We start from the raw sequence: 60,948 nt of genomic DNA on the forward strand, positions 1-60,948 counted from the left end.
CTTGAAGTGTGGGGGTGGGCAATGAATACTGATAAATAGTAATAATAGTAGCAAACATAGTGGGCTTGCTATGCATGTGGTCCTGTCCTAAAATATACACACAACTCATTTAATCCCTACAACCACCCTATAAGGTAGGAACTATATTATCCTCATTTAATGGGGAAACTGAGGCACAGGTAAGTAACATGCCCAAGATCACCCATCTAGCAGCCTAGTTCCAGACTCTATGCTCTGTGCTTTAAGCTACCACACTATACTGTGATTATAACAGTTTGGGATGAACAAATGAAAATAGGACCAATTCAAAGAAGGAAACTGATGCTACCCTGTGAGGGTCAGGAAAGCCTCTTCTGACCCCTGGAAATTTGAGCTGGGGCTTAAAGAACAAACAGAACTTTGCTAGAAGTAAGGCTAAAGTCACATAAAGCTGAAGGGTAGGATAAATTGGGGAAAAGTGATGAGAGACGGAAATGGAGGTGTAGTTTGGAGATCAAGGCCTTGTATGTCATGCGGACGAGTCTGGGTTCTCATCTGTGTACAGAAGGGAACTGTCAGAGGTCTTCAAACAAGGCAGTGATCTCAGATTTGCTTTTAGGGAACTAACGATGGCAGCAATGCAGAGGAAATACTGGAGTAGGAAGAGACAGGGAGCTGTGGTGACCTGTCAGGCAGAGGGGATGAAGGTCTGAACTGAGGCCATGGTCACGGGGTGGCGAAGAGGGTACCCACAAGAGGTGTGGGAGAGACAGATGTGCGGTGAGAGAAAGGTGGGATGGCTCCAAGATTTTTTCACCTGGGTAGTTGGCCAGGTGCTGATCCCTTTAACAAAAATTGGGAATTCGAGAGGAGCAACTTTGCAGAGAAATATACTGGTTCAGAAGGTTGAGAAGCTCATAATATATTAGTAGGTGATTATAAATGCCTCAGGTCTGGAGCGAGGATGAACTGGAGATACAGGCTAGAGTGCTGTTCACATAATGGAAACCTCTAGCGTCAGTAAAATCGCACGGGAAGGATGTGTAGTTAGGAGGGAAGAGAGTTGAGGACAGAGCCTTGCAATGGTCTGCTACAAACATCAACTTAAAAACTGTAACAATGAATGAATAATGGCAACTTGTGATGAGTGTTATGACGAAAAGGGACCAGGTGCTATTAGAGAATATATTGAGGAAGCAGACCTTGTGTGGGGACACACAAGGCTTCCCTGAGGAAGTGACATTTGAGCTGGAAGCTGAAGGGTGAGTAGAAATTACACAGAATGTTTGACATCTACAGGAAAATCTAGCTTATTACACATCAGGTTGAGAATGCAAGAGATAAATTTGACCCTTTAAAAAACAATCGAAAGAGGCAGCTGAACCGCTATGGGGTACATAATGTGTTCAGAGTTAAGCTGAGTTAGGGGTGGGTGGTGTTTCCGGGGTGTGTGGCACAGATCATCAAGGGTCACCCCCACTTAGGTGTCTGTGGTCCTTTCTCCTAAGTTCTTCCCCACACAAAGCTTTTGTTCTGTCGCACAGGGTGGGAGGCATCCCCCTCTTTGCGGAAGGGGCACGGGGACAGGTTAACAACCAGCCCAGAGTCATCCGGCATTCCGGGGGAGTTGGGACCCATGTGATCCCCAAGCTCTCCTGCTTTTCATCAAGTGCCAACCTTTGTCTTCTCTCTGGGGGCTCCCGGGGCCAGGAAGTCACTGAATTCCCCTCATTGAGCTTCTTTCCACCAGTTTTTTTCCAGCCTCATTACCACTCCATGCCCTTTTCAAGTGCTGTTTCCACCAGCTGGGGCTTTCATCTCCCCAGGCTCTGGCACCCTTCCCTCCTCGCTTGTCCCCTGCCACATTGGCCTTCCTTCCCGGTGTATCTGATGAAAGCCCTGGAATCTCTCGGCCCATCCTGCCCACCTGCCCAGTGAGGAATGGAAAGGCTCCGTCATCCCGAAAGCACACAGCACCTTTGCCTTCGTCACTCCACTCCCTAGTGCCCCAGTTCCATGCATCAGGGACACTCCCTGCTGGTCTGAGGGCCATGGGGACAGAGCCCTGGGCTGGTCCTGTGGAAACACAAACAGCTCCCAGAGTCTCCTTCCTCCATCTTTAACTGGTCTCTCCCATGTGGATGTAGATAGGTCTCCATAGTCTTCAGAACTCCAATAGGCCACCACATGGAAAGGAAGGTTTGTTCTGAATGGGCCTCAAGGGGTAGGAAGAAGGCCACTGGAAGATGCTTCAGGGAGCCCCCACCTGAAGGAGAGCTTGGGAGTCTGGAGCCTTGGGTGGTAATGAGCTCCTGAGAGGCCGGATGGCCGCTCCCCTAGAGGGTAATACAGAACACTCCTTCCTTCCCCTCACGGTTCCCCAAGTGTTTCTGAGTGGCTCCTGTGGGCTAGGCATATAAGCACTTGGGAAAGTGGTGACAAGATTCCCATTCCAGTGGTGCTTGTGGCCTAGTGGGGAAGACGGCCACCAGCGAGTAAGAGAGAAGTGTCACGGAGAATCACGGATGATGTGTCTCAGTGATTTTGGGGTGGGATGGAGCAGTGAGCAGCTTTAAATACAGTGGTCAGTCCCCTCTGCAGAGGCATTTACACTGAAACCTGAGAAGGAGCACAGGCCTGGGGGATAGCATTCAGGCAGCGAGAGCACAGGCCTCTAATTTCCACAGAGGTGAAATTCTGCTGGGTGTTCATGATGTGCCCAGTACTGGGTTATATCCTGTGAAGTATATGCAATACCCCAAAAAAAAAATTGGGCTTAGATGCTGCAGGAAGCTGTCTCTCGGTATCTCAGTTCATTGTAGGAAAGACATTCATAACTGAAATGAGTAGAACACGCGGTGGTGAGCTTCCTGCCACTGGAAGTACTCACGCACAGGCTGGGCGACAACCTGCCCATGTTGTAATGAAGTATTTGTTGTCCTTGCTTTCAACAAATTTACCATCCACGTGAGAGGAAAATCTATCTACACATATAACAGAGAAGAACATACTATTGTGGGAAGGTGCTATAAGGACTAGAGGAGCTTAGAGATGGGGATAATGTGCCCTAAAGTAACTTGGGGGTCCCTTTCACCATTGATGAGCCCCTCCTCATAGTCCCATCCTTGTGCCTCTCATTATTGCCCAGGACAGTCCCTCTTTTCTTTTTTTTAATATATCTTTATTGAGTTCAGAGAGAGGAATGGAAAGGGAGAGAGAGACAGAAACATCAATGATGAGAGAGTCATTGATCAAGCCCACAACCCGGGCATGTGCCCTGACCGGGAATCGAACCCTGATCGCCTGGATCCTAGGTCGACGCTCAACCGCTGAGCCACGCCCGGCCGGGCAGTCCCTCTTTTCTAAACAGGCAAATAGTGGCTAACACTTACTGGGTCTTTACTATGTGCCAGGCACTGGCCTAAGAACATTACATATGTTAATTTCAGTAATGGTCACAACCACTCACCAGGTAGGTGCTATTGCTATCCACATGTTAATAGGCGAGCAAGCTGAAGCACAGAGAGGTTAAGGAGCTTACCCAGGGTAACACAGCAATAAGTGGCTGGCTGAGGCACAAAGTTTGGTGTCTTCCTCAGTTTTTGTGCATGCCCCTTTCCATGTTCAGACTGCTTTTTGCCTGTTCTCCAGCAGTTTCATATCCTTCCTTCAAATTCTGGCTCAAAATTCATACCACTAAGGAATTCATTTTAAATGAGCACTACCCTCTTGCTAGCTCTACTCCTCACCACTTCAACCTGTGTGTACTCAGAAGCAATTAAACATTGTTTTTTTACATCCAGCCCAGCGGTACTGACTGTTTAACCCTGGATAAGCCACTTAATGAGACAACTCCCGGTATTATTTTTATTGGTCCACATCTTTTAAATATCATGTGTTCAACATTCCTTGCATGCCTTTAATGTTCTTAGTACTACGAGTTAGAAATGAGAGAGACACAGGACTTACCTTGAGCCCCTGGCCCAACAGCTAGTGAGGAGACTGAGCTCTTGTGGCCTCTCAGACGGGAGTCCAATCTGGCTACCCTTTTCAATTTCTGGGAGCAGGAATCTATGTAATTTGGGCCAGGGGAGCAGCAGGCACAGTCCCAACCCACCTCAAAGGGAATGACTTCAGGAACTTCCCAGTGCGTCAAGAATATGTCAATCAAGCCTATATATTTCTGTATTAATAGTGTTTGGGATACAAGTGCCAGAGTAAAATAAGCTCTGAATAGACCACTCTCCCCCCCCCCCCCCCCCAATCCAAAAGCAGGATATTGGTTTGGTTCAAACAGTGGGTTCTAAGCCACAAGTAGGAAACTTCATTTCCTTTCCAGGCTCCTAGCATGCTTCTAGGGAACACTGACCTAAAAGGGGCACTCTTGAGATAATGCCCCATTTAGGTGATCCCCAACTATGAGACTCTACCCAATCTAGGACAGAGGGAGTTCTAAAGCAACTGCTGGTCAGAGGGGTTACGACTAGTGCTGGGGCTTTTCTTGCATGGCTGGGTGGGTTTGGAGGGCCACCCTAACCCAGCCGCCTGGTCCATTCCCACATGGCTCCATGTGACCTGATCCTCAGGGTCTGATCTACATCCTGCCAAAACTTTTCCTGGATTCATCTCTAGTCATTTCAGACTGAATTTTCTAGGAGCTTCCTCGGGTTCCTTCCTGAGGAAAGGAGGCAGAGAGAGAACTTTGTAACGCCAGTCCCCCAACTCCTGGCTATTTGTGTGCTGAACTCATCTTCCTGGTTCCAGTGCAGTTGGTCACAAACAGGAAGCAGGGATGCCCAGAGAGGGGAAAGCAAGTGTGTGACCTGTTCCTCACCTGAGACTATCCCAGGTGGAAGTGAGGTCATCATGTCTATTCTCGAGATGGTTGAGATTTGCAGTCTGCTGACTCCTACAATCTCACTCGGCCCACGGCTCACAGCCCAAGGGAAAGACCCATCACTTCCCGATTTTCCAGTTCCCTACCCGCCCCCTGGCTGTGAGGCAAGTCTCCCAAACATGTAGCCTAAATCAACTATGCTGTAGATTGCTTTCCAGGAAGACCCAGCTCTTTTATCTCCTGTAGCCAGTTGGCTGAACTTAGGTCCCAGCACTAAAATGAGCCTCCTCTGTAACTCCAGGGCTCTGCCATGCTCAAGAGAAATCAGGACTTTAAATTCCTATAGTTCTTGGATAGCAGATTAGTAAGAAATCAAACTCCCTTTGTGTCCTCCCTGAAGGTCCTTAAACTAGCCAAGGACATTGTGGCTGATGATCGGGTCCAGTTCCATGTGTTGGATGCCACTGAGCCCATGCCTGTGAGCCCCTCTGATGACCAGGCCCTGGGCTACCAGCTGATCCGCCAGACGGTGCAGTCGGTCTTCCCGGAGGTCAGAGTTGTCCCAGGTAATGACTTCATCAGCTGTGGCTGGAGGGGGGTGGGGGCTGGAACTGTTTTCTATGCAATGTCCACTTCCCCACCCCCACCCCAGCTGTTGAGCCTAAAAACAGCTGGCTGCTTCCCCTCCTGATGTGACTGGAACTGTATCCCACCACCCCCTTCCCTGGCGTGGAAGTGAGAAAACAAACAGGAAAGGAGCAGAAACAATAAATTAGGTCAGGTCAAGCCTGGGTTCTTGCTTGACCTAGACCAGAGTGAATGGAGGAGAGGACGGGCCCAGACTCCCCCTCTCCTGGAAGAGTCATGGAGGGAGCCAAGTTTCCCCTAGTGTGATTCTGATCCATTCTAGGGTACAGCTCAGCAGTGGAGCTGAAAATCAGAAGCCTGGCAACACCTCCCAGCCCACACTATTTGCACTTACACCATTCTCTCCAGCAACAGCCCCTCTACACCTTCCCCAGCCCACTGTCGACAGTGACTCTTGAATTTATGAATGGAAGATGATCCCTCTAGGGAATTGATTAAAATGCAGATTACCTGGGCCTATTCCCAGAGGTTTGGGTTAACCAGCTCTGGAGAGGACCCTGGAATCTGTATTTTAAGCAGATCCCCCAGGGGATTCTAACACCAGATAACGGCTGACCACAGTTTGAGAATCTCTGGCCTATGGTGTGAGGAGGAAGTGCTCTAATGTTAAGAACTGGGTCCAGTTTCTTTTTATCCAGGTTTAATCATAGTTTCCCTCAAACACTGTCTAAGCTCGTACTTAGGACCTGCTCCTCTGCTAAACATGCGTCCTTAAAGAGCTTACTGTGAAATTCTATGTCCACTAACTCAGGCACGAACAAAGAGCAGCCTTGTTTTTTTAATCAACTTAAGTCTGACTGTAAGCCCCACTCCTCAAGAAATTCAACCTTAGACATTAATGAGGCCTCCAAGGACCCCACCACTTCCACCTTGAATCAGGCCCTCGCTGTTTTATGTAGCAGCAGCACAGCATTGGAGTCCCTGGGCCAGTCATCGGTCCTTGTGTTTATCTGTGAGACATCCATTGTCCTAGCCACACAGTCACTTCAGGTTGAAAGTTTCCTCTGATTCATTCCCTGGCCTGTGTGGAGAGTGAGATCTTTGACTCTAGATCTGAGATACCACCTCCCTGAAGATACTAATCAGCCATCTCCTCAGACTCCTGCCACACAGCACGGCCTGGGTCCCCACCATCCAGGGACCCTGGCCCTCACGATTGCATATTCTCCTCTCTTGGCCCTCAAAGGGTCCCTACCACCCTCTCCCTTCTGGGGTATCTGCTATAATCCCAGTGACAAAGTTAAGCTTTTACAGAAAAAAAATAGGCAACAATCAACTGGCAGAAATCCCCAAAGCAAGGTTTGTGAAGCGCCTAGCTACCCATCTGCAACCAAGAGTGGAAAACAGAACAAAAGACAAGTTACCATCTCACGTCATCCCATCACACTTCAACTGATGCTCCAGGGGTCTTTTCCCAAAGAACACTCCTATCAGGACAAGTCCCAGCCCCAGCTGGGGAATTGGTTGAGCTGCTTCAGGAAAGTAGGACACTGGAGAAAATCCTGGGACTTCCCAAACCTGCGGTTTGACTCTCAGAAGACAGAGGATACAAATAATAGGAAGTTATGTTCCACTTTAAGAGGATTGCATTTTATAGCAGTAGAGTTCCCCAGAGGTGTTTCTTTTTTTATCTAAGTTGATACAGAAGAAAGCCAAGGCAATAAAGAAGTGATACCTACAGGGGTGGGCAAAAGGTTTATAATTGTGAGTGCATGAAACAGTTTATTCTTGTATTATATATTTTTCCATACAAACAATTATAAACCTATTTCTTCCCAGCCCTGTAGATTTCTAAAACAGCCTGACTGTGGGTATGAAATAAAGGTATTAGCCTCTATGGTCATCGTGGAGAGAGGACACGTAGCTTTGGATCATTCAAGGGATATCTCACTAATGCCCTAGGGAGGAGCTTCCATGTTTCTGGCTGAAATGGTGTTTCAGCAAGATTTTGAACATGGGTAGGCTAAATGACAAATACTTATAGCTGCAGGCTCCCAGGAGGGCCCAGGTTTTGCTGTGCAGTGACTTAGGAGTCCTAGTTTTCCAGCTAGCCCACCTCCAGCTCTTCCCTGGCTTGGTTGCTCACAGAAAACCCCCTTCCTCTTGCTCTTTCCCTTCTAGGTATTTGTATTGGTCAGACAGACAGCCGCCACTATACAAACCTCACCAATAGCATCTATCGGTTCAGCCCCATCTACCTGCAGCCTCAGGAATTCCATAGGTGAGTGAGGAGAACAGGTTTGATACAACTGACCTGTCCCTTTCCCACCCCTTTCTCCTGAAAGTCCACAGAATGGGAGAAGGCCAGGGTTTTCACAAACTAAAATGGAGACATTGTAGAACCCAACTGGCCAGCTTTCCTGATTGCCAGAGTGTGTGGGAATTGGTCACTACTTTTCAGGGATGGAGATAAAAACGATGATTGAATAGAACCTGGTGGAATTAGGACCCTTGAGTGTTAATTCCAGCTCTTCCTCCCTTGGGGAGAGTACTGACCCTCTGAACCTCATTTTCTCCCCCAAAAAGGGGAGACTCCAGAGTTCTTGATTACCACTCAGTGAAATGCAGACACACGAGAGGTCAGAGATGGGCACCTGCTTTGAATTCTCAGAAGGAAACACACTAGAAGAACCTAAGACATGATCACCCATTTTAACTGCTGTGTGTGAATTACTATTTTGTGGGTTCTTCAGCCAATTTTAAATTTGGGGCATGGGAGTATGGCTTCTGTTTGCCTCTCTGCTCCTTGTCATATCTGGACCCGATTTCCCCACAGTAGGTCAGTTGCCAACAGAATGAAAGTACTTGAATATGAGCTTAAGGACAGCTCTCCTGGGTTTGTTCTGGGCTGTTTGTTTTTTGTTATGTTTTTAATGAAGGAGCGGGTAGTTACTCTGTTCCCTTTCATCTTTGAGGTTACATGTGTGGTTTGGTTGTGCCTTGTGTTTTTTATGTTGTATAGCAGGCTGTGGGCATGAGGCCTGACAGTAAAGTTCCAGGGAAAGTAAAGAAGCCCATGAGTTGCCCTCCCTAACCTCTTGTGCCCCTAGTAATGTGGGAGGCGGGGGCGGCAGCAGTGCTGGCTTCGAGATAAGTCTAGCCCTGGCCTAAGGGAATGGGAAAGATCATTTCAGAGAAGTTCTCGAGCAATTCCAGAGCAGGAGATGACTCTGAACTCCCCAGGGGTGTACTATTATGTACCCCTACTGCTCTTTGGCACGGATTCAGATCCTGGGGAGAGGACCTCACTTCTTACAAATGGCCTCTCCCACCTTGCCCACTTCCTACCCCAGGGTCAGAGGCCAGTGGCTTCAGGGGTTATGGGGTGGGGAGTGCTCTCCAATAATTTGTGCTTCAGCAGTGGGCTCTCTCCTTTCCTACCCTTCAGCATACATGGAATCAACGAGAAAATCTCAGTCCAAGTCTACGAGACCCAGGTGAAATTCATCTTTGAGTTTATCCAGAATGCTGACACAGACCAGGATCCAGTTTCTCACCTGCACGAATTGTGAGGTCCAGGAGCAGCTGGATAAGGGGTATCTGACACTAGGCCTGGACTAACCCAAGGGAAAAAGCCAATGTTGATGAAACTTTGGGTCAAAACCACATTGTAGCCCGGCAGGGTAGCTCCGTTGGTTAGAGCATCATCCCAATACTCCAAGATTGTGGGTTCAATCCCTGGTCAGGGCACACACAAGAATCAACTGATGAATGCAGAAATAAGTCAAACAACAAATCGATGTTTCTCTCCCCCCTCCCCCCTACTTCCTCTCTCTAAAATCAATAAATAATTACACAGACACGCACACACATTGTAATACATCACCACCTGCCTTGCTTCCAGAACAAGGGCAGGGGACAGCCAGCGGGAATCCAGCTTCTCCCTTCCTCCTGCCTCTCTGTCCCTCAACTGACCAGCCCTTCCTGCCTTCTTGTCCCTGTCTTAAAAGGTATCTGGCTTGTCTGTCTGGTGCTGGTTATTTCACAGCTCCACACTCCAGGTCTGACTTACCAAATGCAGACTTGAGAAAGCTTGCCCAGGTTTTACCTGCTGAAAGTGTGTCATTTCGGGCACTCTTGCCAGGCTGCCTTCTGTGGCTTGTGTGTTTCTCGCTATAGCTTCCTTTCCCTTCCCTGCCCCCTCTTCTCAGATTATTTAGCTGGCTCTTTGTCTGTCCTCTCCTTCCCCTGCATCTCTCCCCTACCCTCCAATTTATTCTGTGTCTGGAGCAGGACTTAGTTAAATTGTGATACCACCACAATTACCACAACAACTGGTCAAATAAAGTGTTCTATGCAGCATCAACTGGTCACTGAGGGATGAAAGTGAGGCAGGGGGCTTGGGAGGAACCCCAAACCTCCTGGTTCTGGAGCCTGGAGAAGAAAGCCTCTGTCCTGGGGCTTCTCCCAAGGGCTCCCTAGGCTTCGCCCGCCCCCCCCCCCCCCCCCCCCGCCCCTTCCTGCCACCTGCTGCTGCCGCCCTGCCTCAGGAAGCACGAATGTGTGGAAACATCTCCCTGGCACATCCGATGGGCTGAGCTTCTCAGGGAAGGGCACTCATGATCCAGCCCCTCAGAGAAGTCCCAGGCCAGCAGGGCCCTGGCCCCTGGCATCATGTGCTGGTTCAGACTTTTCAGGGGAGGTGGAGGGCATGAGGCAGGGGAGGGGGCAGGAGGAGGTACAAGCTGGGGAACGGAAGAGCTCCTGTCTTTTTCTGGAATCCAACCCTGAGCATATTTGAATCTGCTCGGTAGCTGCCGGGTGGGGGCATTGGGAGGCAACATTTCTTGGCTCAAGGCTGGGAGCTGTGATCACAGGGGAGCTGGGGTCGCAGAGCGAGACATAAAGGGAGCTGGGACTTGAGGGACGAGACCACCCCCCCTTTCCTTACCAGACGAGGACCTTCCTGGGGTTTGATAGCAGTGGGCTCCGTGTCTCTCCGCACAATCCCCCGTCCTCCTCCTGTCCCCAGCGCCTCACCTCCCTCCTGTGGGCACAGCCATTTCTTGGAGCTTGAGCTTAATGGAAAGTGTTAAAACCCAGTGCTGGGACTATTCGAGCTTTTTTGCTACTCGCCCTGAGATTCACATTCCTTCCCTCACCCTCCCTTTTTCTGGCCAATTCAGTACTTATTCAGCCTTTGTTAGAGGGTGAGCTGAAGAACAAAAATAATCCTTCACATTTGCAAGGAGCTGTACAGAGCGCTTTCATACGGCTTATCTCATCCGAGCCCCACAAAGGCCCCCCTCCGAGAAGGTGCCGGCCCCCCTTCCTACTGAGGAGGAATTGCTTCTCAGAGAGGCTGCATATCTAGCTGGGGGCTACACGTCTAGCCCGTGTCACCTGGCCCCAAACTCACTGTTACTCTGACCCTCGGTTACTGATGGAACCTACTTCCCCTCAACAATTTTGTTTAATCCTGACAGCTCTAAGGTATTACTGCCCCTGTGTCACAGATGAGGCAACGGAGACTCAGATGCTATTCGTCCAAGGTCATGCAGGTGTTAGGGGCAGAATCTAACTGAATCCAAGCCTGTGCTTATAGTACTGAAAAGGAAACAGACTCTGAGAAGTCATTTGCCCAAGATCACACCGTTCTTATGAGGCAGCCCCAGAATTCAAATGCAGGTCAAAAACCCCCATTCCAGTTTTTTTTCCAATTGCACCACACTGTCTGCCCCAAGAACCTGTGGTGTGTGGCTCATTCATTCGGGTCCAGGGCGTCCTCGAGGACAAAAGCTGTTCTACTGTTGGATTTAGTTCTTAGCTCAAGCTGTCTGCGTTCCCCCGGCTGACCTCTCCCTCTGTCTGCCACCATTTCCTACCGCCCCCATCCCCAGCTTCTGGGTTCAGCTCTTCAACCTTCTCTGAGATTGGGGACAGCCAGGTCTCTAACAATCAATGGGATAACTGGGTAAAGAATGAGCGGGGAGCCCTGTCCCCATCGGGCCTCACCACTCTTCCAGCATCAGAAAGGATCGTCTTCTGAGCCCCTGGAGTGGGAAGGAAGGCCCTTGAGAGAAAACTGCTCCGGTCCTGGTTCTGAGCACACAGGCAGTGCAGCCCTAGGGCCCCTGAAGGCTTTTCTGAAGAAAGTGGCAGAAAGTGCTGGCTGAGACCAAAGCAGCATGGAGCCCTAAGGCTCTGAACAGGATGGGGCTAGAAATGTGGGCCTTTGATCTACCCCTGCCCCCATTCATCTGCCACTCCCCAAATCCACCTTGGGGAGCACTGGCAGATAAGCACAGGTACACCCTACATCCCCATCGAGGACTTAGCTCAAGCTTCTTGCACTTACTCCCTAAGGTTGGAAGGAGAAAGGAAAGGAGTAAAGTTTGGCTGGAGTCCTTTCATTCTGAACCTGGGCTGCTGACAGTTTGGCCGTTCCAGATGTAGTATTCCTTCCTTCCAGAGCAGAGAACAAAAGGAGACAGAGTCCCTGCTAAAGAGCTGAACACTTACTTCATTAATTTTTTTTAATTTAAATCTAATGAATATTTTTATAAAACTATTTACAATTTTACTGTTCAATGGCCATGTAGTTGTCAATAAGAGGATAAATATCATGTCTCATGTTACATTTAGACCTACAGATATAAAAATGTAAGAATAAATTGTTTAATGCTACAAAACATTCCTCAGCTACCACGTGCAATGTTGCCAATGCTACACTAATCCGTGAGTCTCTCCAGAACCAGAAAAGAGGTGCTCAGCACCTCTGGGATGCATGTTGGGAAGGGATCTATTGCAGTCATGCTGTCTGGGAGCAAGGCTTTGACAAGTCCATTTTTCTTTTCTCTTATCTACTAAGCACTTTCACAATTCAGTTCCTCCCTGCACTCCAAAACCATGTCTGTCTCCAGGTTCACACTGACACAACCCACAAAACTTCAGAGTGTTCAGATGTAATTTTTTCCCTGAAAACATAGGGTAAGATATATGGAGACGTGTTTCTCTGGGGTAGTCGCAGGAGTATGTGTTTAGGGTGACTAGTTGCTCTGAGCCAGCACTGAGTGCTGAATCCCAAGTGACAGGAGCACCCGTGGGTTTTTAATAGACTTTTGTTTTTTTTAAATTCATCTTTATTGTCGAAAGTATTACAGATGTCCCCTTTCCTCCCCCTCATTGATCCCCTCCAGGCCTTCACCACATTACTGTCTGTGTCCATGGGTTATTCATATATGCATATAATTTCTTAGGTTACTCTCTCCCCACCCACCCCCACACCCATCCCTGCCTTCCCCCTGAGATTCCTTAGTCTGTTCCATGCTTCTGTGTCTCTGGATCTATTTTGTTCTTCTGGGTTTATTTTGTTCATTAGATTCCACGTATGAGTAAGGTCATGTGATGCTTGTCTTTCTCTGCCTGGCTCATTTCGCTAATAGATTTAGTTCTTTTGTGGTTGTAATATATGGTACTTTCTAAAGCATGAAGCCCAGGGCAGGGGCTTCTCCTGACCAGGTCTAAGAGGTAAGATCTTATTTTATATACCCCATGGTGCCTGGTCCAGGAAGCCGGGAAGGCCTCAGCGAAGAGAAGGCTGTGAATAAGCCGAGGCCTCAAGACTGAATGAGAGCGATACCAAATAGAACCTTAACGAGCCCACCAAAAAACTATTACAATGATAAATGAACTCAGTAAAGTAGCGAGATACAAAATTAATATTCAGAAATCAGTTGCATTTTTATACACCAATAACAAACTATCAGAAAGAGACAGTAAGAAAACAATCCCATTTACAATTGCAACAAAAGAAAATACCCAGGAATAAATTTAACCAGGGAGGTAAAAGACCTGTACTCAGAAAATTGTAAGATATTGAAAAAAGGACCTGAAGAAGATACAAATAGGTGGAAGCATACACTGTGCTCATAGGTAAGAAGACTTAACATCACTAGAACGTCCACACTACTGCTCTGGCCAACGTGGCACAGCGGTTAGAGTGTCGACCTGCTGGTTCGATTCCCCATCAAGGGCCTGTACCTGGGTTGCAGGTTCGATCTCTGTCCCCCATCAGGGTGCGTTAGGGAGGCAACCAACCGATGTCTCTCTCACATAGATATTTCTCTCTCTCTCCCCCTCCCCCTCCCACGCACTCTCTCTAAAAATCAATGGAAAAATATCCTTAGGTGAGGACTTAAAAAAAAAAAAATGTCCCTACTACCTAAAGCAATCTATACATTCAATGCAACCCCATCAAAATACCAATGGCATTTTTCACAAAACTAGAACAAATAATCCTAAAATTTATATGGAACCGCAAAAGACCCCAAATGGCCAAAGGAATGTCAAGAAAAAAGAACAAAGTTGGAGGTATCACACTACCTGATATCAAACTATACTACAAGGCTATAGGAATCAAAACAGCATGGTACTGGCATAACACAGACACATAGATCAGTGGAACAGAATAGGGAGCCTAGAAATAATCGATCTATGACAAAGGAAGTAAGAATATACAATGAGGTAAAGACAGTCTCTTCAATAAATGGTCCTGGGAAAATTGGACAGATACATGCAAAAAATATAACTAGACCACATACCACCATATACAAGAATAAACTCAAAATGAATTAAAGACTTAAATGTAAGACTTGAAAACATAAAACTCTTGGAAGAAAACATAGGCAGTAAAATCTTTGGCATTTCTCATAGAAATTTTTTTTTCTGATCTATCTCCTTGGGCAAGGGAAACAAAAAAATAAATAAATAAATAGGACTACACCAAACTAAAAAAGGTTTTGCACAGCAAAAGAAACCATCAACAAAATGAAAAGACAACCTCCTGAGCAAAAGAAGATATTTGCCAGTGATACATCCAATAAGGGGTTAATAACCAAAACATATAAGAAATTCATACAACTTAATACCAAACAGACAAATAATCCAATTTAAAAAATGAGCAGAGGACCTGAATAAACATTTCTCCAAAGTGGACATACAAATGGGCCAACAGAGCCCGAGCCAGTTTGGCTCAGTGGTTAGAGCGTCGGCCTGCGGACCAAAGGGTCCCAGGTTCAATTCCGCCCAAGGGCATGTACCTGGGTTGCAAGCTCGAACCCCAGCCCTGGTTGGGGCAGGTGTGGGGGGCAAACCAATTGATGTTTCTCTCTCTCCCCCTTCCATTCTCTCTGAAAAGCAATGGAAAATATCCTCTGGTGAGGATTAAAAAAACAAACAGAAACAAATGGCCAATGGACATTTGAAAAGATGCTCAACATCACTAATCATCAGGAAAATGTAAATTAAAACCACAAAGAGCTATCACCTCACACCTGTCAGAATAGTTCCCATCAATAAATCAAAAAATAAGTGTTGGTGAGGGTGCGGAGAAAGGGGGCCCTCATGCACTGTAGGTGGGATTGCAAATTGGTGCAGCCACTGTGGAAAACAGTATGAAGATTTCTCAAAACTTTTAAAATAAAACTACCATACAAGCCAAAAATCCCACTTCTGGGTATTTATCCAAAGAAATCCAAAACACTAATTTGAAAAGATATATGCATCCCTATGTTCATTACAGCATTATTTACAATAGCCAAGATATGGAAGCAACCTAAGTGTGTCCATTGGTAGATGATTGGATAAAGAAGAGGTGGTACATATATACAATGGAATATTACTTGGCCATAAAAAATGAAACAATACAATTTGTGACAACGTGGATGGACCTAGAGGGTACTATGCTAAGTGAAATAAATCAGACAGAGAAAGACAAATACCATATGATTTCATTTATATGTGGAATCTAAAAAACAAAATAAACAAAACAGAAACAAACTCATAGATACAAAGAAAACTTGATGGTTGCCAGATGGCGGGGGTTGAAGAGCTGGGTGGGAAAGGTGAAGGGGTTAAGAAGTACATGTTGGCAGTTACAAAATGGTCATGGGGATATAAAATACAGCATAAGGAATATAGTCAATAACACTGTAGTAACTATGTGTGGTGTCAGGTGGGTACTAGACTTATCAGGGGGATCACTTTATAAGTTATATAAATGTCTAACCACTATGCTGTGCACCTGAAACTAATATAATATTGAATGTCAGCTGTAATTGAAAAATAAAAGGATAAGCAATCCCTGCCAAGTACAAGGCAGATAAAAATTACAATAAAAAATATAGTGGAGCCCTGGCTGGTGTGTTCAGTGGTTAGAACATCGGCCCCCTGCACCAGTCGAGGGTTTGATTCCCAGTCAAGGGGCACATACCTGGGTTGCAGGTTCAACCCCCTCCCACCTGTTGGGGTGCATTCAGGAGGCAACCAATCGATGTGTCTCTCTCACATCGATATTTCTCTCTCTCTCTCTCTCTCTCCCCCCCGCTCCTCCACCTCCCTTCTTTCCCTTCTCTCTAAAAATCAATGGAAAAAATATCCTTGGGTGAGGATTTATATATATGAAAGAATACAAACTTTGAGTTTAGATAGAGTTGAGTAAAATACCAATTCCAGTCGATATTTCACTTACAAATAGGGATTACAATAATGAGTAGATGATGGGACTGGTTAACATTTTATGTAATGCCTGATATAAAGAAGGTCTTTAAAAGTTGAAAATTTTCTCTGTATCTAACTTTGCCTTTAAAAAAAATAAGTTCTTTTCCTATATAAAGTTATGACAAAACTAGTGCCAGTTACATAGATTCAAAACTGAGTCGTACGTCCTATTCTATGTAGAAATACATATGAATTGCTATTTTAATAGCTTTCCCAAATAGGATTTTTATGATGCAGATTGCTCAGGATTCATTGTGTCTGTTTTACTATACCTCATCACTTCTTTTTAAAAAAAATATGTTTGTATTGATTTCAGAGAGAGGAAGGGAGAGAGAGAGAGAGAGAGAGAGAGAGAGAAACATCAATGATGAGAGAGTCATGGATCAGCTGCCTCCTGCACACCCCCTACTGGGGATCGAGCCTGCAACCTGGGCATGTGCCCTGACCGGGAATCTAACCATGACCTCCTGGTTCATGGGTCAACGCTTAACCACTGAGCCACACCAGCTGGGCTCCCATCACTTCTTTATTACAACTTCTGTCACAACTTTCCTGTAGGGTGTCTTGACACAATACTGTCTGTTCTCCTCTTGGCACCAATATATTATAAATACATTATTAAAAATCAATCAATCAATAATCTTTTAAAAGATTGACTAAGAGTTAATAAGGAGAAGAGTTGGGAGAGGGAGGCTGCCAGAGAGAGAGCATAGAGTGTGCAGAGGATATGAGGTGAGTGAGAGCGTGATACCTTCAGGAAGCTAGAAGGAGACCCATTTGGGCCTCGTAAGCCATGACCTGCTCTTAAGGACAATGGGAAAGAGAAGAATAGTTAAGAGGTTGTCTTTTCCTTCTTTCCTTCCTTCCACCTTTCTGCCCAGTCTTCATTTTCTTCCTTCTTTCTAACACTCACACAGTAATTGCGAAATGCCAGGCACTCTCCTAAATGATACATGTAACTCATATAATAAACTCACTTAATTCTAAGAATTACCCCACAGAGTAGTCTGTTGCAATGTAACAATTGAAAAATATCAAGTCAGTAGATTGGCGAAAGGTTGGTGGATTAAAAAATTATTTAGGTTAGTCATTAGGGAAATACACATCAAAACTATAAAATGGCATCCACTAGGTTGGCCACGATAAATAGAAATAAAAGGAAAACACCAAGTGCTGGTGAAGATGTGGGGAAACTGGAACCTTTGTACACTTGCTGGTGGGAATGTAAATTGGTCCAGCTTCTGCAGAAACAGGGTTTTTTCCCTCAAAATGTTAAACATAGAATTACTACATCACTGGGCAATTTCACAGTATATTCTCAAGGGAACTGAAAAGCGATATTCAAGCAAAAATTTGTACACAAATGCTCATAGCAGCACTAGTCACAATAGACAAAAGGGGGAAACAAGCCAAGTGTCCATAAGCAGATGAATAGATAAGCAAAATGTGGGGTATTCATCCTATGGACTATTATTCAACCATAAAAAGTAATGAAGCCCTGATACATGCTACAACACGGATGAACCTTGGAAACATTACGCTGAGTGCAAGAAGCCAGTCACAAAGGTCACATGTTGCATGGTTCCATTTATATGAAATGTTTAGAACAGGACAATCCATAGAGACAGAAAGCAGACTAGTGGTTGCCAGGAGGCAGAGAAAAGGGGGAGTAGGGAGTGACTGCTTAATGGGTAAGAGATTTCCTTTGGGGGTAATGAAAATGTCTCGGAACTAAATAGAGGTGATGGTTGCACAACACTGTGAATATAATAAATGCAAATAGATTGCATGCTTTTAAATGGTTAATTTCGTGTTATATGAACTTTACTTCAGTTTTAAAAATCAAAGAAAGTTATTTAGGAGGTGGAGTCAATGGGTGGCAATTGATGATTGGTGATTGATGGATGGGGGGCTGATGGAGAGGTAGAGGAAGGGGTCAAAAATGGCTTCTAGGTGGCTGACTTGAGCAGATGGGAGGTTAACTCCATCTCCTGAGATGGGGAAGACTAAAGAAGCAACAGATATCCAGGAGATGATGACCTCCACTTTGGATATAACAAGTTGGAAGTGCTGAGACACGTAAGTCTGGAATCAGAAGGAAAGTCTAAGACAAAGATATTTGGAGGTCAACATAGCACCGTAAATTGACACTAAGAGAGTCAGACTCAAGGTCTAAGGGTCTGATCAAGGAAGAACTGAATTTGTAAGTTTAAATTAGAAGGTTAAAAAGATACATCTGATAAGGGTCTGTTATTCAAAACTTACAAAAACTCTTAGAACTCAACAATAAGAAAATGGGCCAAAGACCTTAACAGACACCTCACCAAAGAAATACAGATCACCAATAAGCATATGAAAAGTTGTTCCACATCATATCTCATCAGGCAAATGCAAATTAAAACAATAATGTGATATTTCTACACACCTATTACAACTGCCAAAATCTGAAACACTGAAAACACCAAAATCTGGCGAGGGTGTGGAGCAACAGGAACTCATGCATTGCTAGTTGAAATGCAAAACAGTGTGCAGCCACTTTGGGGACTTACGACCAAACATACTATATGATCCAGCAATGGAGCTCCTTGGTATTTACCCAGAGGAGTTGAAAACTTGTATCTACACATGTATGTTTATAGCAGCCTTATTCATAATTGCCAAAACTTGGAAGAGACCAAGATACCCTTCAATTGGTGAATAAATAATTGTGGTACATCCAGATAATGGATGATTATTCAGCACTAAAAAGAAATGAGCTATCAAGCCATGAAAAGACATGGAGGAACCTTCAATGTAGATTACTAAATGAAAGCAGGCAATCTGAAAAGGCTACCTACTGTGTGGTTCTAACTATGACATTCCAGAAAAGGCAAAACTAGGGAGATAGTAAAAAAGATCAGTGGCTGTGGGGGTGAGGGGTTATGAACGGGAGAAGCACAAAGGATTTTTAGGGCAGTGAAAATGCTCTGTATGATCTTATAATGATAAATATGTATATCATTGTACATTTGTCCAATCTCACATTTGTACAATATCAAGAGTGAACCCTAAGGTAAACTATGGACTTTGGGTGATTATAATAATTCAATATTGGTTCATCTGCTGAGTAATATTGATAATAGGGAGGCTATGCATGTATGGGGGCAGGATGCATAGAGGAAATCTCTGTATTGTCCTATCAATTTCATTGTAAACCTGAAACTACACTCCAAATATAGTCTTAAAAATTAGTGTGTGTCAACAAACATCACAGAAATTTATAAATAAGAGACATTTTAAAAATTAATATCAATTTAGCCTAGCCATCATGACTCAGCGGTCAGGGCACATGCCTGGGTTTCGGGCTCGATTCCTGGTAGGGGGCGAGCAGGAGGCAGCCGATCAATGACTCTCATCATTGATGTTTCTCTCTCTCTCTCTCCCTTCCTCTCTCTGAAATCAATAAAGACATATTTTTTAAAAAGTAATATAAATTTAAAAATATGAAGTCTCTATGCTCAAGGACTTTGTAATCTAGTTGGGAAAACAAAACTAACACATAAAACAATAAGTGCATGTACAATAAGTCTTAAGCTGTATAACTTATGTCAAAAACTACCATTTTTTCTCTCACCCTACACTTCTCTACATGCATCCAGCCACATGTTGAGTCATCTGCTGTTCCCTGAAAATGCCACATTCACCCTTCCATGCCTGCCATTTTGCTGTTTCTAACTAGAATAACTTTCTCCTCTGTTTTCAACTCTTTTAGGCAAATACTTAGGAGTGGAATTGCTGGGTGATGTGGTCATTCTATGTTTAACTTTTTGAGGAAACAACAAACTGTATCTGCAGCAGCTGCACCATTTTACATTCCCATCAGCAAATGGAGAAAGGTTCCAATTGCCCCACATCCTCACCAATACCTTATTTTCTGTTTGGGGGGGGGGGTTGCTTTTTTTTTTTTATGGCCAACCTAGTGAGTGAGAAGTGGTACCCCATTGTGATTTTGATTTGCATTTCTCTAATGACTAACCTAAATAACTGACTTGATTTTAACCTCTTATCTTGCAACAGCCTACTTCATAGGGTTAAAAGTGGGATTAAATGAGTTAATATATAAATCTCCCCGGGAAGATTCAGTCAAAGCATCTCCGTGTCTTGGAAGACTTCCAGAGCCTTCCCAGACAAAAGTCAGTGCTCCCTCCTATGACAAAGGTATCTATTGGTTAAAGTGCCCCTGGAGGTTCTAATACGCAGAACGGTTGAGAAGCAGCAGGTTGGGACCACGGGAGTCATGTGGGGCACTAATTAAAACAGTGGGTTTTCTGGCCTAGCCCCAGATCTTTGGAAACAGAATTTCCAGGAGAGAGGGCTGGAAATCTATATTTTAAAACAAGTACCCACAGGTGATTCCTACGACCAGGCCAGTTTAGGAAACCCTGAGCTAGCGATGGGTAATCAAAGGGCAGTAAACACAGAAGGCAGTTTGAAAGTCAGTAATCTGGTTGCAAAGTACAATTTTCTTGCATCCTGGCTCTGGAAAAATAAAGCTTACTCATTTTTGGCTGATGAACCACTGCAGGGATGCTGCTCCTGAGACCAGCTCCCCACCGGAATCCACAGTCCACTGTGAGGTGCGGAGGCTGTTCATCTTTACCCCTTTGCAGTAAGGAGTGCCCTCACACTCTGAAGGCTAGACTTCAGTATGAGTCCCAGAGATCCTGAGCTGCCCCTTCCAGATGCCCAGTCCCTGTTTGTGGCTCTTCCTTTTTGGGGAAATCATAATATTCCTACTATGTGCAGTAAATGTTCCAAGTGCTATATTACCACCAATCCTCACAGCATGTCTGAGAGAGTAGTGTCTCCATTTTATAGAAGTAGCTCAAAGACACAAAGGAGCTTGTCCAAGTCCACACGCCTTACGTGGGCAAGCATGGATTCAAACCCATGTGATTGCAAAGCTGTGGCACCTCCCATTCTGCCTCTCAAAAAGTACTCCTCTACCTCCAGTTATAGTTCACCAGACTATTTTGCTTGCTGCTAAGGCTTCCCAGCTATACCCAGTAATTTCAGAACTGAAGTTCCAAAATACCTGGAACCATTCTGCCTAGAGGAACCCCAGGGAGGGAATCTGGGGGCCTCTGGACAGAGGGAGCTGCGTTAGACAGAAGGGGATGGTGATAGCAACTAGCTCTGAGCACAGCTGGCCACACTTCCCCACTCCACCCCGATCACTACATCTTCCTAGAACTGAATGAGGCTGGAAGGGGATGGCACCTCAGCTCTGGGCAGCAGGAAAGAAGTTGAAGTCTGGGAGGGAGATAGCAGGGGACAGGTTATAGCTGGGGGGAAATGGGAGTGGGTACCATCCCTAGAAGGAACAAAAGACAGAAAAGTTTCCAGCCATTTCTGGCTAGTCTTGTGACTATACCCCGCTGGCTAAGGGATCCAGGATTTACAGGGCTCTAGAAATGTACAATGTTTCAGGGTGAGTACCTAGTTTGTCCATGGAGAAGCCATTGATGGACAGCAGCTGTCCCTAAAGGAAGGCCATGGGGCCTGGAAGACCTCAGGATGGAGGCTAAATTAACCATAGATTTGGAAAAGTGCCAAGCCAAGACTGAAGAAGTCTGCCCCACAGAGGCGCTTCCCTCACAGGCTTCTCCACAGGCCCCTGGCAGCGATCAACACTTTCCCCTTCCCCAAATCCCGTGCCTCCACCAATAACCTCACATTCTAAGTGAAAATTTTGTGCTTGTTACACAAAAGCCATTTCCTGACAAGTCATCTAGAGGGCTACCCCAAGCTCATCCTATATAGGAAATTATGGAGTTACTACTAGCCTCATTGTCTTCTGGAGGCCCTGGGGAGGGGACTCTGAGTTTCTTAGCGTGTTGCAAGGGAGAAATCTCTCTCCTTTTGTAATGGGAGTTAGTCAGAGACATCTGACCTGACATGGTACCAGCTATAGCTGAAGGAGGAGAAGGAGAGGACGCTGGAGGGAAAGAGAGTAGCAGAAAAATGCTGTAGAATGCAGCAGGCCTGGGAAAAGTCTTCTTGGAACAGAAGGGGCTGGCAGTGACTTAATAATCTTCCATATTCAGGATAGACATTGCAGGCCATGTAAAAGTTAAAGCCAGATCTGGTAAAAAAAAAAAAAAGTAGGAACTAGAACCTGCAACCAAAGTCACCTCCTTTGGGGGGAGGGGGGGGAGAAGTGTTTCTAAGGGTAGAAGAGCTCTTTGGCTAACAAGCTTTAAGAAAGGGCATGTTTTGCCCAGCTGGGCGTGGATCAGCAGTTGAGCATTGACCTAGGATCTAGAAGATCACAGTTTGATTCCTGGTCAGGGTACAGGCCCAGGTTTCGGGCTCATTCCCCAGTCGGGGACATGCAGGAGGCAGCCGATCAATGACTCTCTCATCATTGACATTTCAACTCTCTCTCCCTTCCTCTCTCTGAAATCAATGAAGTTATATTTTAAGAGAGAGAGAGAGAGAGAGAGAGAGGGCATATCTTGAGGTAAGAGGACCTACATGACCTTTGGAGGTTTTTGTCACACAAAGGTCCACTGTGATGCTCACCCTCACCATCTCCTTAACATCATCACCCCCTCCACCCCAACTGAGTCTCTCTTTTTGAAGCATGTGGCTGGATTGCTACCTACTATTTCTGCTTTTCCAGTAGGGAAGAGTGGGGTGTCTTCCCCTTCCCAAGATCACAGCTGTCTGGGCTAGAAGGAAATCTGCTCCCTCCAGGCCCTCTTGGTGTTTGACCCGAGGGATCAGCACAACACACAGCAAACTATCTAGATGAGTCTCATCCATCTCATCCATCTCATTCATTCATGCATTTGTTGAGTACCTACTAAGTGTCAGAAGCTGGTAATACACTAGTGATCAAAACAGACATAAAGCCCCAGTGGCCCTGAGGCTTCAGAAGATCCCAAAACTGAGGCCCTCTGTATTTATACACTCACAGAAATATTTGCAGTACCTATAACTAACAAAGGACTCATATTTGAAATATACAAAGAACTCCTACAAAGCAATAGGACAGAAAACCTAAGAGAAAACTGATCCCCCAAATGGATAAAATACTTGAACAGATATCTAAGTGGCAAATAAATATATGAAAAAGTGTTTGACTTCATTGGTTATCAGATATATGCAAGTTTAAACCACAATGAGATATCACTACACAACCATCTTAATGGCTAAATTTTTTTAATCTTTTTAGCTTGACAATACAAAGTGTTGAAGATATGGAGCAATCGGAATTCTAAGATGCTGCTGGCAGGAGTGTAAATTAACACGAGCACTTTGGAAAATTATTTGGTAGATTTACAAACACTTAAACACATCCCTACTCTGTGACCCATAGAGTTCTGTTCCTAGGTATATATCAAACAGAAATATGAACATAAGTAGACCTAAGGGCACAAACAAAATTGTTATAGCAGCATTATTCATAAAAACCCAAACTGGGAGCAACCCAAATGTTCATCAACAGAATAACAGGTGAATAAATTGTAGTATGTTCATTTACTGACATAATAACAGTAATGAAAATGAATACGTTAATGCTACCACAAGGTTATGCATTAATTTTTCAGGCATAATATTGAGCAAGAGAAGCCAGGCATAGAAAAATACTTACTGAATGGTTTCACTTATATAAAGTTCAAAAGCAGGCAAAACTAAGCTGTGGTGTTAGATAGAGGCTAACTTTGGGAAGGAGGCTGGGGTAGTGACTGGGAGGGGATTGAGGAAGGCTTCTGAGCTGCCAGTAATGGCCTAATTCTTGATCTGGGCAGCGGGTATATGTGTATGTTCACCGTGTCATGACTTGTTGACCTGTACACTAAGGCTTTGTGCACTTTCCCATGTCTGGTATATTTCAATTAATTCTTTTAAAAAAAAACACAGGAGAGAGGAACCATTTCCAGTTGGGGGAAAAAATGGAAGGTGGGGAAGGGATATGAGGGAGATCAAGGTTTTACATAGAGGGGGCTGAGCTGTGGCAAGATTACAAGAGGACATGAGAACTGTTGAAGGGAGCAGGGCAGGACTGTCTCTAGCCCCTGACTGAAAAGTCTCCAGGTACATCACACCCCGCCCAACCCCACACCCCCTATTCAAAAACAGATCCTTTGGGGTAAAACCCAATGTTTCCTACTTCTATCTCCAGGCTGGGAGATCTAGTGTTTGAAGCCAAAAGCGGGGTTCTACGAGTAGTCCCTGTGAGACTGCAGGCTGTGGATGGAAATGTCCCAGCAGTTAAACTGGAATAATCCTAAATACTGGAGCGGGAGGTTGTACGTGTTTTTATCTTTGTCCAAAGTTGCTGTGTTCTCTCTCCCCCCCCTTTTTCTCCCCCCGCCCTTTTTCTCCCCCCCCCCCCCCTTTCTGAAAGGGAAGCCAAAAGCTTCATGCCCTGCACTGTGTTCTTCACTCCTCTCCTACAAACCCCATCCAGGGGTCTGAAGTCACGCTCAAATGCCACCCGAGCCACTTTCCGGGAGGAAAAGGGCAGGAAGGAACAGCTGCTCACAGGTTCCACTGACAAGAGGGGAAAACCCGAGGGTGGCGGTTCCTTTATGGGGGAGGTCACGCCCCCTGCACAAAAACATCCCAAAGAGAACGGGTGCTGGACTCGCGTTGGAGAGGTGCAAATGCCCCCGGGAGGAAGCGGCGGGAGGCTGGCAGGGAACACCCACCCCGCTTTGATGCCCCGAGGTGCGTCAGGGAAAGTTGGATTCGGTGTCGCCCGGCCTGGAGACCTCGCTCCCCACGCGGCCACCGGGCCCGGTGGGTCAGAGGAAGCCAGGCTCCACTCCGCCCCGGCCTCAGGTGGAGCGCGTGTGACCCCGGCGAGAGCCTGACCTCTTCCCCCCGCCCTCCCATCTCCACCCCTTTCGAGGCTGGGGCTTTATTAAGGCCGGTTCCGTCCGGGTTGAGCCATCTGTTGAGAAGCGCGCTGGACCTGGCGGAAGCAATAGGTGACCGGGCCACCGGAGAGGCGCCGCGACCCAGGGCGAGGTAGGCACGGTTCCGTCCGAGCGCGGAGCGCGGGGCAGGAGCGCGGGAGCTCCCCGCGGAGGTTTCCCCGTCTTCGCGAAGGCCCAGGGCTCAAGGAAACACTCAAGATGCCCGAGCAGTCGCGCGCACAGGCGCACACGCCTTTCGGGGGTGCGGTGGGCGGGCCCGAGGGAGGTGGCACAGCGCGACGATCGTCGGGCTGCGGGAACTCAGGCCGCCGGCGGGAGCGGCGCTGGGGCCCGCGCGGTCGCCGCGCCGCGGGACCGCCAGCTCCCCGGTTCCCGTCACCCGGCGCACCCGGTTTCTCCGACGCCCCGCCTCCCCGCCCGAAGCAAAGGAAAGGGGCCGGGCGAGGCGGAGCCCGCCCCCCTCCACCCCTGATTGGTTGCCGCAGATGTCCATCCAGAATCTATTTTTGACGGAGGAGGGGGTGCCACCCAGCCTGCCCCAGATCACGTTTGCCACTAGCGGCCAACCAGTCCCGCCCAAGTCCGCGGGCCAAAAGCGATTGGGGGCGAGGGAGCTCGGCCCCACGGTCCCGGGCACGGGCGCCCCCCGCCCGACCCCGCGGCGGTATATCCCGTCCTGCCGGCCACCTCCCCCTCGTGGAAACGGAGCGGCGGCCTCGCTGTAGCGCGGAGGCGAAATGTAGCGAGCCGGGGGTCGCGGCTGGACGCTCGCCTTGGCTAGGGGTGTGGGGGGGCACGCCGGGGGGCGAGGAGGACCGCCGAGGAAGAGGAGTGATGAGAAGAGGGGGACCCCTGTACTCCCCGAGACCGCGGGCCCCTGCTGCCACTCGCCAGGCGCCCCCCTTCCTCCTGCGCTGGGAGCAGGTCAGTCCCGGTGTGGGGTGTGGGGTGGGGGCGGAGGGTGGGGGGCGGAGGGCGGGATCCTGGCGCGCAGCGCATTTGCAGAGTCTGACTCCGCGAGGGGCGAGCGAGGACACCCGCGTACTTCTCCCCTTCCTTGGGCTTGGGGACGGTAAAACGGGTCGTTTACTGTCAGAGCATCCTGGTTCCGTTTCGCTGCTTTCACGCCAGGGCCTTAGGCCTGTCCGAAGTCTCTTTACTGGAAGGAGTGGAGTCAGGGACTGGCTGTTCTTCCTGCCCGTCCCCTTTCAGGTTAGGTGGCCTGAGTGGAAGACAGGAGGAGGGAGGGTCAAGTTTTAGCGACTCGGAAACTTTCCTGGAACAGGAGCAGTGGACTCCCTCCTGCGCAGAGGTGCCCTCCTAGATCTCCAGTGAGGGTCTTTGAAAGAACCACAGATTTGGTTAAAGGAGACTGGAAAAGGGAGTCCTGGTGACTTGCGTGGACAGAAAGAGAAAACAATAACCTGTGGGCCAGTGACTGACTGCAGTTTGATCCACCCTTTCCCAAACTGGAGTTGACTAATCGATTGTGTGTGTTTGAAATACTTAAGGACCTATTCTTCTTACCCCGGGAAATTCTCTTTAAAATTATTTTTTACTTCGTAAGAGCGATTGTGGTGAAATGAAATAGGGTGGGATCTAGGCCCCAGGATTCCTTTAGGCAAAAAAGTGGAATCATTACAGCCAGAGACTTGTACTTGGGAGCAAGTGTATTTTGGCTTACGCTGCTTTGTATTTTGTTTTGCTTTGTTGTTTTTTATTTGGTGCTTTTGTTTTTTGTTTAAGAATTCCACTATATCCAACTCTCAGCAACCCTGGGGAACAGGGCGAACCTAGGGAACTGAAGGGTGTGCATAGTAACCAGTAGCTTTACCCTCTTTCCCTTCAAACTGAGATAACTCCCTTGTCCTATCTGACAAGCTCGCAGGGCCCAGAGCAGGGGGAGAGAAGTAGAGACAGAGGCCTGGATCCAAGTCTGAGCTTTTTGTAACACTGTTGACTCTCAAGGGCAGGAGTGGGTAGGCCTCTGGCTCTTGGCCTTGGTCTGGCAGGCTCGCCTCATTGCTCAGGGAGTCCTATTTTTTTCTCAGGGGCTACAGTGCTTGGGAATCTGGAGACCTTCACTCAGTGATCAGATTCTGCCTGTTTAATTGCCCTGTGTGGCTGTCTTGTGACTGTAAACAATCATGTTCTACAGTGGTGTGGCTGTGTGTGGCAGGGAGTCTGTGACTGAATTTGTAACTGACTCCACCGGGCAGACTACATCCAAATAACACTGGGTTCTTCAGGAGCATTCAAGAAGGGATGTCTCCCGGGACATCCCTGCCCACCCCTGGTTACCAAGAAGACAGTGCAAGGCCTCCTGCACAGCATCTTCCCCATCCCGGGCTGCTCACCACTGGGGTGATCCCGTGGGGCGGTGGGTTGCTGACTGGGAGAGTGGTGGGGAGAGTGCCTGCTGGTCCTCCAGATGTTGCAGTGCAGAAATGGGTAAATTTAGTGGAAAAAACAAACTCTTCATGCCTGACTTGTGCCTGCTTTTATTCTCCCAGGATGAGCTGTCCTTTGCTATATCGTAACATTCTCTTTTTCTTGTCTTCTTTCTACATAAGGTATTCCACACAGATTCTCGTGACTTGAAGGTCCAGGGATTCTGGGAGGTTCAAGGTCTTCCCAGGAAGGAAGGAAATCTCTGGAAGAAAGGCGAAAGACGACAGACACTGTCCTGGGACCAGCAGAACCCAAGAAGCTGTGGGAAGCTTAAGGACCCCAGCCAGAGGCGTGGGAAGAAGCCACAGCTCCAGGCCCAGGCTGCCTTCTGAAAGAATTGAACTCAAGCTACTTTTCATGAAAGAAGGGCCACCTCAGAGGTTACCCCAGATTCGGCTGGGTTCTTCCACTCTGGATATCCCTACTCTGAAGAGCCTGTTGCTGAGAACCAAAGAAGATAAGAGGCCAGATTAATTTTCCCCCAGCCCAGCGCTGGACAACAGGCGTCAGGCATCTGCACCCCTAGTGGCTGGCTGCGGGGTCTGGTGAGGAGTTTCTGGTTCCCTCCAGCCTGCGGCTTCAGTGCTTGATGGGGCTGCCTGTTGGTAGATCAGTGTTTGCAGCACCTGGTAGGAGCGGAGAGCCGTGGGAAGAGGTCCTGCGGCGCCCAAGCCTGGGTTCACCCCAAGACTAAGTTCTTTCTCGAGTTAGAGAGGGAGAGAGAAGGCAAAAAAAAAAAAAAGAGAGAGAGAGAGAAAGAAGTTTCCCCCGTCCCGTTTTCCCTTCCCGTCATGTCCTCTAAGTTGGAGCTGAAGGACGTCCACCAGCTGAACGGGACTGGCCCTACTGCTTCACCCTGCTCTTCAGATGGCTCCGGCCGAGAGCCCTTGGCAGGGCCCGCCGAGTTCCTGGGGCCTGATGGGGCTGGGGTAGAGGTGGTGGTGATTGAGTCTCGGGCCAACGCCAAGGGGGTTCGGGAGGAAGACGCCCTGCTGGAGAACGGGAGCCAGAGCAACGAGAGCGACGACGTCAGCACAGACCGCGGCCCCGCACCACCCTCCCCGCTCAAGGAGACCTCCTTTTCCATCGGCCTGCAAGTGCTCTTTCCCTTCCTCCTGGCAGGCTTTGGGACTGTGGCTGCAGGCATGGTGCTGGACATCGTGCAGGTAGGACCTGGGTAGGGCAGCTCTGGCCTGTGAGTCCCGGGGACACCTTTCCTCCTGGGAAACTGGCTCTTGGAGCTTTCTCTCCACCTCCCTGGCAGCAGCTGCTGCTGCTTCCTAGAATTCTGTTTGCCTTTGAATCATATCCTCAGTTTCTTCTTGGTCTAGTGACTTACTGCAGAAGCCTCGAGGAAGCCCAGGAGCCCCGGGGACGGGGTCAGGGCAGTAATGCTTAACAGAAGCTGAATTGGTTCCAGAACTCAGGCTTGGAGGAGGAGAGATGGAATGGGGCGACTGCCTGCCATTCCTCCTGGGCATTCCTACTAAGCCTGGCTCAGTAGGACACATTTAGATGGGTCTCCGCTTTACGCTTTCTTTTTCCCTTCACTTGAGGTTTCAAGGGTACCCATAGTAGAAAGCTCAGTTTCAAGTCTCCTTTCCATCCGCCTGCTGGGCAGGAATTTGTCTGGCTGCCAAGAGGGTCTCAAATTAAACGGGAAGGTTCTTTAAAGCATTTTGTGTTGCTTATCTGCCTGTAACCTTGGCACAATTTCCTTGGGGAATGGGGTTGGGCACATGCTGTCCGATGCATGATTTGAGGGGGGTGGCATAATAAGACCTAGAAATGCTAATTCTGTGACATAAATGGGGGCAAAATGTAACCAGGCTTGGACAGAACTGTCCTCTTTGCTCCTTACCTGTCTTCGTGAACCTGCTTTAGACAAAGAACACTCTTTTTGAGGCTACTGGATAGAACTGAGGATAAGAATTGGTAGGTCCTGGGAGAGCCAGGGATATGCTATGTTAGTGTATTGTGGCTTAGGATTCACCCAGAACCTCCAGGCCCAAGAGATAGTTCAAGGCTTCTTTCTAGATAAAAGTTTCTGAAGCACGATAAGGCACACAGCTTTCTGAAGATGCTGCATTTAACTAAGTTAATCATTAGCAGTTATCAAATTTCTGCTGAGTACTGGGCTCTGTCCTCCGTACTCAGAGAAATACCAAATGCTGAGGCCGAGGGAGATCTGGCCTCCCCCCTTTAGGACCCATCAATGTGTCCCTGACCATGAAATCTCAGGAGGATGTGGAGCTCAGCATCCTCTCTCCTGTGCCAGTCCAACCCTCCAAACGATGCATGTGGTGATGCAGAGTCCTGCTGGTGGGTCCCACCATGCTCTTGTCCCAGGGAACTGAGGGTGGTAGGTTCTCGGTGGTTCCTTCTTTGACTTGAGCCCTTGAGGAGAACCCTGCACCTTTGGTTGCTAATGAGGGTGTTGCTTATGTCATGCCAAAGTGCCTTGTCCTGCCTCCTCTCACCCCTAGCTTGCTACCTTGAGAACTGTTCCTCGTGCAGGTAAGGAAGCCAGCATGGAGCTGGGAAGGTGAGCTCTGGATTCCTCCCCCCAGTGGCTCCTCCTCTTCCTAGTGCAGTGAGAGGTGGGTAATAAGAGGTAGAAGAAATGAGACTTGGATAGCAGTTTCTCCACCTTTTCCATCCCTTTCCTGTGGCCTTGGTTCTCATTTTTAGAGTTTTTGAGTTCTGGTTTGGTACCTACAAAAGGGTATATATAGAAGCAGTGTTCAGTGGTGAACTGGGAGAAGGTTGTTTTATTTTCTGGGTAATACTGATATGGGGAGCATTTGCTGGGCTCCTCTGTAGGAGCCATAATCATCCCCATTTTGTAGATAGGGAACATATGGCTTAGAGCAGTTAGGTAACTTGTCCTTGGTCATCTAACTCAGAGCCTGGCCATTAACCTTCGTGGCCTTCACCATGACCATAATTTGCCAGTTGGTTAAAGATTCTGGGAGAATTCTGCTCTCTTTGTCTTCCCCTGAAAAACAGGGTGTACTGAAATCTGGAACAATTGGAGTTATATTCTAGAGCGAGCAAGAACAAAAGTTCTTAGAGGGCCCCCTGCCTTCTCATCCCACATACTCAGAATTGTAGAGCTGGAAAAGTCTTCTGACATCTTGCCCCACGCCCACCCAACCCCTACAAGCCTGAGACATTGAGAGACCTAGGTAGGGAGCCTTTGGAGCCTGCCCAACACACCCTCAGAGGGCCAGCATTTGTCCTCGGTGTGGCACCTAAGCTCGCTGCAGAGTTAGGTCCAGTTGGTATGGATGACAGTATGGCTGGATTGTCCCCTTCCCCAGCCTCCCTACCACAGCTCAGCTGGAGCAGGCCCTGCAGATAGCTGAAGTGGTGTCATGGGAGAAAGTGGGTGCAAGACGTGAGACCACAAGGAGATCCTTAGTCCATATCTAGGGGAGCAAAAGGGGCAACTGACAATCTCAGATTCAGGAAGAGCAGGATGATTTCTAAGGATTCACACCTGCATTTTCCATCACACGCTAAGATAGCCTTCAGTGGGGCAGAGTCTGGGAGTTCCTAAGAGCCTGGGGCCATCTGGAGGAGGTGGCTGTAGAGTGTCCCCAGTGTCTCAGAGCAACTGAGCAGAAGTCCATGTTGGTGCAGATGTTTCCTTGGCCCAGGGCCCCCAATCTTTCCCCACTGCTGCAGAAGACCCAGTCTCTTCCTGGAAGGCCCATTTTTGTCTCCTCTTATCTGCCCTCCTCTCTGCTCTCTGTGTACAGCTCCAATTTCCCCACTGTGGCTGAAAGTTCCTGCAGCATTTGGGAGGGAAAGCAGGGTTGGGCCCAATGTTGGAACTGAAGTGGATTGGGGCATGGGAACCTCCCTGCTGCAGATGCCTTGTGCCCCACCCCCTAGTTTGGTCCTGGCTGCTGCAGGGCACCTCACTCCCTGTTTTGGTCAGCCTTCTAAGGAATGAGGGTGGCAGGAAGTGGTATGCACACCTTCACTGGAATTCCCAGCTGTGTTAGGATGGGTAGGACTCCTAGGTCCTTATTTTAACTCACTCCACTGCTCACTTGCTGAGGATGCCAAGGAAAGCAAACCCCCCTGCCCCAAGCACCTCCTTTTCTGGCTTCTCCACCTACTGAGTATGTGGGAGCATCTACAAAGATGAAAGTGGATGGCAGGCATGGGCTTGGGCAAGTGGATTGGGAAAGAGGCATTCTCTCCCGCCTGGCCTGCTCCCGTGGCTGTGGGCATTCCTGGGCATGACACTCAGGTTCCATCTCACTTGACCACCCCTATCTCACACTTTGTCCAGCTCTCTAATCCTGGCGTTGCCCTGAAGCCCTTCTCCTTGGATAACTAGAGGATACCTGCAGAGTTGTGTGTGTAGGGGGGACAGTGGCTCAGACAGGTGAAGACCGGGCTTACTCTAACCTGATCTGAAAGATGGGCTCCAGCCCCACTTCCCAGGTTCTCCCACAGCCCTTGCGTAGAGCTTATCTCTGTGGATTTCAGTCTTAATGTCTTGGCTCCAGTTCTTCCTGGCTGTGACTTTTTTCCCCGTTGCTACCCTCCTGGAGGGGAAGAGGCTCAGGACAGAACACTGTAAGGCAGGCAGGGGTCAGTGTATGAGGCCAGAGGAGGTGATAGTTGGAAGGGCAAAGAGGAGGTCCTGGCAGGGCCACTGAGGTGACTGCTCTGAATCAGGATTATTTCTGAGTGTGGGGTGCACAGTCTCATCCCTCACCCCCAGAGTATCAGGGACCAGTGAGCCCCCACCTCCATAAGAAAGACCTGGAAGAAGAGCTGCATTTCTGAGAAACAGTGAAATGTGTAGATGCACCCCCAACCCCTGCCCCCAGTGGGGCCGTGCTTCTTGGAACACACTCTTTTCTGTCCCCAGCAGAGCAGGAAGGCGTGGGTGAAGGTTTGGCTGACAGGGCTGACGGGTTTGACTTCAGGGGCAGGCCCTCCCTGCCAGGGTGAACAGGATGGGCCTGAATTAGGCCAAAGCAGGAAGGACACACTGTCTGCCCCTGCCTCATACTGCGGACTCCTGACCTCGGGGCCACCCTGCTTCCAGGCTGCTTCCACATACCAGCATCTCTTCCCAGAGCCCTGTGTGTGTGCACCCTGGGCTGCATCTTTGAGCGGGTTTTGTGGGTAAAGAAAGTATGTAGGAATTGGCTGCTCTGACCCAAGTGCCCACTTGGCTTCACTGGGCCGGACTCGGGTTGCGGGAAGTTCTGGGCTATATTCTGTGCAGTTGGGAGGACTTGCACAGGGGCTGTTACTGTGGCTGCCTGTTCTCCTTGCCTGTCTGTCTCTCATCTTAGCACCACTAAAACCCCACACCTCCTAGGTCCTTGTGTATTTAAAGGGGGGGGAGGGGGACTGGGGGAGTGCCTATAGTGGCAGCCAGAAGGGCTTAGCTGAGCTGCATACATTATTTTTCTTAAATAATTATAAAGACAGTGTTCCTGAGAAACAGTTCAGAAACTATTACTTGCATACACTTGGAGTATTTCTTTCTGGGCTCTTCACTCGGCCAGTGCATATGCATCACATACACCTACCTGGAAAACCAAGCTTTTCACAGAGCTGGCAGCTGGGAAGCTGGGAGGGGCAGATGGTTTGCAGAGAGGACAGGCTATGAGGCTGTGCTCAGAGAGGACTTTTGAAAGCCCACAGTAGGCACCTTCCTGAGGGGAGGGGAGCAGAGGGGAATTCTTCCTCCTCTGAAGCTGTTTGTCCAGTTTAGGTGAGGAAGGAGCGGGCAAAGCGGAGCAAGGCTGGGCCTGCAGGGAGCTGGCACCCCAGCAGTGTGCACCAGCATCCAAAAGTAACAGTTCCAAGTTCCTCCTGGGTAGATGGGGCTCGCTGGGGCTGCCTTCTCCCTGGGGCCTTAGGTATGAGAAGGGATTTGAATCCTTCCAGCCTCTGGAAGGGGCTGGCTCTTCCCGTGGATGCCTGAAAGCTCAGCAACTTACTGAGGGAGAGAGGGGGCAGGGAAGGGGGTTTCTGAGAGGGGCTTCCCTAAAGAGAGTCCTAGGCCCTCCACCAGTGAGGGGCCAGGCCAAGAGCCCAGATCAGGGTACACTCCAGCCCTAATGAGATGAGCCTGTCACCAGGGTACCGACAGGGTCATCCCTCCCCTGCCCAAAAACACACACAAGAAGAACTGAGGAGAAAAGAGAGGTCCTTGCCTTTATAGGACCCCTAGTGTCCGGCCTCACCCGGTCTCTAGTCCTGGCCCAGCCCCCTCTGATAACCTCGATCATCTGCTGTTAATTGTGGTAAAACACATAACATAAAACTTACCATTTTAACCCTTTTTGAATGCGCAGGTCAGTAGTGTTAAGTCCACCCACGTTGTTGTGCTAGCATCACCACCACCCATCTCCAGAACATTTTCCTCTTGCAAACCTAAAACTCTGTACCCATTAAACACTAATCCCCCTTCTCTCTCTACCCCCTCCACTGGCACCACCGTTCTACTTTCTATTCCTATGAATTTGACTTCTTTAGATACCTTATATAAGTGGAATCATACAGCATTTGCCTTTTTGTGTCTGGTCTATTTTACTCAGGACAATGTGCTTAAGGTTCATCCACGTTGTACAGGTGACATGCTGTCCTTCCTTTTTAAGGCCAAATAATATTCCATTGTATGTATATAACACATTTTATTTATCTCTTCATCTGTCAGTGGACACTTGGGTTGTTTCTACTTCTTGGCTGTTGTAAATAGCGCTTCTATGAACATGGGTGGACAGAGATCTCTTTGAGACCCTGCTTTCAACTCTTGGATATATACCCAGTAGTGAGATTGCTGGATCATGTGATAGATTCTACTTTATTGTTTTGAGGAGCCCCCGTACTATATTCCATAGTGATTGCACCATTTTACATTTCCACTAACAGTCATAAGCGTTCTAATTTCTCCAGATTCCTGCTAACATTTGTTCTTTTTTTTATTTATTTTTTATTTTTTTAATATATCTTTATTGATCTCAGAGAGAGGAAGGGAGAGGGCGAGGGAGAGACAGAAACAGCAATGATGAGAAAGTCATTGATCGTCTGCATCCCGCAACCCGGGCATGTCCCCTGACCAGGAATCGAACCCTGATTGCCTGGATCCCAGGTCGACGCTCAACCGCTGAGCCACGCCCGGCCGGGCAACATTTGTTCTTTTCTGAGGGTTTTGTTCTGTTTTTAATAGTAGCCATCCTAATCAGTATGAGGGATCTCTCACGTAAGTTGGGTTTGTAACCTTGCTCATCCTTAACTATAGAGTGTTGGTGCTGGAGTTGCATTTAGAGACCATTTCATCTGGCCCCTGAATTATACATTTTATAGGCAGGAGCCTGAGGTCCTTGTAACTTGTCTAAGGTCCCCTTAGTCTGTGCGGGGAGGATGTTGGAGAGACAGCGTGAGGCCCCTCCCTGGGGTGTCTTGTAAGAGACATAAGGCTGTCAAGTCCATACATTACAGCTCTTTGCCTCAACCTATGCACTTCTGCCTGGTCTCCACCCCCTCCTCCCTCTCCAAACCTAAAGGCTTTCCATTCTTAAAACAAATAAAGGAACCCACATTGCTGCCAAGGCCAGGGAGGGAGAAGCAATCCCAGCCCTTTTTACAAGTCTTCAGTTTCAATTGCAACTAAAGGAGCTTTCAGATAGCCAATCCTGGCTGCTACTTTTTCCTCTTAGCACTCATGAGTATAGTGCTCTCTGAACCTTAGTTTTCTCATTTACAAAATGGGCTTAAAAATAGCCCCTACCTCATTAGGTTGTTGATAGGATGAAATGGGAAAAAATGCATGTAGAGCAGTTAGCCCAGCATAGTCACTCTACTTAACAGATGTTAACTGAAGGAACTGGGGGGGGGGGGGGGGGGGGGCGAGCCAGGCCTAAGTCAGGCTGGAACCTGTGTCTCCTGACTCCCAGCCCAGTGCTCTCCCTGCAGGGTTACGCCTGCCTCCTCCCTGAGAGGTCGGGGAAGGTATTCAGGGAGAGGTGCAGAGGAGGAATAAAAAGCCTCTTGCAGACCAGTATTTTGAGGTTTGGGGGCTACGGTCTTAATTCAGATCCGGTTCAGAAGGAACATTGCTATGGCTGAGGCCCAAAGCCCTTAGAGATAGAAACCAAACAAACTCTAATCTCAGCCCCGTGGAGCCCAGCTCTCAACAGCTGAGACAACACTACCCAAGGTTGAGGCCACAGAGAAAATGGACTAAAGACAGTGGGGTTGGGGATTGCGATTTGAGGGGGAATCTCAAAGGAATTTGGGGGTGTGAGCCACCTGGGGTGGCTCAGCTGTGTGGCTCCTCACCGTTCTCTTCCCCCTGGCTCCAAATCGCAGGCAGAGGAAGTGGAGCCAGGCTGGGGGCTCCTGACCAGAACCCTCCGCATCTCCCCTGTTCTGAGGGGTGGGAGGGGTGCTGTGTTGTTTGGAGCACCACAGGCTTGGTTTGGTTCCAGAGTTCTTGGAGGAAAGGTGGCTGATGTGCTCACTCCCTGCTGACTCCATTTCCTCCTCAAGCCCCTGATTCCAGACTATCTGTTCAACCTTGAAGCCAGTCCCTTGGGGCACTGAAATTCCTGAGATCTGTTTTCACCTTGTAGCACTGGGAAGTCTTCCAGAAGGTGACAGAGGTCTTCATCCTGGTGCCTGCACTGCTGGGGCTTAAGGGGAACCTGGAAATGACCCTGGCATCGAGGCTGTCCACCGCAGTGAGTGCCCTGGCTGGGAGGACTGGGGGATGCAGAGGGCTCCGGGCAGCACAGAGCCAGGCTGGGAGATCACTCCTGGCCTTTCTCAACTGCCCACGCCTGGAGTGTGGGGCTGGGGTGGGCAGGTGGAGGGAGATCCCAGGCTGGGTGTCCTGCTCCTGGCAGGGGCTCCCTGCTCGAGTGGTTCCCAGGCTCGGTTTCTGGATGTCTCAGCCAGCCCTGGACTCTTGCCCCACCCCCTGTTTTGCAACCCTCCTCGTGACTGTTTGTGCAGCTTTGACAGGCAAGCATCATGCTGGTCCCTCCACCTGCACAGATGGGGGCCTCCTCTGATCTCCAGCCCTACTCTGCAGCTGGGCCGGAGCAGAGCCAGGCCTTCCCAGCCCCCCCCCCATTCCATTCCCTTTTCCCCTTGGCTTTAAAGGAATAGGCCGAGAGGGGTGCTCATTACTCCCACCTCCCACAACCCCTTAGATCAGCCATAACGATTCAGAGGCTGAACCAGATACAAGGCATGGGGTGGGAGGTAGGAAGCAATAAAACTCAGGAGGCCAAGGGAACCAGGTGGCAGAGATGTCCCTACATGGCCACAAGTCTGGAGAAGGCAGCAGAGAGAAGTGGCAGCCAGCCTTGTCTGCCCCAGTTTGCCCTGCTCTGGGCCTTCGCTTATGCCACCTCACTCCTTCCCAGACGCCCTTGGGGCCATAGTCCTACACCAGCAGCTAATCTTCCCTTCGCTAGGACAGCAAGCTGGCTTCAGAGCTGGGATCCATCCAGTCATTGTCACCCATGCAGGAACGAGCTGTCCTGATGAGCAGGACAGAAGATGGGGCCTGCCTCTGCTCAGCAGCTCTCCTGAGGAGGAGAGGGGAGGCCCCCTTGGCCATCCCCTTCCTGCCCACTCCTGCCCCAGCCACAGGAGCTCAAGGAGCTCCTTCCTGCTCACTCTGGCCCCCCGATCTTACTTCACTCTCCAGGGGGGGTCATGTTCTAGTCCCAGAGTCTTAGGGCACACGCACTGATTCCTGATCTAGGTGGGGTGCTAATGGACTGAGCTGCAGGCCTTTTCCAGCCTGGAGTTCTAGCCCCCTGTCCTCCCTCTCCCAGGCCAACATTGGGCACATGGACACACCCAAGGAGCTCTGGCGCATGATCACTGGGAACATGGCCCTCATCCAGGTAAGAGAGCAGGAACCAGAGAGGTTGGGCTGAGCATCCTCCTGGTCAGGAATCTGAAAGGTTTAGGTCAGCCCCTGCTGGGTCCTCAGTGAAGCTCCGGCATCCTGCTGAGCTGGCTTCTCCCAAAGCAGCCTTAGGAGGTAACCAGGTTTCCCAGGAAAGCAGCCAAAAAGCTCTAGTATCTCAATGTCAGTTCTTGGCTCCCAGTGCTGCAGTAGGCTCCTATCCCCACAGATCTGACTCAGGAGAAGACTGGAGTGCTGAAACGTCCTTCACCACCCTTGTCTCCTGTCCCCCTAAGGCCACATAGGTTCTGCACTGTAGTCATTCCCCTTGAGCCCCAGGCCTTGTCTCTGGACTGAAGTCTTAGGCGCCATTGAACCTCACCCCAATCCCCAGAGGAACACTCATTCAGCCAATAACATGTCCTGGGCCCCTGCAGGGTGCACTGCCCAGTACTAGTGTCTGGTGTGAAACTAAATAAATAAAGACATCATTCCAGCTTGGGAGGACTGGACAGTCCCGCCCTGCCTGCCTCCTGGGGCTGCTAAGGGCCAGGAAAAGGTCTGGCCAAGTGCTCAGTGGCCTCTGCTAAGAAGCTGTCTACTCCCAGGGCTCTCTGAGTTACCACTCCCCTCCTCAGGTGCAGGCCACAGTGGTGGGCTTCCTGGCATCCATTGCAGCTGTCGTCTTTGGCTGGATCCCTGACGGCCACTTCAGTATCCCGCATGCCTTTCTGCTGTGTGCCAGTAGCGTGGCCACGGCCTTCATTGCCTCCCTGGTCCTGGGTAAGGAAGAAAGGGAGGGGATGGGGGAGGGGCAAGGGAGCAGGGAGGGCTACCCCAGAGGTGTCAACTGGGCCGGGCACCTCCAGTCTCTTTTTGTTACTACCCCTTTATCTCTTCTTACCCTTCCTGGCCCCTCCCCTTCCTCCCTAGGTATGATCATGATTGGAGTCATCATTGGCTCTCGAAAGATTGGAATCAACCCAGACAATGTGGCCACCCCCATTGCTGCCAGCCTGGGTGACCTCATTACCTTGGCACTACTTTCAGGCATCAGCTGGGGACTCTACCTGGAGCTGGGTGAGGCTGAAGCTACCAAGGGTGTGACCTGGGTGGGCTCCTGGGTAGAGTTGGGAGAGATGGTTAATGTATGTGCAAATGTGTAAGCATTTCTCCGGTGTTCTTTCTTTGGTTGGAACACAGTTGTGCTAACTCCCCACCTTAGAGAGGTGAGGCTGAGTGCTTATCTCAAATTCAGGCAGCAGGAGCAGGAAGAAAGTATCGGAGAAAAATATATTCCTGCTGGGTCCTGTGGATTCTGGCTTCCCTTGGAGGGGTAAGGCAGGCAGGGTAAAGGAAAGGAACTGAGGCTGGAATCTGCTTGCAAAATGAAGAAGGGGAGGGGAGATAGTGATTTCTGGAGATCAAAGCAAGAAACCTAGAGCCTGGTCTCTGCCCCTTATGAGCCCAGTGCTTGGGGAGCTTTTGACCTTGGTTTTCTCATCTACACAGTGGAGAAGGCTGGCCCCATCTATCTCCTGGGCTTACAGTGAGGATCAAATGAGGCAATATATTTCCAGGCATTTAGCGTGGCATTGCTGTTATCCGTTGGGATATTTGCAGGCTCAGCCAGGGGGAGGCTGGGAGCTGGGAGCCACAGTGCTCACCTCCCTCTGATCTCTGCTTCTCAGATAACTGGAAATACATCTACCCCCTGGTGTGTGCCTTCTTCGTGGCCCTGCTACCTGTCTGGGTGGTGCTGGCCCGACGGAGCCCAGCCACAAGGGAGGTGCTGTACTCCGGCTGGGAGCCTGTCATCATTGCCATGGCCATCAGCAGGTAGGCTCAAGCCTCTCTACCCTCTCCACCCTGCCACAAACTCCCTTTTAAGACCTGAAGAGATGGAGCATGGCGCAGACCCTGGAAATGCCTTCAATGGTGTATCAGTCACCCTATTATAAATGACAGAAACTATCTGAAGTGAGTTTCATTGAAAATCAGAATGCATTGGCTTAGGGAACTAAAAAGGCCCAGCTGGATTCAGGAGCAGGAATTATATCATCAGGGCCCCAGTATTCTCCATCTCTCGGCTCTTCTCCCCAGGTTCATACTTTTCTACTCGTACTAATTCAGTCGTAAGAGAGATTTTTTCTCAACAATTTCACAAAGTCCCATAATAGAATTTCATTGACTCTCCTTCAGTCACATGATTATCCTTCAAACAATCTGTGGCTTTGGGGATGAGATGCTTTGATTGGATGATTTTGGGGCCTAGTCATCATTGGAGTAATGTCATGCGAACCACAGCGACTGACTTTGAGAGAGGCCATTCCCTGAAGATCTCAGCACTGTTACCAGAAGGGAAAATAAATACAGAGTGGGCAGAACAGCAAAGATTCTCACAAGCAGGTCACCCTGATGATGGCTCCTCTAGCGGGCTTGGGAGGTGGGCACCGCCAGCTTGCTCAGGGAGCAGTGTGACAGTTGAATGTTATGAGCAGAACTGGTTCTGGTAAAAGAAGCAAAGACTAGAAGACAAGGGACTCCTAGGAGCCACCTTGCTTCCCTTCCTGCCCAAGGTCAGATAGGCCTGTCCCTCTCATACCAGGGACTGGAACAGAACCCTTTAATGGCCTTTGTGTCATTTTTTCTTTGTGTCTACGTAGTGTGGGAGGCCTCATCTTGGACAAGACTGTCTCAGACCCCAACTTTGCAGGGATGGCTGTCTTCACACCTGTGATTAATGGTGAGGTCTTGGCCTCAGCTGCCAGGGGAAAGGAGAGGGCAGAAGAAGAGGATTGGGGGGGCTTTGTATCATTCGGGGTTCTAGCAGGCAAGAGAATCCAGCTCAGTTAGTTCAAGACTTTAATGAAGGGGCTGCTCCCAGAAATGAGAACAGGGTCGAAGGACCAACAAGATGTTGAGGCATCCAGAGATTAGCAACAATAGGAAGCCCTCCTTCTCAAGGGTCAAGGGGAGAAAATAGTATTACAGAAGCCCAGAGAGAGCCCTCCTCTGCCCCCAGCAGGGGTAAGCCACTGCCATAAAGCAGCGAGGGATCAGGAAAGAAATACCTGACTCCTCTCCTCCCACCCTCTCTGATCGCCTACTGGTGCCTCCTGTTGAACAAACCCAATTAGAAGCACCAGCATGGGAGGTTGGGTGCTACAGTCTGTAGAGCTTGGAAGACTCCCTGGAATTGGGGTGGGGGTTTTGTTTGGTCTTTGTCTTTCTTCTTAATGTCTCCCTCTTCTCCTGGGAACTCGTCCCTCCCCCATGTCTAAGGTCTTTGGTCTCTGCAGGTGTTGGGGGCAATCTGGTGGCAGTGCAGGCCAGCCGCATCTCCACCTTTCTCCACATGAATGGAATGCCAGGGGAGAGCTCCGAGCAAGCCCCTCGCCGCTGTCCCAGTCCTTGTACCACCTTCTTCAGTCCTGGTAATGGCAGAGCCCCTCCTCCTAGGTCCATTCCAGCCCTGGAGGGAGGGGGTCAGCAGTCAGTGAACTTCACTTAGGAAACAGCTGGGGCCCAGATACATAGGTTCTGCTGTTATAGAGGGCACAGCCCAGGCAGGAAGGCTCTCCCTTCCTGAGACACCCTGGGGGCTGGGGGCCATGGGATGGAGAGGTAGAGGGTCAGCTGTCTGCTGCCCTGGAGTGTAATGGGGTACCTCCTGGCTTTGAAAGGCCTTCTGGGGCCAGGTTTCCTCCTCACCCCTTCTCTCCCCCGGTCCCAGATGTGAATTCTCGCTCGGCCCGGGTCCTCTTCCTACTTGTGGTTCCAGGACACCTGGTGTTCCTCTACACCATCAGCTGTATGCAGGGAGGGCACACCACACTCACACTCATCTTCATCGTCTTCTACATGACAGCCGCACTGCTCCAGGTACGCACTGGCAGGGGCACGGGGGCCAGGGCTGCCCTGCTGGGGTGACAGGGGGGCCCAGGCTTGGCCCGTCTGGACACTCTGCCCCTCTTTCTCCAGGACTGGATGGCAGATAAACACTGGACAGGGGTCGGTAGCACAGGTGTAGTTCCAGCGGAGTCACTAACGTGCTGTGTGACTTTGGCCCAGTAGTAGAATTATCTCTGAACCTGTGATACGTTTGCAAATTGAGAGGAATGAACCGGAGGTGGTGGTTTTCGGCAGGTGGTTGTAGGGTGCTGAGCAGGTGGGCTTTGGCCACAGAGCTCCATTTGGCTCTGTTTTGCATGTTGAGTGTTCTCAGAAGATTTCATATAATAAAGGGTTTCAGGGCTTGAGAAAGTGTCAAAACAACTGTACTAGACAATCAGTAGGATCCTATCCAGCCTTGCCATTCTATAATACTATGGCACTCTCTCCCTTGTTGTATTATTACATTTTTAAACATTTTATTTAGAAATAATTACATATTCACAGGAAAGTGGGAGGAAAAATGTACAGAGAGATCCATCAGTTTCCCCCAGTGGTAACCTCTTACAAAACTATAGTACAATGTCAAAAGCAGGAAATCAACACTGATACAATCCACAGAGTTTATTCAGGCTGCACCCATTTCACATGCATTCGTGTGTGTGTGTGTGTGTGTTTAATTTTGCGTAGTTTTATCACATTTGTAGATTTATGTAACTACCACCACAGTCAAGACACAGCACTATTCCATCAGCACAGAGCTCCCTCAGGCTACCCCTGTATAGCCACACTCACCCTGGTTATTATCCTTTAAACTCCTATAGATTTGTTTTTTGAATAGGTAATAACAGTCACATTACAATTCAAAATTTTTTAAAAGTTCATAGTGAAAGGTCCTCTTTTCTGCCCTGCACCTAGCCATCCAGTTCTATTCCTCACCAGCCGCCAGTGTTATCTATTTCTTTTTCTTTTTTTATAATTTAATTTAATTTATTTTTTTGTTTAAAATATTACAGATGTCCCTTTTTATCCCCAGTGACCCATTCCACCCCATCCCATCCCCCTCCACAGTCCCTCTCCCTACCATTGCCCATGTCCTTGGGTTGTGCATATATATGCATATAAATTCTTTGGTTACTCTCTCCCCCTCCACCCACCCGCCCTCCTCCAACCCTGTGACATTCATCAGTCTGTTCTATGCTTCCATGTCATTGAATCTATTCTGTTCATCAGTTTATTACATTCTTTAGATTCCACATATAAGTGAGATCATGCGATGCTTGTTTTTCTCTGCCTGGCTTATTTCACTTAGCATAATACTCTCCAGGTCCATCCATACTGTCCCAAAGAGTACGAGATCCTTCTTCTTTACAGCTGCTTTACAGCTTTTTTACAGTAGTATTCCATGGTGTATATGTCCCACAGCTTTTTTATCCACTCATCCACTGATGGGCACTTGGGTATCCATTTCTTATATACCCTTCATGCTATTTCATATTTATACAGGCAAACATATTTTTCTTATTTTCCTTTTTTTTTTTTTTACACACAGATAGCCCTGCTTTCTTCACATAACAATTTATCCTAGAGGCCATTCCATATCAACATGTAAAGAGAAGAGCATCCTGGTTTTATATGGCTGCATTCTAGCCTGTTACAGAGACGTACCCTAATTTCAGTTAACCAGTCCCCTATTGACGATCACTTACCCTTTCAACCCCTTCCCCTCACCTTGAGAAAGGTGTGTAGGGACATCTTAGCAAGGGCCGGGCTGAGATCAACCATGTGCTGTTTCCCGAAGCAGTTACCCAGGTCACCACATTCCCTTGCAAGTGCACTTAGTGGGAAGGAAGAGGGTCTGTGGCTGGAGGTTAGCCTTGACCTACCTTGGGAAGGATAAGCCTTGCCTCCATTATCCTTGACAAGCCCGCCGTGGGACACTCCCATCTCTGCCCCTTTCTCCAGGCCTGTGGAGGCCCAGAGCCTGGCATTTACCCCCGTAAAGGTTCTTCGGGACCCTGTGCTGCCTCCTCTCCTCTCAGCCGTTTGTTCCAGGGCCTTCCCAGGGGCTGGAATGTAGGAACAGCTGCTGCCATTCCCTTCCTGGGGCATCTCCTGAAGCCCCTCTGCCCCGCTCTTTATTTGGGGCTCTTCTGAAGCTGCTGGAAAGGGTGTGAAGCTGTTGGGGGATCAGGGCCAGGGCCACGGGAATACAAGGCAGCTGTGTGCAGGGCAATGGGGAATGTGAAGGGCGCTAGAACTGTAACCTCTGGCTCCCTGGAGAGAAGACTGGAGAACAACCAAATTTGCCTAAAAATAGGTATAAATTCTAGCTTCTCTATCCTGAAAGAGCCTCTGGTTCCTGTATCAGAGCCCCTTAGGGCAGAATTTTCATACCACAGCATTTGCAAAGTACAGTCAAGAGTAAAACCTCCCAAATGACTGCGCTGGGGCTTTACCATTAGAAGCCATTTCATTCTCACACGGTTGCAGTCATTTAGGGAGCCCAGGTCAGGGATGGTACAGAGCATACGGAAGGTGTGGGCCTGCCCCCTTGCACATGGCATCTAGATCAAGTGCATTTCCAACTTAAAGGTGCATGTAAATCTTGTTAAAATGCAGAATCTGACTTAGGAGACCTGGGGAGGGGGGAGGGGGTACTGAGACTGCGTTCTAACAAGCTCCCAGCTGCTGTTGGTGCTACTGGTCCTGGGCCCACTAGCAGGGTTCTGATCTAGACCATTCTTAGTTATCTATAGTAATGGAGGGAAAGCAAGGGCACAGATAAATCAAAGCAGTAGATAATCCAAAATGTCTTTTGGATTGCTGTGCACTGCCTGCTTTCTATTTAGCAGACTTGTTCGTGATTCTGTTTTGCTAGGACTAACATTAAAATACACTTGCGTCCTTTGAGCTCACAACAGCAGAATGGAAAGGGTCAGGAGGAAGCCAGCTTAGGATAATCAGCTGTTACTCAGACAACTGTGCTGGCAGCGGCCTCAAACACTGTCCTTATTCCACTCTGCTCCGAGGAGAAATCGCTCTATGAAAAGCCAGCTCCAACCCCTGCCCCCTGCCGGGCTCCTGGAGAGGCCAACATGGCAGGAGTTGGAGTGACCCGTGAATAGGGTGACCTAGAATTAGAGGCAGGAGAGCCCAACTCCTGTGGCACGTAGGATTTCAGTCAGGAAGCCCCTCTTTGATAAATTTGGGAGCAGAATGTAATGCTGATGTGGGTGACCCCAAGGAGTAGAGCATCTTCCTTTCTAAAGGGCTCACATTGTGTCTGTTGTGTGTCCAAGGTGGTAATGGGGTGGAGGAACACAGAGAGGTCACCGTGTGGAAAGATGAACTGTCCCAGCATAGGGACTGTGGAGAGCCAAGCCTTGTGATGCAACGAATGGGCCAGATCCTGTGGCCTTTGGCTCCCCCTGGAGAGAGGGAGGGCTACAGGCTGAAGTCTTGTGTCCCTCCAGGTGCTGATTCTCCTGTACATCGCCGACTGGATGGTGCACTGGATGTGGGGCCGGGGCCTGGACCCGGACAACTTCTCCATCCCGTACTTGACAGCTCTGGGGGACCTGCTTGGCACTGGGCTCCTAGCACTCAGCTTCCATGTCCTCTGGCTCATTGGGGACCGAGACACGGACGTCGGGGACTAGCCTGGTCACTCAACCTTCTCCTCACCCTCTGCACTTTCTTAATGAAATTTTGTCGTTTGTTCCCCTTCCCCCACCCCACTCCACACTCCCACCTCTTTCTAGGACTTCGCTTTGATACCGAATTCTCATTATTTTCAATGGGAATTTTTATACATTGAGCCAAGTTTGTATAACAAGAATTCAGGCAGGGCAGAGGGACTGAGATAAGCAGTACAAGTAGATTTTTGAGACAATCACCAAGTGCAATTTCAATTTCATGTGAGGTGGATTGGGACAGGGATTCCATCTGGGAACTTGGAACATGCTTTAGCAAACTTAGTCTTGACCCTAATGAGAAACCCTTTGTGAGTGGGCTCTGGTGTTTTTGTTTTCTCTTTTTTTGGTTGAACAGAGGAATAAATATCACTACCCCCCTCCCCCCCCACACACACACACATACACTTTTTCTAGAAATGGACCAACTTCAAGGCAGGAGACAACTGCTCTTGGCTCCATAAAATCCTAGCCCTGTTCTGTGCCCTCTGGACCTAGGCCCTTCTGCTTTCATAAAGACTAAGGTGGACTATTCAAATTGTGCACGTGCCCCTTACCCAATTGATGGTAAGCACCGCCCTGATGACCTTTTTGCCATTGATTGTGACATCCAGAAGAAATGAGCAGTGGCCTGGTTTCCTTGTTGACCCATACTCGCCCATAGGTTTGCCAAGATCTATATCCCCTCTGGGCCCAGAGGACCAATTCTGTATCTCTGTTCAGCCTTCACCTCTAATTGTCTCTAAGCATTACCTTCCCCAGAGCTTGCCAGATTGGGTTCCAGGATTAGGGACAGGAATGGGTACGTGGAGAATGGTTGGGAGGCTGAGGGCAACCAGGGGTGTCTCACTGCTGCTGTTTCTCCTGAGGACACATGGTCACATGTCACCTCCTAAAATCACTCAGTCTGTCATGTCATGGAGATCAGTTGTCCTCTTTCTTGGCTTCTGCCCACATTGACCATCCAGTCATTTACTCATTCAACAAGTGCACAGCCTCCCCAAGAGGAGCGCTTCTGCAGGCAGGTCTGAGACATTCACTGAGCAATATTTACTGAGTGCCTACTATGCATTAGGTACTGTGCCAGGCACTGACTAGCCAGTGGTAAGGGAAATACAGCTCTAACCTCACCTCATTCCCCAGATAAAGGCCACATGCTCCTTCAATCTGGCAGGAAAAGCGTCCTCGCTGTATTTGCATCTGTATCACCAAGCCAGGTTCTGCCTCTGGATCTCCCTCCTAGAGCCCAGCTGTGTAAAATGCTGACCGCAGCTAGAGCGCCCAGCCCCATGGCTCAGCCAGTGTTCATCTCTCAAATGACCCTTCCTCACCTTTCCTACACTCCACCTCCCCTTACCAGCCATCAAAAAAGGGTTCAGAACTAGTAGACTAGACATCAACTAGCTCTCTCTGCTTTTTCTCTGCCTAGCACAAGGTTGGGAGAACACCGAAGTCTCTCTCTTACCCACGTTACTCTGAACAGATAGGAAGTCTGTCCACACTCACACATGTACAGATCTGGGCGTTTGGATGCAGGTTTTTTCTAGCCTCTCCACATTCTTCCCAGACCTCCCCCCCCCACGTCCCCTAAAGGACCCACCTCCAGGGAAAGGCAAAGGAATGACCTTCTCTCTTACCAACACCATGCCTTACCCCAGGAACTTGCCCTGTACCTCCAGACTGTCTCCTCTCTCCCTCCATTTCCACCCAGGCCACCTAGTGGAGTCTAGAACCTTAGAACTGGAAGGAACCATAGAGGTTCTCCAGTTGGAACTGTGTCCAACAGAGTTCATTAACACCAGCCTGGGCTTGTTTCTGCTCCTCGGGCCTTGCATCTTGTCCCCGACCTCCAAACACATTTGCACACAGACTCTTCTTGTACAGGCACCAAAATCAACTCCCCTGCCCCTGAAGTTGTGCCCCGTGACCCCCAGTCACCCCTGCCCAGTCACTCACCCCTTCCTCATCTCTCGAGTTCGGCCAGGCTGCCCTGGAAGACTCGAGCATCTTCCTTTGCCTAAGGCAGGAAGGTAGGCGTGTCCCCAGCCCTCACTGTGAGCAGAGGGGAGGACTGTGGGGTGAGACGGCAAGACAATGAAGCTGACTTTCGTGGAAGATTCGTTTCTTTTCCCCTGATTGCACAAACTGCATGTACTTTTGGCCTGGCTGCAAGGAGCGATATTGGTTTACTCTTGTATCCTTAAAAAGTTACAGAACTGTGTCTTAAGAGAATTATTTATAGTTACTATAACTGAATTGACAGATGTCAACATAACTGATAAATTATATTTGGTAAATAAAGAGGACGTTTATTTAGGTGGTTGGTGGTTCCTGTGTGTCTCATCAAAAAGCAGCTTCAGCTGTTGTAGTTCCCCCTCCTCTCTAGTCCCCCCTCCTCCCTCAGACGTGGAAAGGGGCCAAAGTGTGACAAGAAGTGAAATATCTCACCCTGGCCAGTGGTTAGAGCGTTGGCCTGTGCAATGAAAGGCTGAAGGTTCGAGTCCTTGTCAAGGGCATGTACCTGTGTTGCAGGTTCCATCCCTGGCCCCAGTTGGGGCCTGCGAGAGGCAACCAATCTATATGTCTCACATCAATGTTTCTCTCTCTTCCCTTCTCCCCTCCCTTTCCCCCTCCCCCCTCCATTGTCCCTAAAAGTCAATGAAAAAATATCCTCGGGTAAGGATTAACAAAAAGGAAAAAAGAAACATCCCCCCCACCCCCTGCAGTTTTAGCTCTGAATTACTGCTTTTATTTTGTTTTATTTTTTATTTTATTTTATTTTTTGTTTAAAATATTACAGATGTCCATTTTTCTCCCCAATGACCTATTCCACCCTGTCCCACCCCCCTTCCCAGTCCCTCTCCACACCATTGTCCATGTCCTTGGGTTGTACATATAGACATTTAAATTCTTTGGTTACTCTCTCCCCCTCTACCCACCCGCCCTCCTCTATCCCTCTGACATTTGTCAGTCTGATCCATGCTTCCACGTCATTGAATCTGTTTTGTTCATCAGTTTATTTTGTTCATTATATTCCACATATAAGTGAGATCGTGTGATGTTTGTCTTTCTCTGCCTGGCTTATTTCACTTAGCATAATATTCTCCAGGTCCTTCCATTACTGTCCCAAAGGGTACGAGATCCTCCTTCTTTACAGCTGCATAGTAGTCCCTGGTGTAAATGTCCCACAGCTTTTTTATCCACTCATCTACTGATGGGCACTTGGGCTGTTTCCGGATCTTAGCTATTGTAAACTGCGCTGCTATGAACATAGGGGTGGATATATTCTTTCTGATTAGTGTTTCAGGATTCTTAGGATATATTCCTAGAAGTGGGGTCACTGGGTCAAAAGGCAGCTCCATCTTTAATTTTTTGAGGAACCTCCATACTGTTTTCCACAATGGCTGCACCAGTCTGCATTCCCACCAGCAGTGTACTAGGGCTCCCCTTTCTCCACACCTTCACCAGCACATGTCATTTGTTTCGTTGATGGGAGCCATTCTGACAGGTGTGAAGTGACACCTCATTGTGGTTTTAATTTGCATCTCTGATGATTATCGACACTGAGCATTTTCTCTTGTGTCTCTTGACCATCTGTATGTCCTCTTTGGAGAAGCGTCTATTCAGGTCCTTTGCCCATTTCTTAATTGGGTTGTTTGTCTTCCTCTTGCTGAGTAGTATGAGTTCTTTGTACACTTTGGAAATTAGCACCTTATCAGATACATTCTTGGCAAATATGTTTTCCCAGGCCATGGGGTTCCTTTGTATTTTGAGGCTGTTTTCTTTTGCTGTGCAGAAGCTCTTTAGTTTGATGTGGTCCCATATGTTTATTTTTTCTTTTGAAGAAACATCTCTTAAAGACAGAGATGTATGATAGAAAACACATCAATCATTTACCAATGGTGCTCTGGGGCATAGGCCGGAAGCCAATGCAGTGGCCTTGCTCTCCACTCACTGACTCGGCCTCAGTTGGCATACTGTGCCAAGGGGTTAACATTCCATCCCTGCAGAGGCTTACAGCCTGCTTGGATCAAAATAATAATGGCTGTTACTTGTTGAATACTTACTATATGCCTTCACTATAAGCCCTTAGAAAATTTACAATTGACTGCAAAGGGTTTGGAGTCAGGCCTTAGTTCAAATCCCAGCTCTTCTGCTTGTGTTTGTGTGAGCTTGGGCAAGTTATTTACCCTCTCTGAGCTTTAGTTTCCTCATCTGTAGTGAAACTTATTTCCTTGGATTAATAGAATTCAATGAGATCATGCACATAAAGCACTAGGCACTGCCCAGCACATACTAAACCCCAAAATACTAGTCAATATTAAAGGGAGGGGGAGGGAGGCATTGACTGGGCAATGTTGGCACACTGACCGTAAGTGTAAATCAAGGGTGGCTACAGGAGCACGCAGATGGAAAGGACACTTAGCCAAGTCTTGAGGATCAGGGAAGTCTTGGAGGAAGCCGGGAAGAGCTAGAAAGTGGGAAAGTAAGCCTGGTTCTTTTGGGGACTACAAATAGTTCCAGGTGATGAGTTTGGAGAACAGAGGAGACAACACCAGACCTTATGAGGCAGACACACTTGTTTGTGACAAAGCAGAGTCACAATGAAGCCTCGTGCAGGGCTGTCTGACTCCAAAGGTAATGCTGGATCCACTGGGCCCAGGACACATCCCCATAGGATGCGACGAGTATATAGAGTTTACTGAATGCTGAGTACTATCCATCTCAGAAATCAGACTTTTTTCCAGCTTTATTGAGGTATAATTGACAAAACTATAACATATTTAAAGTGTATAAGGCAATGATTTGTTACACATCGTGAAAGGATTCCTCCGAGTCAATGAACACATCCATTACTCTACATGTTTACTCTCCCTCCTTTTTGTGGTGAGAACAATTAAGAAATCGCGTTTTATAACAAGCCTGGGCTCTAGTACTAACTCTTCAAAGCAGCAATATAATAACAAGTCTATTAAGGGTTAATGGAAAGAGGACAATTGCATGCTGATTATTTGTATAATGTTTTAATATACAGTATGTTACACTGTAGTATACTTTTAAATAATAGCCTCATTTACAACTTCAGAAGTATCTCTAATAATTGCAAAGTAGATATTATCCCCATTTTATGAGGGAGAAACTGAGGCTCAGAGGAGTCATCTGTCTTGCCCAAGGGCCTATATTCACACCCGATTTCTCGAAGCCCAGGCTTTCCCACCACGCAGGAAGCCGGATGGAACAGCTGGCCAAGGAGCCCCTAAATAGAGAACACAAAAACATTCCTGAAATGATCAGAAACACGGGGCCTGTTATCTTAGTTTTGTTCAGGGGACACCAATTACTGCAAAATGTTAATTGTCTACTGACATAGTATATTCCAGTGGACATTTGAAAACAGGCCTCCCTGGTGCCAGCCTATCTCTGATGATATTTTTGCAACCTAATTACAGGCAACACCGCCAGCCCTGAGATCAGCCAGCTGACAGTCTCCTCGAGTTCGCTCTTCTTCAGCTAAAATTCAGAAGCTGAGTAAAGCACAGTATATTACTGTTTACTGCACGATACTGTATTCTATTACAGTAACCGAATATAAGCTCCCAGGAAAATGTCTGGCTTCGAAAATTTTAAAAAAAATAAAATTTTAAACCCTAAAACTAGAAAACAGAAATGGCAAAAAAATAAGGACAGTTGCCCTGCCGGGCATGGCTCAGCAATTGAGCATCGACCTGGGGTCCAGGAGATCAGGGTTTGATTCCGGGTCAGGGCACATGCCCGGGTTGCGGGTTCGATCCCCAGTCGGGGAGTGCAGAGGCAGCCAATCAGTGACTCTTACCATTGATGTTTCTCTCTCTCCCTCTCCCTTCCTCTCTCTGAAATCAATAAAGGTCTATAAAATAAAATAAAATAATAAAATAAAATAATAATAAAATAAAATAAAATAAAATAAAAATTTTAAAAATAAAAGGGGGAGCCTATAAAGAGATGTGTGTAAAAGGAAATATTAACAGCTCTCTATTTTTGCAATAGAAAAAAACAAAAAAACAAAAAACTAACATAATTTGAAAGTTGGTTAAGTTAATGTCTAATCACTGGAGTGTACACCTGAAACTAACATAATAATGTATGTAAACTGTAATTGAAATTTTTTAAATGATTAATAAATAAATAGGTAAATAAAATACGTATACTCTTAAAAACAAACAAACAAGCAAAAAATTGGCTAAGGACTTGAATAATCATCTCTGAAGAAGACATACAAATGGCCAACAGGTATATGAAAAAATATTCAGCGTTACTAATCGTTAGGAAAATACAAATCAAAACCACAATGAGATATTACTTCACACCTGTCAGGATAGCTATTTTCAAAAAAGCAAAGATTACAAGTGTTGGCGAGGATGTGGAGAAATTGGAACCTTTGCACACTGTTGGTGGGAATTCAAAATGGTGTCGCCATTATGAAAAACAGTACGGAAGTCCCTCAGAAAATTCAAAATAAAACTACCTTATGACCTAGCAATCCCACTTCTGGGTATTTAACCAAGAAAATTGAAATCAGATCTCTAAGAGATCTCAGCACTCCCAAGTTAGCACTATTTACAACAGCCAATAAATGGAAACAACCTAAATGTCCATCAACAGATAAAGAAAAGTGGTACATGCATGCATGGAGTATTACTCAGCCTATAGAAAGGAAAAAATATGCAATAAGCAATAACATGGGTGAACCTTAAGGACATTGTGCCTAGTGAAACAACCAAGTCACAAAAAGACAACTACTACATGATTCCACTTAGATGAGGCATCTAAGATAGTCAAATTTGGCACACTCCCCTCTCTGTGGCACCCCGGGGCCTTTCCCTTCCTCCTGTCCTCTTCCCCAGGGGAATCACCTTTGCCAACCTCTCTCCTAAGCTCCAAGAGCTCTTCTTTTCTCTCTGTAACTTGTTTCCTTAACCTGTTTCTTCTATGGCTCACTTTTATTACCTATGTAACTTTCTAAATAAACTTTCCCTTATAACTTGAAAAATAAATAAATAAAATAGTCAAATTTATAGAATCAAAGAGTGGAATAGTGGTTGTTAAGAGCTGTGTTTCAGTTAAACAAAATGAGTAAAGCCTGGAGAACTGCTATACAACATTGTACCCATATTGCACACTTTAAAATTTGTATCTTTCTGCCTTAACCGTTCTTGCTCAGTGGTTAGAGCCTCGATTCTGGTCAAGGGCACATACCTTTGTTTCGAGTTTGATCCCCAGTCCTGGTCCAGGTGTGTGCAGGAGGCAGCCAATCAATGTGTCTCTCTCACATCGATGTCTCTCTCCCCCCCCCTCCACTCTCTCTGAAAAGCAATGGAAAAAATTTCCTCGGGTGAGAATTTTTTAAAGAAAAATGTTTCTTTCTGTATTATATTGCACACTTCAAAATTTGTTAAGAGTGTAAATCTTATGTTTAGTGTTCCTCCTACAATAAAATAAATTTTTAAAAAATGCTTGAGGTCTGAAGTCTGAGTGAAGGGAAGATGAGGCCAGTGACAGAAATAGGGAAGCTGAGAAAAGGAGCTGTTTTTGTGGGGTTGTAGTGAGAAAAAGGTTGTGGAAGGACTTCCAAGCAGATGTACCTTTATGGCAGTTGAACATAATTGATCGGCAATAAAGATATAAATAAAGCTTGGCTGGCATGGCTCAGTGGTTGAGCATCGACCTATGATCCAGGAGATCGGGGTTCAATTCCTGGTCAAGGCACATGCCTGGATTTTGGGCTCAACCCCCAGTAGAGGGCGTACAGGAGGCAGCTGATCAAGAACTTTCTCATCATTGGTGTTTCTCTCTCTCTCCCTCTTCCTTCCTCTCTCTGAAATCAATAAAAATATACTAAAAAGAAAAAAAGAGATAAAGTCAAGACTCAGATATTTGAGGCCAACTGCAATTTACTAAATAAAGAGTTTAAAGGACAATCAGCTCAGGGACCTAGAATTAAGCCTAAGGAAATACTTAGGGGGTGATGGGATGGAAAGAAACCATGAAGGAAAAAGATGATCATCAGAAAAATAGAGCGTAAACGAGAAAGAACAGTGTCACGAAGCCATGCGAGAAACAAATTTCAAAGAGTGGTCAACTATGTCAAAGCCAATGAGGATTGAGAAAAGACCATTGGAAAGAGGTCTGAGACATCCTGGAATATGAGTAGCCCAGCCTGACCTCCCCTCCCTGGGTAACAAACATTTTGAGCTAAGTAACTTGTGAGCCATGCTGATGTTCCTTCTTCACAAAAGAAAGTGGCAGCCTCTCTGTCAGGAAACCTGGGCAGGGCTCTTTTCCCATGGCCCTGCTGCTTTCTCTGCCATTCCTGAGAAAGGCATGGGAAATGGGGCTTAGTTTCCTTGCCATGAAGATCATTATCCCCTTAACTCTTACCTAAACGGCAGGCGGGTCAAAAAAGTCGCAGGCTGAAAAATTAAAATTGTTTGCAAAACTACAGTTTGTTATTCATGAGCAACAAACAGAAGCAACAAACAGAGGAGGGTGCCCAGTGCACTCCAATTAGCTTCCAACTCAGATGATATATGAATAGCACAGCTAGACTGGGGACTGTGGAAGCGAAAATGACAAACTGCCTCTTGTTTTCTATCTTTACTGCTGTGGCTAGTTACTAAATGTTAATAACTTACATGAACAGCGTGGGCTTTTGTAAGGGTCGATCTCGTGATCAAGTGTCCCTGAACTTGACTGATAGGATTTTGGGGTCAGGAGGGAAATGTAAGAAGAGTTGGCTTTTATCATGTCCACAAGATCCTGGGTTTGTGTACCTAAGTGAAAGAATAGGAAATGGACTTTACTTGGAGCACGGGGGATGAGGCTTGAGCTTTTATTAGTGGAATAATTTATGGAATGTGTAGAATAATTTTTAATCTTTGCTCCAGAAAACCTTTAAAGATAATGAGAAGCCTATCTGAGGACAGATTTAGGCAGGTGAGATCATGTCGAATAAACCCCTCTTAAGAATCTTTTCTATTCCGGAATTGTTTTAAAATAAGATTCCGAAAGTTGAAGGAGTTGGAAAACCTTGAAACTACGTTTTTTAAAAAGCAGTACTGCATAAACTACAGTTCCCAGGAGGTGTCGCGGGCGAGCCTCCGCGCTCGACTGGCTCTCTTCGCGGCGAGGTAAGCTGGGAAATGTAGTTCTCCAAGCGACCCTGCACGTGACGCTCGCGGAGCGGACGGGGGGGGGGGGGGGCCGCGCCTGCTCGCGCCGGGGTGTGAAGGTGTGAACCGCTCCTTCCCCAGACTTTGTTTTTGTTCAGCGGAGGGAAGGTTCCCATCTTCTGGCCCGACCCGGGAAGTGAGGTGGCCGGCGTTAGTCGCTCGCCGGAGCTGCTCCGGGGAAGTCCCGGCCTCATTCCGTTTCTCGGCAGCCGGGCCGCGGGGAGAGAAGGTGCGACCCGCCGGGGGCCCGGAGCTCGCGCCCTGGGTCCCGCGCCCCACCCAGGCTGCGGCCGCGCGCGGAGGAAGCGCGTAAAGGTTGAGCGCAGTTTCCCTTTTTGCTTTCTCGTCGGAGCGGCCCCAGCAGCCTGGGGGCGGAATGCCGAACTTCAGCTCGGCGGCGGCCGGGAGCCAACGGGGTTAAAACCCGCGATCCCGCCGCCTCCCGCCTCGCTCCACGGCCGCGCCGCTCGCCATGGGCAGCCGCGATCACCTGTTCAAAGTGCTGGTGGTGGGGGACGCCGCGGTGGGCAAGACGTCCCTGGTGCAGAGATATTCCCAGGACAGCTTCAGCAGACACTACAAGTCCACGGTGGGAGGTGAGACGGGGCGGGCAGGAGGCCGGGACCGCGGGCTCGGCGGCGGACTCCAGGGGGGTGGCAGCTGGGGATTTGCCGTCGCCGGGTCCTTCCTCGGGTCAGGAAGTGGGTGTCCGGGATCCCAGAGGGAATAGTTGCCGGGCGTCCGGTTTGCATGCCTGTTGGCGGTTTCCCCGGGTAGGCTTTCCCAGCCCGAGCTGACTGCCTGGAAGGAGATGGGGGCGAAGGTGTGAAGATGAGACGTGGGGAAGGGAGGAGGGGAACGTGAGCGAGTGCGTTCCGCGAGGGAACGCTGACCTCAGGCCCCTTCCTCCAGGCAGCCCTCCGAGCGGTCACGGGCAAATCTCTAGGACCAGCCGAGGCAGCTGGGACCCCGTGGAGGGCCCGGTGAGATGCCAGCTGGGGCCGCTGTCCTGCCTGGGTGAAGGAGCAGAAAGGCATTTAAGCTGGCCTGGCTTTGTTTGGGGGGGCGCCTGCGTGGGAGAGACGGGAGGCCACGCAATCGGATGCTGATCAGGGCTGATGAGCTGTGTGTTTGTTGTCCGTTGATTGCTTAAATAAAGGCAACCTAGGAATTCTTCAGGAATCTGAAATACACCACTTTTCTGGCCTATCTTCCCACCCCCTTTTCTCTCAAACTGGGTTAGGGAGGAAGGAAGAGAACACCTTAAGAGTTCATTCGCTTCTTTCTAGGTGTAATCTTTGGACTGTTTTTTTCAGAAGTAGGAATGCCTTTTTGTTAATAGGAGATGCTTAGCTGGGCAGAGCTGGCAAAGGGGGAGAGTAACAAACGTTTATCTCCATTAAAAAAAAACTTTTGTTTTTAAAGGAAAAATCTTGCACAAATGTAAATTTTGAAAATGTGTGCTGGTATCCCTTACGGAATTTTAAACTGTCAACAAGCATTTACAAAGCAATTAAAACAATCCTCTGTAAGAACATCCAGCAAAATAAAGGTTTAAAGTTTCAAAGCCGGTTGCCTACCCACTCTGCCCCCTACACACTCATACATAATTTGAGGGTCCCTATTTCATGGATTTAGTTTAAAAGTGTCCCACTAGTTTTTAGCAATTGCTCTGGTTTTCCTTTAGTAAAGAATATAAGTGACTCTGGCTAATTTTTTTTCAGTGTTTATTCTAAATTTTTCCTAGCTTTATTTTTGTCGCAGATGTGGAAGAATATATTTTCAAACCTCAAAAATATCCTATTTCTCTCCTTACCCAAAAGCCCTTCCCCTGGCATTGAGCCTTAAGTCGTGGGTCTCAACATCTGCATATGTTGCAGTGGGTTCCTGCACAGCTCTTCAGCATCATCCATGCAGTGTCTTCTTTCTAGGAATCCTCTGGGACCTTGTCACTCTGTCCCATTCCTGCCCAAGATAATTCCTACAGCCTCTTGGAGGTGTAGACTTCCCCAAAGGGTGTGTCTTTATCATAATGCAATTGGATTAGAAACCAAGAGTGAAATTGAATGTAGAAGAGGCAAAAGCCACCACACTTACTTCATTTCCCCCTTGTACTCTATCACCCCTTCCCTGAGAAAACCCCCTAAATCTCCCAGAAACTATTGAACTTGAGATTAGTAATTGTTTTCATAATTACCCCTACCCTCCTATCTCCAGCCTTAGAGACAAGTAGTATCAAATAAATTGGTTTGACAAGAGAGTAAAAGCTAAAGACTCCCATCTGAGAGTGAGTATGAATGAGCTGTCCCATCCTTAACATATGAGTGAGTGTGAACTCAGCTCATTGAGGGCCTACAAATTAAATGAATAAGTAAATAAATAGGAGTTGTGTATCCGTAGTGTTGTAACTGAATATTTGATCTGAGGTTTTCCGTGGATTGTTTAAAGATAAATTGTACTCAACTCTATTATACGTATATTTTCAGTGGATTTCGCTCTGAAGGTTCTCCAGTGGTCTGACTCAGAGATTGTGAGGCTCCAGCTGTGGGATATTGCAGGTAGGCTGGGAAGATTGGTTAGGAACAAAGGAAGAAGTTTTGGCTTAACCTGCTAGCTCCCAGAGAAAAAGTGGGACAGTAAAACCAGAAATTTTTTCTTGAAGCTGGAATGATTGAGCTGCTCTGAGGATGCATGAACTGAATAGACATAGAACTTTTGTAGATGTTTTCTGCAGATGTCTTGCCCTGAATAAATGTAAAGTAGTCTCTGTGTGGGTGGAGGGGCTGGCAAGGTGGTGGATTGTCCAGGCCATAGGTGGATGCTCCCCCAGCAGGGTGAGGATACTTTGTCTAGGTTTTCAGCTAACTTTGGTGAGAAACAAACTACCCAGAAAATAAAGACAATAATAATAGCTGTTAATGTGTCAAGCACTATTCTAAACATTTCAGATTCACCGACTCATTAATCCCAGCAACGACCCTATAATAAAGCTACTGCTTCTGTCCCGACTTTACAGATGGGAAATATTTAGCCATTGAAAGCTTGACTTGTCCAAAGTCACACAGATGGTAAATGATAGAGCAGGGATTTGAACTTGGACAGTCTGGGTACAGAATCTGGACTCACCCACCATCCATACTGCCTTCTCTCCCACAACGAAGGTAGAAAGGGCAGGGTGTTGAGGGGGTTCTGGGACTGGTTCTCAGGATCACCTTCTAGAGAACTCTCCTCTCCTCCCAGGGCAGGAGCGCTTCACATCTATGACACGACTATACTATCGAGATGCCTCTGCCTGTGTTATTATGTTTGACGTTACCAATGCCACTACCTTCAGCAACAGCCAGAGATGGAAACAGGACCTGGACAGCAAGCTCACACTGCCCAATGGAGAGCCTGTGCCCTGCCTGCTCTTGGCCAATAAGGTACATGGTCAATCTAGGAAAATGGCCCCTGGCCTCAGTCTGTGGGGGGAGAGCAAGCTATCCAAAATGCTCTTGGTTGCTTGTTGTCAAAGAGCACCTTCCCTTCTCAAGCTGGCAGAATCATCTCTACCTCCTTTCAAGGGATGTTGAAATGTTCTTTGGGAGGTTCCTTCCCTTTGAAGGGAATGTGGAATGTAGATTTTAGATGCTGCTGTTCTTAGCCATTGGTGGAAAGGTTTTAAATCCACAGATCTCTGAACTGCGTTCCTGTTCCCAGGGAGTTTATGATGTTGCCCTTTTTACTGTCTTTGCCAGTGTGATCTGTCCCCTTGGGCAGTGAGCCGAGACCAGGTTGACCGTTTCAGCAAGGAAAATGGGTTCACGGGTTGGACAGAGACATCAGTCAAGGAGAACAAAAATATTAATGAGGCCATGAGGTGAGTCGCTCTGGGCACACAGATGTACCCTTCTTCCCTTTGCTTGTTTCTGAGCAAATAGGAACAGACTGACCACTGGAATGCCAGCTTCTGAAGGTCAGGGATGCTGTCCTCTTTCCTGAGATGACTGGGGACAAACCTTGTGGCTTTGCTGAATGCCATTGGGTGTTAAGACAGACAGTGTCTGCTGTCCCTCCCTTTCCTCAGTCCAGCTTTTCAAGCAGATTTTTCATTGTTTCCAGAGTCCTCATCGAGAAGATGATGAGCAATTCCAGGGAAGATACGTCTCTGTCCACCCAGGGGAACTACATCAACCTACAAAGCAAGCCCTCCTCCTCTTGGGGCTGCTGCTAGGAGGAGTACGCTTGTTTTCCCTCCAGGTTCTAAGTCCTTCCCTTTGGTTGCCCACCCAGTGGTTTTATTAAGTGCATTTGAACTGCCTCCTGCTGACCGTCTAGTAAGGAGGGCCAGCGTCACGGAGAAAAGACACTTGGGACCCATGTGCATTTTTGCATCTCCTGCAACTAGGTTCTTAGTTGCTGCTGGCTCATGTGGCCAAGTTAGTGCCTTTTTTCTGTTTTTATTGAAGTTATTGGGGTGACACTGGTTAACAAAATGAAACAAGTTTCAGGTGCCTAATTCTACAACGCATCATCTGTACAGTTAGTGCCTTTTGTATAAGATCATCTCATTGCTCAATTTGTGTTCTGGGGTTTTGTGGGAAGGATTACAAATCAGTATCTGTGTTTTAAGGATCATAATTCTCAGCTGCTTGTAAGCTTGTTTTGCCATCTGATGTATGTTGAGATATCAATCTGATATGACTTCAGATTGAAAGGAAAATGAGATCAAAGGTCATTTCCCAAATTCCTTCTCGGTCGTGGCTTTCAGATACTTTCTGTGCTGGACTTTTCATTTAAACACCTGATTCAGAAATGCAGGAGTGGAATTTGATATCTTTGGGTTTGGGGCTACTGGAGGTGACCCAAAAGTCACTGTATTTTTGAAGCTTCTAAAGTCATAATTAGCTTTCTCTTTTCTTGGCTTCAAGAACAGTCAAGCTTGCCCTGACCGATGCGGCTCAGTTGGCTAGAGCATCATCCTGTGCACCAGAAGTTCTCAAGTTCAGTTTCCGGTTAGGGCGCATGCCTAGGTTGTGAGTTTGGTCCCCACTCAGGGCACATGTAGGAGGGAAGAGGCCATCGATGTTTCTCTCTCTTTCTCTTTCTCTCTCCCTCCCTCCCTTCCTTCCTCTCTCTAAAAAAATACCAGTCAAGCTTTTAAACTGTCTTGTGTGATGGGAGCATTTCTTTCCACAAAGAAATTACTTCTCACATTCCGGTGGTCTAATTGCCTCCCTGCCAGTAGGGTAGGGGCTGGGTTTACAGTTTCTGGGTTGATGTCTTCATGCATAATGCTCCAAGTGGTGCCCAGTTGTCTGTTTCTTGCAGCTCTGGGACTCCAAATGGGAGAAGAGGGAGAAGTTAATAGAAAAAAGCCTGTGGAGCAACTTGCTTATGAGTAATCTGGGTGGCTAGCACTTAACAGCCACAGGAAACAGATATTATGTACAGACCTTCGCTTGGGGTTGGGAGTAGATAGGAAATCATTAGCTAATTTAAGTGCTAAGTCAGGTAGGGTTTTTAGTATCAAATCACTTCTAGACAGTTTAATTTGTTAAATTCTCAAAGGATGGTGATTTATAACCTACCCAGAGTTGTGAATATTCTTAGTGAACTCAGAGGGCTAGAGTTCTTTGAGAGACACTTATCTAAAGTCTTAAGTCAATGGTTCCCAAGCCCAACTGGTCATCTCTACCTTATATGTGGAATATAATGAACAAAATAAACTGACAAACAAAATAGATCCAGACACATGGAAACATGAAACAGACAGATCTTAGAGGGAACGGGGGGGCGGGAGGTGGAGGGTGGGAAGATATTAATCAAAGAACTTATATGCATGACCCTTGGACACAGACAATAGTATGGTGAACACCTGGGGTGGGAGCGGGAGTGGGGTGGAGGGGGTCAATGGGGGGGGAGGAAGGCATCTGTAATTCTTTCAACAATAAAGATAAATTAAAAAAAAAAAATTTCTGGGTCCCAACCTCAAACTACTGAATCAAAATTTCTACAGGTGCCTGGCTGGCTGTGGCTCAGCTATTGAACATCAACCTAGGATCCAGGAGATCGAGGTCTGATTCCCGGTTGAGGCACATGCCCAGGTTGTGGGCTCCATCCGTGGTCAGGGGTGGGCAGGAGGCAGCCAATCAATGATGACTCTCTTCTCATTGATGTTTCTATCTCTCCCTCTCTCTGAAATCAATAAAGATAAATTTTTTTTTGAAATTTTCCAAGGGTAAAGTCTGGGAATTTATTTTTCAAAGCTTCCCAGGTGATTCTGATCAGCCTGGTCTGAAAGCCATTGCTGGAGAACTTGGAAAAGACGCTGAGACCAGCCTTCCTGTTGAAGCGGTCCTGGGCTGCTGCTCGCTCAAGGGATCCTGACGCACACCAGCCTATAAAACCACTGCCCTGAGCAGAGGTCAGAGGCCAGTATCAGAAAGAGAGGAAGGGCCAAGCCCTCAGTAGTTTGTTTATTTGTCTGTGTTTGTTTTTAGTACCAATTATTATAACTTTTGCACAACCTTTTGAGACCTTGAAGTTCTCTTCTGTATTAACCTTTTCAGGTAGGGTTTTTATTACAGTGATTCTGAAGACAATAGCGGGTTAACAAATCCCTTTATATGAGAAGAATATCGATTTTATGCACTGGTTTGAACCCCAGCAATGTCATAAATAAATGGGAAATAAGTCTTGTATTCATGGTAGTTACTGGCCTTTAGTGTGAGTTTGTTGAAGTGTTAGTCTGTGTTGATGGTTCAAGAGTGTTGTGGAGGTGGAGACTTTCTTTTTTAATATGTCTTTATTGATTTCAGAGAGAGGAAGGGAGAGGGAGAGAGAGAGAGAAACATCAATGATGAGAAAGTTGTCATTGATCGGCCACCTCCTGCACGCCCCCAACTGGGGATGG

General features: G+C 47.8%; 3 protein-coding genes across 4 annotated transcripts in view; all 3 read left to right on the forward strand.

Annotated features, from left to right (window-relative positions):
- The window catches only part of PM20D1 (peptidase M20 domain containing 1), a 20,372-nt gene extending 10,477 nt beyond the window's left edge, over positions 1 to 9,895 (forward strand). The window contains exons 11-13 of the mRNA XM_016215198.2: positions 5,217 to 5,382; positions 7,586 to 7,685; positions 8,853 to 9,895. Coding sequence (XP_016070684.2) covers positions 5,217 to 5,382; positions 7,586 to 7,685; positions 8,853 to 8,976 — 390 coding nt within the window. The 3' untranslated portion in view covers positions 8,977 to 9,895. The remainder of the gene's footprint in view (positions 1 to 5,216; positions 5,383 to 7,585; positions 7,686 to 8,852) is intronic.
- Positions 9,896 to 25,633: 15,738 nt separating this feature from the next.
- Positions 25,634 to 46,136, forward strand: SLC41A1 (solute carrier family 41 member 1). The gene is made up of 11 exons (XM_087828239.1): positions 25,634 to 25,818; positions 27,468 to 28,511; positions 35,964 to 36,071; positions 37,179 to 37,250; positions 37,894 to 38,038; positions 38,189 to 38,335; positions 38,947 to 39,094; positions 39,922 to 40,001; positions 40,558 to 40,692; positions 40,992 to 41,140; positions 44,626 to 46,136. The coding sequence occupies exons 2-11, from the start codon at positions 28,137 to 28,139 to the stop codon at positions 44,809 to 44,811; spliced, it is 1,545 nt and encodes a 514-aa protein (XP_087684365.1). The 5' UTR covers positions 25,634 to 25,818; positions 27,468 to 28,136; the 3' UTR covers positions 44,812 to 46,136.
- Positions 46,137 to 54,336: 8,200 nt separating this feature from the next.
- RAB29 (RAB29, member RAS oncogene family) lies at positions 54,337 to 59,261 on the forward strand. Of its 2 annotated transcripts, XM_016215843.2 has the most exons (5): positions 54,337 to 54,649; positions 56,540 to 56,611; positions 57,294 to 57,475; positions 57,791 to 57,912; positions 58,155 to 59,261. In XM_016215843.2, exons 1-5 carry the CDS (start codon positions 54,526 to 54,528, stop codon positions 58,264 to 58,266), a joined length of 612 nt encoding a protein of 203 aa, XP_016071329.1. In that variant the 5' UTR covers positions 54,337 to 54,525; the 3' UTR covers positions 58,267 to 59,261. The 2 variants fall into 2 exon arrangements, with proteins under 2 accessions (XP_016071329.1, XP_016071336.1); XM_016215850.2 differs by lacking the exon at positions 54,337 to 54,649 and having other exon boundaries at positions 56,543 to 56,611; positions 57,299 to 57,475.
- Positions 59,262 to 60,948: the final 1,687 nt, after the last annotated feature.

This window comes from Miniopterus natalensis, chromosome 19 (genome assembly GCF_054644295.1).
Source record: "Miniopterus natalensis isolate mMinNat1 chromosome 19, mMinNat1.hap1, whole genome shotgun sequence".
Taxonomy (NCBI): domain Eukaryota; kingdom Metazoa; phylum Chordata; class Mammalia; order Chiroptera; family Miniopteridae; genus Miniopterus; species Miniopterus natalensis.

What these genes read in the sequence shown, in the direction of transcription:
- SLC41A1 (XM_087828239.1), top strand. Translation starts at nt 28,137, where the DNA reads ATGTCCTCTAAGTTGGAGCTGAAGGACGTCCACCAGCTGAACGGGACT. An exon ending in TGGTGCTGGACATCGTGCAG is followed by an intron (nt 28,512 to 35,963) that starts GTAGGACCTGGG and finishes TTCACCTTGTAG; the next exon opens with CACTGGGAAGTCTTCCAGAA. An exon ending in CTTCACACCTGTGATTAATG is followed by an intron (nt 40,002 to 40,557) that starts GTGAGGTCTTGG and finishes TGGTCTCTGCAG; the next exon opens with GTGTTGGGGGCAATCTGGTG.
- RAB29 (XM_016215843.2), top strand. Translation starts at nt 54,526, where the DNA reads ATGGGCAGCCGCGATCACCTGTTCAAAGTGCTGGTGGTGGGGGACGCC. An exon ending in GCCTGCTCTTGGCCAATAAG is followed by an intron (nt 57,476 to 57,790) that starts GTACATGGTCAA and finishes TGTCTTTGCCAG; the next exon opens with TGTGATCTGTCCCCTTGGGC. An exon ending in AATATTAATGAGGCCATGAG is followed by an intron (nt 57,913 to 58,154) that starts GTGAGTCGCTCT and finishes CATTGTTTCCAG; the next exon opens with AGTCCTCATCGAGAAGATGA.